The sequence below is a fragment of the Falco biarmicus genome, chromosome 12, assembly GCF_023638135.1.
Source record: "Falco biarmicus isolate bFalBia1 chromosome 12, bFalBia1.pri, whole genome shotgun sequence".
NCBI classification, from domain to species: Eukaryota; Metazoa; Chordata; class Aves; order Falconiformes; family Falconidae; genus Falco; species Falco biarmicus.
In genome coordinates, this window is record NC_079299.1 from 2,064,958 (window position 1) to 2,137,046 (window position 72,089).

Here is a 72,089-nt window from a genome sequence, read left to right on the forward strand (position 1 = left end):
GATGACATTATGCAGTCTGATGTTCTACATGGTGTCCTACAGAGTGGAGTTCCTCAGAGTCAGTATTGGGGCTGGTCCTGTTGAACATCTTTATCTGCGACATGGACAGCGTGATTGACTGCACCTGCAGCAAGGCTGCCAACACCACCAAGCTGTGCAGTGCGTTTGGTGGGCCTGTGCAAACCTCATGAAATTCAACAAGGCAAAATAAAAGGTCCTGCAGGTGCGTTGGGGCATTCCCAAGCACAAATACCAGCTAGGCGGAGAATGGATTGGGAGCAGCCCTGAGGAGAAGGACTTGGGTGTGTTGGTAGATGAGAAGCTCAACATGGCCCAACAATGTGCCCTTGCAGCCCAGAAAGCCAACCGTACCCTGAGCTGCATCACAAGAATCATGGCCAGCAGGTCAAGAGAGGGGATTCTCCCTCTCTGCTCTCGTGAGACCCCACCTGGAGTGATGCATTCAGCTCTGAACCTCCAACATAAGAAGGACCTGCTGGAGTGAGTCCAAAGGAGGACCAAGAAGATGATGGGAGGGCTGGAGCCCCTCTCCTATGGGGACAGGCTAAAAGAGTTGGGGTTGCTCAGCCTGGAGCAGAGAAGGCTCCAGGGAGTTCTTACAGCAGCTTCCAGCACCTAAAGGAGCTGACAGGAAAGCTGGGGGGACTTTTGACAAGGGCCTGTGGTGATAGGGCAAGGGGGAATGGCTTTAACCTGAGAGAGGGGAGGTTAAGATTAGATATTAGGGAGAAATTCTTGACTATGAGGGCGGTGAGACACCAGCCCAGGCTGCCCAGAGCAGCTGTGGATGCCCCATCCCTGGCAGTGCCCAAGGCCAGGCTGGACGGGGCTTTGGGCAACCTGGGCTGGTGGTGGGTGTCCCTGCACATGGCAGGGGGCTGGAACTGGATGACCTGTAAGGTCCCTTCCAACCCAAACTATGATTCTAGTCTATGATTGTATCGACGCTGCCCCCTGCTCATCTGGGCAGCCAATACAATTTAATTAATAAAATCAATCTAAGAAATGCCACATCTATAAATTTAATTAGAGATTATTGATTAATTTAGAAAACAAGCCTCAAATGCCAGTTATTTCTAATTTCTGTCCAGATTCTGCATGGCATTATTAACTGAGTTTATATATTGTCATTCTTCACTCCTCTGCCTTTATTTTCTAATGGGCTGCAAAGCTTGCATTCCTATCGCCTCTTTTGTCATCCCAATATATGCAAAACATTTGTCTCATTATTATTTTCCAAGAAACCAAAAATAGACAGGCAGGCAGAACTGCGTGGACCGGATTCCTTACAGGCTGCGTGCACGGGTCTCAGGGCAATGCACCGCTTTCCAATAAAGGCTGCGAATTCTTTCACAGCACATCTGTTACTCCATCCATTCTCAATCAACCACATAAAGCTTGCTTTGCTCTCATCTTGTTCAAGAACTTTGAAGCTATGTTTCATCCTTCTGATCTAGTTGTCTAATGCTTTGCTTTTCCCCCAGAGTATACGCATTTTACGTGCCAATGGAAGTGATAGATTTAGCCACAGGGAATGATGTATGCAGACAGTAGATTCCTTGCAGTTTCTACTGACATCTATCACCTTTTTTCCGTATACAATGTTTATTCCAGTGGGTCTTTTTCACAGAATTTAGTCAGCTTGCAGAGCTGTTTTTATGGTGCTGCAGATCCTAGTGCTATGTATCACTTCTTACCCAGGATTACAGTAGAAGCGAGTCTTCCATAAATATCTCAGGGCACAGTAAAAGGCTTGAATGTAGCAAAGAGAACATCTGCTAAAACTGGATGTTTATGTCATATTGTGTATTGTTTCTCAATGCATTATATTAACTTGCAGAAGTGCCACGTCAGGTCAGCTATGATATGGCAAGCCTGTGTTATGTGGGTTTATTCCCTTTAGTATTTAAGGATTTCTTTACCTTCTTGTATCTGCATTTCTGAACAGAAATCAGGCAGCAGCCGACTTGTGTTTCGACTCCAGAAGGGTGAATCATGAGTAAATAAGCCTTTAATTCCATGCTTTGCAAAATACAAGCAAAAAAAGTGAAGGTACACAGTGACCATTTTACACATACCTTGTTCTTACAGAAGTTATTTACCAGGGAGATTTCTCTTCCCTAAAACATGCCACCTTTCAAGAAAGCTAAAAGAAAAAAAATAATAAAAGTAAATGTTCTCTCACTACTTACAGGCCCTGAGCTATTATCACAGCATGACTTTTCAGCCATTTCTGTTACCCAGCTGCCTGCCTGGAATGTCAACAACCCCTGTTGCAGAGACACATGGGTGGCAAGGAAAGGTGTCTATTTTATGTTCTGTTAATGCACATAAATGAAGTCAAAAATCTACTTCTGTTTTTCAGTTGTTGTTGCACAGTGGATGACATTCCGTTTGTTTGATCCATCTTACCTGCCTGCTCCTCCCAGCTCCTCCTCAAGTTCATGGTTTCCAGGCCAGTATATTTTAGAATAATTTTTAGTTTTGGTTTTGGTTTTTTTCCCCTTTCTTTTATAATACCAATTTTGAATCACAGAAACTGCAATGGTTTTGGTGTTATAAATTAGAAATCTCTTGAGTTATAAGACCAGATAGGAAAAATCCTACCCAGAAAACCTTCATCAAGTTTAACTGCATTCCACAGTGTGCCCTGGTGGCCAAGGGGCCAGCGGTACCCTGGGGTGCGCTGGGAGGAGGGTGGGGGTTATCTCCCCCTCTGCTCTGCCCTGGGGAGGCCGCATCTGCAGTGCTGTGCCCAGCGCTGGGCTCCCCAGTTCAAGAGAGATGGGGAGCTACTGGGGAGGGCCCAGCAGAGGCTGTGAGGATGATGAGGGGACTGGAGCATCTCCCTGCTGGGGACAGAGAGCTGGGGCTGTTCAGCCTGGAGAAGAGAAGACTTGGGGGGACCTTACTGACACACGCAAGTGTCTTAATGGCGAGTGCCAGGAGGACGGGGCCAGGCTCTGTTCAGGGGTGCCCAGCGCCAGGACAGGGGCAACGGGCACAGGCTGCAGCACGGGAACCTCCGCCTGAAGACGGGGAAGAACTTCTCTGCCGTGAGGGTGTCGGAGCCGTGGGACAGGCTGCCCCGAGGGGCTGTGGGGTCTCCTTCTCTGGAGCCATCCCAACCTGCCTGGAGGCGGCTCTGTGCAGCCCGCTCTGGGAGAGCTGCTGCAGCAGGGCTGGGCTGGGGGCTCCGGGGGACACTGCCCACCCCCACCCTGCCGGGATGCTGTGTAGGAGCATGAGAATTCCTCTGTGCGTGATTCTGTGCGGGAGCAGTTGTCTCACACAGCTGGATACAGACTGTTGGAAGTTATTAGAAAAGTAACATTGAGACTTTATGAAATAAGAAGTATTTTATTATTTCCCCTTTGTTCCCCTAAGCATTCTCAACCCCCTCATTTCTCAGCATTAGTAGTTGGCCCGATGCAAAATTTGGGCATCAGTAAGCTTAGTAAGCAATTTCTTTCAAGTGTTAGGAGTCTTAAACACAGTTCTAGATGTTATAAATAAAGAAGTATGGAATTTTTCTGAATTGATTGTTGATGAAAACAGTAATTTTCCTTTAGTATTAAAAGTGTGTGTGTGCATACACACACACACATCTCTATATATATAAAGTTGGATTGGGATGAAACAATTCAGATTTTACTTTTTTTTCAAGATTTATGCATGGGAATGTGGAATGGAAGAGGATATTTAGAGAACCAAAGCAGAATGTCTTGTGTGGCTCCATACCCACTGGATTTATAATTATTCCCTGGTATTTCATATATTAGTTACTCTCCTCTAGAGCTGCTAGTGGGCTCTGAATGCCTGGGGAGCAAAGCAGACGAAAGATAATGTCTTCTTCTGAAGTCTGTGGAGCCCAGCAGCTTGCTAAGTGAGGAGCTGGTGGGGAGAGGGTTGAGACCCAGGGAGCCCTCTGCCTCCCTGGATGGGAATCAGGGCATCCCAGCTGCTCGGTACCACCCCAAAGGGACCCCCAGGTCTCCCCTACTTGCTCCCTGCCAGTGGTTCTGGTAGAGATGTCACGTCTCTCAGCAGTGTCTCTGCCAGAGGAGGCATATCCATCAACAAACTTTTGACCGTACCTAGTTGAAAAGTGTTTGCCATCTTTTTACGTCATTAACCCCAAAGCCCTGGTCAGCACAAGGGCTTCTGTTGTGTCAGGTTTCAGGTGACCGCTCAGGAAAGGAGGGGACCCTCGCTGAAAGCTCTCCTACAGGAATGAGAGGGAGTTACTGTGACAGAGTGAGCACAGATATCAGTGAAAAGAACAAAATGTCCACCTCTGAACTTTGCCTTTGATTTAGTCTGACCCTGGAACTCCTTTAGTTAATAGAAATTTATTTTTCATTGGGCTTACAGCAGTGTGAGATAGGAATATCTTCTTCTGTCTCAGATTCCCCACCTATAAAATGCAAATTAGACATTCACACCTGCCTCAGAGGAGTCTTGTCAGGAGTAATTAGTTAATGTGTGTGAAATTCTTTAAGGTTGTAGAAGAAAACTGCAGTGTATTATATACTGTTGCATACAAAATACAAAACCTAAGTATGAAGTGCATGTTGTTAGTGCAAGCCCCTGGATGCTGCCTCAGAAGATTAGGCTGGTTACATGTTGCCATTTTGGTAAAAAATACTCACAAAAGTATTTCAGTTTTGGTTTTGCTGTCTGGTTTTGGGGTTTTAATCATTTGAGTCACAGTGGCTCTTCTCTCTAGATGACTATTTGGTCTGTACTGCTTGTGAAATGCTTATTCAGAAGTTTCAACTCAGTGCTGGACCCTAGCAGTCTCTGGGATGACTTCTGTTGTCAAAGTTTAGGCACCTGACTGCCTTTCAAGTGGCAGTCAGACACTTAGAGCTAGGCAACTGAACGGAGGAGACCTGTGTGTCTGTAACCCTTCCCCGTCACATTTTTGGATCGTTTTAGGTAAGTGCAGCCAACCATAAGCACACTCTTTCAGCGGCAGGAAAATGAGACAGGTGAAAATTTCAGAATCAGTCAATGCATCTTCCAGTAGACCTATACCAAAATGTTGGTCTCGTTATGGTCATCGGGTAATTAAAGCTGGAGATCAATGGGAATCTTGCAGTCCTTTGGTATTGGATTATGCAGAGGAGAGCAGGCACTGCGGCAGTGCTCATTGATTTAATGCAATACCTTACAATCAGCCCTCTCGGGTCAGCAGCACAGATGTAAGCCATTTGAGTTAACCAGGAAACCTGCAGCAGAAAGTCATCCTCTCCGCAGATCTGGCACTAGAGAGGGATGAGGAATGTACTTCTGCTGCTAAATCACCAAGCTGTTGCCTGACCACATTTCAATTCCTGCTTCTGGCAGAGGTTTCTGTTCCAATTGCTCCTTTCTGCCCCGCTTGCTGGCAACCTCCACTGGTGCCTGTTTATTCTTCTCCCTTTTCTTCTTTCCGTATTCATCCTTCTTCCGTGCCTTCTCACGTAAGCGTGGTAAGCTTTTCACCGATTCTCTTCTATTCTAGCTGAGAAGGCAGTATTAGGAACGCAGGGAAGACAGTTTTGTTTCCAGTGCTCATAAGGGCCACTCTCAGTTAGAAGCAACAAAGAAGTAGCCTTCCTCCTGGTCTGCTGCAAACTCCTCTCCCCAGTCTTTGCCCGTGGAGCCACCCCACGGAGATCAGGCAGTGCTCGGGGCAGGCAGGATCTTTGAGAACAGCAACAGCGTGCTGTCACAGATCTGAGCTCCGTGTATAATAAATGCACTCTGACAAACAGCTTTTGTCACCGTGTCTATCTGTAGGGGATGGCATCGGTATTGATAAACTTCAAGTTAAATTTTTATTTCCTTCTAAAATCGCTTGCTGTACTGCAGTTCCTATCAGCCTGCTTTCTGGAGGTGCAGGCAGAATACTCCTGGGTGCATATGGAGCAGTGCCAAGGGTGCTCCCTTGCCCTCTCTTTAAGGTTCTGGGGACAAGTTTCAATTCTTTCTTACCCCTGGCAGTCTGACTGCATATTTGCAGCATGGCTTTGTCCATTTCACTAGCAGTATTTCTTTTCCTACTGCTTAAGGAGGTTTCTTTATACATAGTTTACTTATTTTTCTTTTTCAAACCTGGAAAAAACAAGGGTTTATCTCAGTTTATCTAACTACTAGTCCGTCCTGCAAGAAGTTGCTAGGTCTGACTTTCTAGTGATATATTCATGGGTCTGTGAACTAAGTGATGCAACTTGTATCGAGACGAAGCAGGTAAAAGGGTCGGCTCTTCCCGCTGAACCTGCACAGTCCATTAGGGCCATTGCATATCTCTGCTGTTGGCAGCAACGCAGAGACAATAGGTGAAAAATAGAATCCTGACTAATTTCTGGTAGCAGGAAGAGGAAAGCTGAGATCTGAGGTATTGGAACACTTGCTGTAGCAGAAAATGCTGCAAGTGCCAGGCAGGAGTAACCGAAGCAGCTCCGGTGGGCTCCATGGCTGTGAAGTCTCACCCACCCACAGGCCATTTGTCAGGCAGAAAGCTGCTGTCTCAGTGAATTGCAAAGCCTTGTGATTTTGTGCATGTTCAAAATCAGATTGCATCTGCAGCCTCTAAACTAACAAGCCTCTGAAAGCTTTTTACAAGGAGCATGTTCTCCAGCAAAGCTTGGGCGCCTCGCTTGCAGAGAATGTGCTGCTCGGTGAAGCTGGAAGCTCTTCCTCTGACTTGAAGGGTTTTCTAGGCATCTGTGATAAACAGTAGAGCGATTTATTTTATTTTATTTTTTATATGGCAAGTGCCAAGGAAGAACGTGATCCAGCCAACCATGTCAAGAGTTTTCCTTGCTCTGGGAATATAGCATCTGTCAATCAGTTTCCTCAATAGGGCTTCACCTGCCAGGGAAAGAGAGTCCCACCACGCTGCTTGGGCAAAGGTGACTATCAAAAGCATAAAGAAGCTGCTTTCTCGGGCTGTTCTTTAAGTGGGACAGTTTGATCTTTTGTCAACAACGTAGAAATGTGTCTCAAAACCTGCTTTAAAGCAAAGGCCAGTAACTCTTAGCTGTGGTTTTCTTGCAGATGGGAATTAGAAGGAAGCCTCCTGTGCACGTTTTCTTTGATTATATTGATCTAGGAAGTGCCTCAGTAAGCCTGCCTGAGTGAAACTGAGAGTCTGCCAAAACTTCTGGCTGAACAGTTTTAAGTCATCTGCCTTCTGGAAGCAATACTGGAGTCGGAAGTCCTGCTGTGATGGTCACAGTCTACCAGGTCACTTCTGTCTGGGTTGCATGCTAATCAACTCAACCTGAAACGCTGACAGTGTTAATGTATTCTATGTCATTCAGCATGGTTGTCTGAAATGCAAACACCTGATTCATGTCACAGAAGAGATTTGCCACCCAGGAAACTCAAAAGCAAGACTGAGACATCAGTCCATCACTTTTATCTCACATCACTAGTACACCAAGCTCTTATAGTGGAGGAGAACGAGTTCAGCTTTCCCCTCGCTTTGCCATGACACCTATGTCCTCTTCCTAGGCTGCAAATTTTCTTTCCCTAAAACCTCTCATTTCACTTGCATAAAGACTCAGAATGAATCTAGTGAACAGTGTATAAGTGCAATGATTGCCATCTTCAAAAGGAAAAAAAAAATGCTGTATGTATAGACAACAGTGAGAATTTAGTTTGGGATTTCTTTTGCTTTTCTTCTTACAGTTTAAAAATATTCAACCTGTTTTCAAGTTCTTTTATAAAAAACTTTTGAGTGCTGAACTGACATACCAAGTATGTTTCATCTCCGTGTGAATTTTTAGAACAGGGTTCATAATGCAAGCGCTGATGCAATGTTGGCTGTCCCTATGTGAACAGTGTGACTGGGATCTCTGCCTGAACCAACGATGAGATTGAACGTTTGGTCAAACGGGGCTGGTTTAGCCGCTGTAAGCTCCAACTAGATAAGCCTTGATCCTGCAAGTGTGAGGGAAAGACCTAGTGCAGCTAGGCAGGGTTCCAGTTCTGGGGAAAAAAATCCATATGCACCATCCACATAGGTATGAGTTCGTGACAAAATAAGTTCCTCTGTAATCTAGAGGAATAAATTAGATGCCTGTGTAGGATGATGTGTTCTGAACTTTCTTTGTCTCATTGGCACAGCATAAAAGTAATGAAGGCAATTTCATTGTCATGCTGTAAAGCAAGTGGAAGTGCGGCTGGAATCAAGCCCTGGCATTTCATCTGATGTTTATACAAAATAAGCAAATAATCAAGGTCAGCGTGCTACACCAGGCTTTGTTCAGTGGTGACAGAGTTAGAAGTACGTGAGCGTCCGTTCCATGATGATTAACGGCATGAAAAATAAGGAGAGAAGATTTAAGTCAAATGCACTTTCTAATGTCAAAATGCACCTTCATTTTGCAATCTTATCCTACAGCCCTATCAGAAGGTTTGAGTGTGACAGGAGAGTACATACGTCAGAGTGGTGGAGCTCTTTGTCATAGCGGCTTTGGCAAATTCTCTTATTTCCACCAGGAGAAAAAGGAGTGTGATAATTCTGAAGTGGCTGAGCAGGGGGCAGCTTCAGGAGAGCTGGGCAGTCTGTTTTTGTAGTTGTCTGGGCTGACTGCATTTTGGGCATGAATAGCTTCCCAAAAGGAGTGGTAAAAGCGTTGGAGATTTGTGGGCTGGCTGTTTATCAACTCTGCCTGCTGCAATCTCACATAGCAGCCATGAAAACATAATTTGACAAGTGGAATTCTCCATCCATTTATTGTATCTGAGAGATGCTAAATTTATGGAAAGAACTCCTTTGAATGTTTTGTTCCTCTGAAAGCTGCCCTTTTCAAAGAAACAAACAGCAGTTCTGATGAGTTTTCATTTTTTTAAGTGCATTGTGTATATTTCTTCTTAATCTGGTATAGAGAAAGGAGAGCAACTGGTGTTTGAAGATCCATAAAGTTGATTAAGTCTCATGGCTAATGTGCACTGTTCACGCCAGGTAAAGGGGTAGACTGGGAATAACTGGTTGCACTCCATGGTCCCCTTTAACCACCTTTGAGGTGATGCATACGCTACAGGGGTTATGTATTATTTATGTTAAAAATGTGTTAACATTATTTTCTGAAGCAACAAAAATTAGGGAATTGTCTTTTTTGGTTCCTGTTGTCTTTGAACTGCTGGAAGCACATGGATATTAGTTTCAATCAAGGGTTTCAGAAGATCATTCTGGTAATGGTTTGGGAGCAGGCAGTGTCACAGAGCGAACTGGAATGTGTCAGCCCTAGGTTGTGTTCCTTTTTCCCTGCTGTTGATTATTTGAGTCCTTTCTGGCAACTCATTTTCATTTCCTTTTCTCTTCTTTGAAGCACCATGCTGCTGCAGTGGCCTGATCCTTTTTGTGAGAGGGAGGCTGGAGAGCAGGGAAGGAGATACATGTCGTTCTGCAGTGGAATGCTCGGGAATTTGGTACAGGTCTTATTCATGGGTATTTCTGCAAGTATTTTATAGGGCTACTCATGGTTTTATCACATACATATTGCTGTACTGTAACTATCAATTATATTTTATAACACTGGGGGGTTTTACTCAAACTTTCCCTGATATTGACCACTCAAAACAAGTCCTCACAGGATGGGTTGTCCTGCATGGAGACTGGGTTATTAGCTCTTGGTCTGGAATTACCAAATTTCCCATGGATCTGCAAAGAGATTTGTGGATTCACTTGCACTTAGACAGCCCCTTCCCACAGACTAAAGGTAATTTCAGAGAAGTTCTCCTTTTGCTTTCGTGTTCTGTTGAGAATTTGGCCTTTTTTCTTTTTCTTTCTTTTTCTTTCTCTGTCTGTCTGTCTTTTTCTGTCTTTCTTTTTTTCTTTCTGTCTTTCTGTCTCCCTTCTTCCCTTCCCCTTCCCTTTCCCCTTCCCTTCTGAAAATACTCATAGGTTAATGACAAATTCTTCCTGAACTCTAAGGGGATAGTGGGAGAAAATATAGGCTGTGCAGAGGTGTGGAACTAACCAAATAATAATAAAAAAAGAGAGCGCTAATGATATTTTCCTGAGCTGATTATTAAGAGACCTGTTCAACATGTTTTGCAGAGGAATGAAACTAAAGGCCAGGTCTCTGGTGCATTTGAGCAAATATTTGTATTAGCAAAGGTATCTCTTGATTTGCAAAGTCAAACCTGTGCCTCATAGAGGAGTGGTAAGCTAAAGGATGAATTACAATCACTGTAATCAAATCCCTGTAAGACAAATCTTACCCTTAAAATTAGTACCATTTAAATCTGTAATACAGAGAAAGTTAAATACTGCCTAAAGATCTTAAGCAGCACTTTAAGAAATAATCTGTGTAAATTTAGGAGTTACATTCTTGCTTGTTAAGGTTCTGTTGACCATTTTATTCCAAGTACATTAATAGTTTTAAAATGTGAGGAAATTCTACCCTTTGGTATTAATACATTTATAAAGGTATTAAAAAATGATACCTTTAAGATGATACACTGTGAATCTGCTTCACATTAATTTAAAGATTTGTTACCAAAGTTTTACTATTCAGCATTTTTATTTATAAGTAATTCAGGATAATAAAAATAAGTTTGATGAAAGCAGCTTTGTGCAAATAAGAAGAATAAAAAATCAGTAGGAATAATGACGAGGGCTAGCTGAGAGATTTTCTTTTATCGGAGCCCAATAATGGATCATTCTGGTTTTTTAGTGAAACTGAGGTGCAGATAAAATTCCTTTAGCAGAAGTTTCAGGTAAAATACTGGGCACTCCTCTATCCTTCAACTCAATATCAATACAAGTGGTATGGGAACGCCTCTGTTCAGTGTCTGTGTCAGTGCCTGATAGATTAATTTCCCAGTTACAAGCTTCAAGCAATGATACTGAATCGTACTGCTCAGAAGCTGGAAACCATATATACTGTATTTCCTTCTAGAGGGAAGTTGTGCTATGTTCCCTTTTAAATTATTTTTTAATTTAATTGCTTTGTTTCTAGTCTGCTCATTTTCAAGCTCTGTTTTATTAGACAGTATAGCTACGGCTCCTTCAAACTCCGCATCCCTTTTCTGAACCATATGTTACCTGATGGATGTCCTCTATGGTCCCATTATTTATAAGACCTGGAGAAGAATACTCTCATGTTAACTTTCATTTTTGCAAATCCATTTGTGGCTACACTGGTTCTTTTCTACCTGACTTCTATTGTCTGATTTCTATTTGACCCAAATGGCTATTAAAGCAGATTTATTGTTCCACTTTTCAATTATCTCCCCAAATATGCTGAGCTGTTGTTTTTGGGTTTGGTTTGGGTTTTTTTGTTTTTTGGTTTTTTTTTTACTTTTCAGGGCTGTTGACAGTGATCAATGGCCTTCATTTTATTCAGATTAATTTTCACTATTTTTCTCTGTCATTCATAATTGAGTTCCACTATCAATATTCTCCATGTATACTGAGTGAGAGCAAGATTGCATTGCCTACGGTGCTTCTGTAACTGTCTCTATTATGGACCATGTTTCTTTCCAATTCAGTCTTTGAAAAGCTCCTTTGGGCAAACTTTTAAACAACTTTACAGAGATGCTCTTTTTTTTCTTTTTTGGGGTTTTGTTTTTTTTTTTTCCTTTGAGTTGGAGAAAAAATCTTCACTTAATGAGAAGTCTGATTTTCAAGTTGGACCTAGTACGGAGGCATTGCAGGTCAACACCAATCAGTTATATCAAGGGAGTTAGTTAGTTCCTTTTGCAAAATGCTTATTGGAAAACTTTTTTTATGACTTCAGACTCTGTATTGAAGTACAGCTTATCTAAGACTTATTCTGTATTATAGGTGGGGGTTGTAATATATTTGTTCTGATTCATTCTTTTTAATGATAGCTAAACAACAGATAACTTTGCCCTGTATTTGATGATGAGATTTTGGGGGTTTTTTTCTTTTTTTCCTAAAGAAGGTTTTGCGTGTTTCTGTACAGATTCAGAGTGATCATATGGCTTAATTTCTGCAACTAACACAGAAAGAAGGAAGTTTTTAAAGCACAACTGCAACATTTGCTCTCTCTGACATGGGCTCAGGCACTCCGTTCTCCGTTCTGTAGGCAGTAGGAAACTGCTGTTTCTGTCCCATTGCTCTGGTTGTGATTTGCAGCTCTATAGGCTGAGAGAAGGTGCAAGAGGTAGTCGCCCTGCATCCTTTTTTTCAGTCATCTCCTAGAACAGAACAGCAGCTGTGTATTGTGCTAGTGCGTCATCCTTCTGGCTGTTGGTTACTCAGCTCTGGGGCAACATGTAAACCATGAGCAAAACGTAATCAGTGAATAAGGATGGGATGAAAAGAAATGGTTGTTAGGTTTTGATTAAAAGGTCAAGTGCAAAGCAGATATGATGACAAATGGGAAATATTTTCTCTAAAAAAAACAACTAAAATTGATTCCATAGCCTTTATTATAACATTGAAATTGCTTAAGCTAATTATGATAAACGATGTTAAATATAGCATGCCTCCTGGCTGAAGATATTAATACAGTTCTGTTGTGCCAACACCAACACCAAGTTTACCAGAGCCATTAATCATCACAAAGATGTGGTATACCCTCTTGCAGATGGGTATAGGGTTTTTTTAATATGTGTGTGTGTGTATATATGTGTATCTCTATATAAATGCATATATAAAGTTGTGTATGTAAATACTTCTATATATACAACTTCAGTGTCACTGCAGTGCAATCTGTTTTAGACTAAATGTTTTCTACAGGGGTCAAATCTCCGTGTCTTCTTTAAGCTGGGTATGGGATATGGATGAAGCCTAGTGACAACCTAGAAAGCAAAGCAGTGGCCTGTCACAGAAGTACTCACGGTGACCACTCACTTATGAAGGCGCACATGCAGTCCTACAGTCTATAGGGGGGCTAGTGATCTAAGTTGGAGACATAAGTTGTTTTGGATATATGTCACAGTTAATTCATCAATTGCAACTCTGAGGAATTTTACTTTGTATTGTAAAGGAAGGCGTTTCAAACATAAACTCCGAAAAATCATTCTGTCATATGCTGGGGCCTTCGCAGCGTATCTCCAAAGTGCTTCATATGCCTAAGGAAGACAGGGAAAAAACTCTAAGGAAGGAAGTAAAAGCATTTGAGATTTGAATAATGAACACTGGAAGGGCTTTATTGATTTGATAGCCGGTTTAAATTTTAGGTAGTTGATAGAGTGAACACTGAAGGAAAAATCATTAATCAGAAATATAGAAGAGCGGTATTTAAGCTGAAAATGTGTCTACCTGACTGCTGTGGTTTGGAATGTGCTGAGAGAGGTAATTCCAAATGTGAGTTTCTGAAAACTGAGATGCACCACAGCGCAGTGCTATTGCTGTGAGTGTCAAGGTAGCACGATAATAGAGCCTCCCCTTGTAAAGGGATACAAGAGTAATATGTATCCGTGAACATACGTAACATGTTTATATTTGTGACAACTTAAATACTTCTCTATACAGCCACTTTTAAAAATTTTAATAAAGAATCACAATTAAATAATGTTTTCAGTCAAAGTAGATGTAACTTTATCTGTATAGAGTTTTTTACTGGATGTTTGTGGCTGTGTTGTCAAACGTAATTGCATTTCACAATATGGATAGATTTATTTAAAGTATCTGTTAGGTTATGTGACAAAAGTGCTTTTGGATACCCACAGAGGAGCTCAGAGAGATAACGGCTGGAGAGGGAGCCCAGATAATGCGCTGACAGCTGCTCCCAGGGCCACCATCGGGGTGTAGGGGGCGTTATGGGATGCAGGGGAAAAGCAGTTTGTGATTGCACAGGACTTATCACGGGATGTTTAAGGAAGGTGGGGGTTTAGGTTATTTGGGGAGGAACAGGTGTGGGAAAAGAAAGGGGTAAGTGGATAAAAGGTCTGATTGCATGCAGATAGTGGGCTGGTCACTACACTGGTCAGTCCGTTCCCATGTGAGTGTGCCAAGTGTCTGTGCTCTGTGTGGCTGCCCACTTATAGATGAACATATGTGGTATGTACGAGCCCTCTGTGGGCTTGTGCCTGCTGGGAACACACCTTCAGCCTCACCGCTGGCTGGACCTGGGGGCATGGAGCAGCAGCAGCTTCAGCCCTCTCAGGGTGTTGGATCTGGCACAATATTTCTTCCTTTAACAGTCTTAACCTTTAAAATGATTATCAACTGCTATTAAAAGTCAACGTTATGAAAAATGCATCACAAAATGATGAAAATGGAGACCCATACCTCATGTAGACCATGTGTATGTAGTCCTGTGATGGAATGAAGATGGAATTCCAAAAGTGAGAATATCCAAAAAAAGCATTTTTATAATTCCACTACCAACCTGCATAATTTTACAAAATGAAACATAATTGGATAAAATGCATCTTTTTTACTTCTTCTATATTACTTAGGTCCATTTGCTTTCCTGGTAGAAATTTCAGAACAACTGGTATTGCTTCAGGGTTCTGTTTATTTATGCAGAATCCTGCAACGGGAATATACTACTATTTAAACTCTGGTTTTAACCCTAGCGGCCTTTGTTTTGGTGCAGGAAGGATTACAATTGCTAATCCATGAACATGAGAAATTGCATTTCAATTTGAAAAGAGCCTAAGAAATGCTCGCCCACATTCTCCGAGGTACTTCCACACTTAGGACTGCAGCTGGGCTTTTGGTGAGACTTTGAAAACCATCTACATGGCACTTAGGCATTTCAAAGCGAGATACTCCTGAAGTGTTTTTATGTACTTATTCTGTCTATAGATACATTTGAAAACGTGGATCTGAGGCATGTTTCAGATTTTTACTCATATTGCCTAGTGAAATGTTTTATTTTTGTGCCTCCAAGACATGATGGTGTAGATGGGAGTGCAGGTGTTGTAAACATAGTGTTTGACCCCAAAGGACCAAACGTCCCTTTCATTCGAGTCCATTTTCTTCTTTTTCTTCTCATGGGTTTTGTTTGGCCTCCAATTCATGATATTTGCTCTTGGAGCTTCATGGAAAATGTATTTTCCAGGGTCAAGGCTCCTGTTGTAACCTCCAGGCACTGCCGCTGTAGCTTTTCTTTGGCTTCTGAAGCAGCTGCAGTGTGCCGTACTACGGTAACAGTGCGCACCTCTCACCGCCGCTGCATTTCCGCTCTCCCCTGGGGTTGCCTCAGGTTTCCCAGAGCAATATACATCAAACAGTGCCTTTGCTCTTTCAAACATTTGGGTGTTGGGTTTTTTTTTTTCTGGTTCAGAGATAAATCCGATATCATCAGAACACAAACACTTTTACATCATTAAAACGCCTTGGGAAATCTTGGATTTGGCTCGTGAAATGGCTTGAAGTGACCTGGTCCGCTTTGGGCAGTGTAATTTCTGTCGGCAGCCACGTTACTACAGTTTGAGGGGGTTAAAGGAAACATTTAATCTTTCTCTGTTGTTTAATTGCAAACATTTTGTTATGTTTTCTGCTGCTTCTGGGCTTATAAATCAGCTTGTGTCCCCTGGTTGTGCCTGTGGAGAGTCCCAGCCCATGTCCTCTTGTTGCAGCTGGGGTGTTTGTGGCCCTCGACCCAGCAACTCTTCAGAGGTGTCTCTTGAATGAGATTTTCTGCCCTGATGGTTTCAGTTTCCTCTTATTTTTGACCAGTTTTTCTTGTCTTTAAGACTCCCTCCTTCTCTGAAGTCCGAGGCAGCACAACCACTCCAGCAGGCTGAGCCAAGGCAAGGGATAAGGGATGCGCTCCCCAAGTCCCCTCCGTGTTCCCCCATTCCTGGAGGCGGGATGCAGGTACCTCTAACTCAAGGTTTAAACTCTTAGGTGGGTGAAGGGAGAAATGACCACAAGGCTGTTTAGCTCAGGGAGAAGAACTGTGGTGAGACATAGCTGGTGAGACAGCCCCAGTTTGTCCTCTGCTCCCCTTTGAGTCGTTACAGACGGAAGGTGAGCAAAAGGTGTCCGGGAAAGTGTCCGTGGATCCACAGAGACAAAAGCAGGGCAGGAGGTGCAAGGTCAGGGCTGGCACCAGCCAGAGCAGAGTTTACCTGGACTGATATAAATGATAAGAATATGTGATTAAAAGAAAAATGAGAAGAAATTTAGAAAAAAATGATGGGTAAACAGGGCAGCAAAGGGAAAAAAAATACCCCAGAGCATTCAAAACAGTGGGTTTTTGAGGATGTGATGGTGAGACTTGTACTGATCTGTCAGTAAGGAAGGAGAAAGGTCAAGGTACACAACAACGGAAATAGCTTGTCTTAAATAGAAGTGAATATGAACAGGAGAAGATAATCAGAGGTGTAACCTGGATGAGAAGAAAAAATTAGTCACCAATACTGGCAGTGAGGGGGCTGTCCCTACTCTGAGCCAAGAGACCTGGCACAGAGGGAGAGCAAGCTGGGAAGAGGGATCCCACTGTGTAGGAAAGTCAAGATGGAGAATCGGAGGGATTCAGGAATGTAAAATTATATTGAATGCATAAGACATGGAAATAGACAGACAAAAACTGAGGAAACATATTGTAATTAAAATATTTACTGTACGTGACAGTGTCTGGAAAGTACAGTGAGTGCCGAAATCAACAAACCATGTTAAAGCACCTTTTTCCCCCCTCTTGAACAAGAATATTTTAAATAGAAAGTCAACTGTGAAATGAAATACATATCCTATTCAGCTGAAATCCCTCTTTATCAGCCATTTCACCTACCATGCCATGTACCTCATATACAGGGTCAAAATTACTATCTGCTAAATCAAATGCAAAAACCAGTGAATCAAGTACATTGCCTAGAAAATCAATATTAAATCAAATACATTCAGAACCAGTGAATCATCTGATTTTAAGGGGTGTTTTTTTGTTCAAATATAGAACTCAATATGCAAGAATAAATGTATTTGTTTGCATATGTACATATGATAAATATTTAACATTTATCTTTCTTTTACCTCTAAAGATAACCTAAAGCAGCTAAGGATGGTTCTAAGACTGACTGATACATCTTTTTGAACACTTCAGAACTTGGAAAGGTAACTATATTTTGAGTACCTGTACCAAGGTATTTACTTAAACAGCTTTAGCCGGCACAGTACTGTAGTCTTAAAAAACCAGAGCATTGTGATTTTTCTTCCCTGTGATCTGTATTTGTATAGTACCATGCACTAGGAAGATTACTACTTTTTATTTGATTTCAGAGATAATATAATGCAGAGGTTTCATCTTCAGATCAAAATTTCAGTCAGCTCTAGAGGGCAGGTTTAAAGCGTGTGTAGCACCTCCACTTCAGGTTGCATTTTGTGAGAAGCTTTTCTTGAAAGGTAAAGCACCTAAGTGGTTAAATTTGAAAATATTTCTCACCCAGCTATCGGTAAAATATACAGCCCTGTCTTACAGGGCTCTGCCATCACTGGTTATCTCTGGTGGTGTATCGGATCTAGCCCTCCCTCGAGCTGTACAGGCTGCCATTTGTTGTACCCTACCCTAAATTCATACGCAGTTTTTCTTCAGCTGTTAATTTTCATCTTAAACTTGTCCAGGGAAAAGCAAAAAAGTACAAGGAACAATACTTCTGTTAACACAGAGAGAGAGAAAAAGGATTTCCAGCATTACAGAGGTTATTAAACTAAGAAGCGCATGTTGCAAAGGAATTTTATATTCCTTTACTACACGTATTCAGCACCTCAAAGACCTTTGCGAAACACAGTATACCTGCTATTTATCTAGCTTTTTATCCTGAGCTCTATGCTTTGCTGTCCTTGTTTGCGCACGGAGGAGTTGGGAATTTGACAGGTGGGTTCTTTTACGTCGTAGGTTCCTTTTGAAATAGTAAGTACGATACATTAATAAAATAAGACCACTGCAGAACAATTGTATGATGTATAGCAGAGCTTCTAAGTAACACTCACCTGATGATTTCATTTCTCATAGTCAATGTAAAAGGCACAGAAGAAATATTCCCAAATATTTGACAATAGAAATATGTCCATCATCTATTTGATACCTAACTTTGATAGCAACTTTCTCCTAAGAATAAGGAATGTAATTAATCCTTTCCTGTTTATTTGATTTGTAATTTCAGTACTTCACTGAAAGACCATTTTTAACTATGTGATTTCCTTACTTAAGCTGTCATTTAAGAGAAGCATACCTTCTCTTTCCTCTGAGCTTACTAAAATATCTAATAAATCTGTCAAAGAAATGTGTATGCATCCTTTTGCATAGACTGTATCCTTCCCACCACTGATGCAGGGGATCAGTGAACTATTTGGACAGTATACATGTAATATTGAAGGACAGCATGTATTTATCAAAACAGGTTGGACCATTCAGTACTGTAGGTTAAAATATTTTTTTAAAACTGAGTCCTTTAGGTAATTTACTGCTTTTAGAAACATTTCCTTCTTGATCCCTAATGAGCTTAGTACAAACAGAGGACAAACTCTCTTAACTTTGCCTATAATTAAAACTTTCATAGAAATCCTGGATGGAGATCTCTCTCTCCCTCTGAAACCAGCAGTGGGTCACGACTGTGGAATTTTGTTTCCCTGACGCTCCTATTTGCTTGGCTGTTTGCCTTGCTACCTGAGAGCCTAATTTAGGGTTGATGCTATTATTACTGGACCTAGTCCATGAAAGCTGCGTCCCGCTGTCCTTGCTGGTGAGAGGTGACTTTGACAGTCTCATTGAGCGGACATTGCAGCTTTGATATTTCCAACAGGGGATAGGGGTTTGGAAAGATACTGCAAGGCATCTGTTTGCCTACAGCTCTGGAGCAAACTCCTCTGCCTAGTCAATTTTTACATAATGCTCTGAAGGCGCATTAAAGGAATTGCTAGAAGAATGTGATACATCTTAGTCAATTTAAATGGCACAGTCAAAGTAACTTCTCCCCTAGTAAAGACCAAAATAGCAGAAAAGGTTACAGGTGAAAATTAGTGCCCCAAAACAATATCCAGTTGCTGTGATATCTTTGTTGCCTTCCTATAAGATCAAAAAGCTTCTTTGCAGGAAGCATTAGGAATTCCCAGATTGGGTATTGTTATCCAGCTGCCTGTGGGGCAGAATGACAGTGGTGTAGAGAGTTTAATTCTGCTTCTCCTGAGCCAGCCTTCCTGGTAAAGGGGTTCAGTCTGGACAAACAGTTACTCTGAATGTCTGTTTGTCGCTCTTTTTCCTGGCAGGCAAGACGTGTGGCCTTAGAGTACTGCAAAACTGGAGCCAGGACTGGTGGTGACAGTTTGAGTCCCTTTCCTTCAGCCTTCTTTCTCCCTGGGCTATTTCAGTGCACGCCTGCTGCTCTGGGAGCTGCCTTACCTGGGAAGTGCAACGCTAAACTTCCTCAAACACATCAGCAAGTGATCTGACAAAGAGATAAGTCTCAGCTTGATTCCAGAAGGCAGATCGCATCTCAAGGTCTTAAAGGTAAGATCACAAATAAAATTACGTGCCTAACATGCAACACGGGTACAGCCAAGACACCCAAGCTGAGAAATGCGATGGTAAGAACTCTTCCGATGTGTGTGTTTGCACATGAGATGCTACATAAATGCTGTAAAGGAGCCCCCATCCCAGCTGGCAATCCATCCTAAGCAGAAGACTCAGCAAACTGGCTCCTGACTGCCATGGGGTGACTTGCTGGGCAGTACTTAATCAAGGGTCTGGGTTTCAGTAAGAGTGAGGGGCTACAGATGCCTGGTGTGTAGCATTGCACGGGGTGTACGGGCAGCTTCCTGCTCAGCTCATGCGTCACAGACCCCTGACTCTCTCTCAGCTTTGCCTCTATTTACCTACATAGCAGACGTGGTCCTGGCTTATATGTTGCGCAGGAGTCTATAGGATGCCATAAGGCAGCTGGGTTTATTAGCTGTAGCTGTTAATGACCACAATCATTGCAACTGTGTCCTGTGTTCCTGTTCCTTGGCTCCCCTGGTCCCCCCCGCAAAAGGGGTAGTGATACTCCCTGCTCACACAGACTGGCTCGCCAGTACTGGTAAAGCTCTGGGGCAGCTGGGAACAAACACTGCAGGAACAGGAATGTGGGAAGCTCACAGTGAGCAGAGGTGGCACAGCAAACTGACCCCCCAGCTGGGAGAGGCTTGGGGAATGTGGCCACAGCTCCAGCGGGAAAGGGGGGTCTGTGTCCACGGTGAATTCATTTTTACGTTCATGGCATTCACAGCCTTGGGGGGGCTGGCTTAAGATGGCACTTTAACTTGCAATGATTAGCTTGGCAACCTCAGTGCCCTGCTTTTGACGGGTTTTATTTTTTACGTGCTAAAATGGTCGAAGGGTGCTGATTTTATTCTAGCAAAGTCCGCATCCTTCACACGAGCAGATGTAAGACGTATGCAGAACTTGGGGGCCCAGGTCAGTAAGGGGGAGTCAGAGGCCTTGGGAATGGAGCCTATTAAACCCTGTTCTACAGGCAGTAACGTACCATTTGAAAACTGAACGGCAAGTCAGGAAGATCCTTCCTTGCTGTGGCAGGCTGCTTGTGTAAGGCTTTTATTGTCTGCTGCAGGTGCTGGAGTAAATTAAGAAAACCAGTCTTCTGGGCGGGAGGGCTGAGGCAAGGCACTTTGTTCAGCCGCAGACCAAACCCTGGGGACAGGTGTGGCTCTCCACAAAACAGATATGATAGCGCTTTCCACTTTCCACCTCCAACGTTACCCTTCTTCTGAAACCAGGTGTAGTTTTTAAAGGAAGTCAAGTACATTTCCAGTAATAGGACGTATTCTCGTAGCTGGGAGAATATACTTGTTGTAAGAAATACTCAAATTAAAAAAGATCCCTACCTATAGACTGTAGGAAGCTCATTAGTAAAGGGAAAGAAATTCTACCGATACCCAGGATACTCAGGTTTTGATCAATTTTAACAGTATGGGAATTTTACTGCTTCTGCCATTCATTTCAGCCGTGTTTTGTGTGCCAGGCATTTGAAAGCAAGTGCCACATAATTAAAAGGTAAAAGAAAGATAATATTGAAAAAGTCTGGTCAATTCCACGTCTGCTCTTCTTTCTGAGCAGAAGACTGAATATGCCATAAATTAAAATAAACTTGACTGGATACCAATGCTGCTAGTTCTAAATTAACAGATGAGAAATTTGCTACAACAGCTTCCCTTCTGATACTGCCTAATTTAAATTAATTGCCTGTCTGTGAGTCCAAATCAAAAATTAAGGATCAGACTAAGCCTGCAGTATTAACATTGCACCTAACTGTTTAATCCTGGAAATTGTTCTTCCAGAGCTCGGTTTCCAAGGACAACTGCTATGAGGTTCTGTGTGGGTTGTGTTTCCAAAGCAAACATTGCCCTCCCTCCGCTTCAGCACCTTCCCTTATGGAGACAGTGAGCTGCAGCATCATGTTTCTCTCCCCCACTGAAAACTGCTTGCTCCCCCAGCAGAGCCATCCTTTTATTTTATCCCGATGGTCTCCGTGCTTTGATGGTAACGCTGTGGTTTTGCTCGCAGCTGTGCACAGCCCCAGCCCATGCAGCCCTGCTATCCAAAAGCCATCCAGAGCTTGTAGGAAGAAAAGTGCATTTTTTTAATATATAAACTTTATATATTAAATATATATATTTTATATTTATGTGTGTGTGTGTGTGTATATATATATATGTATGTATGTATATATATATATAAAATGTTCTGGAAATTAGTTTAATTGTAGGCTGTTTCCCAAGATACAGGGAAGAAGAACGAAGGGGGAGTCACCGACTTGCAGAAACACTTGGTGCTTTTAGGATACTGCTCCTCCTAAGAATTTCATGCAATATTCTCAAAAGACACATAGTGAGGTTACCCAGAGCATGAATCAGGCATTTCATTCTTTGGGAAAAAAATTTGGTCAAATCCCTCTTCTTGCATCACAAACCTGGCTGTACTATTTTTTTGCTCCAACACCTGCAAAATACTCAAATCTACCCACGCTCCTCCAGACAGTCCAGCTGGACAGTTCCTTTCTTTTCCGACTTCTCTTGCACCGCAATTTCCTTCCACCTCTGAGTACAGGTGCCAGCGGCTGGTGCAGTGCAGGTAACAGCCCTGCAAGGTCTCATGAAGACGTTAGCTGATGTTTTGCTTTTTCTTGTACATTACATGGCCAGAAATTCCATTATTTCTGACTTCTTTCTGCCATCTTTGTCCTCCCACCATTCCTTTTATTCCAAGATCTGTACCTACATTTTACGCATGTTCAGGTATTAATGTTCTGGGTGCTCACAAGGCTGATTCACCTGATTCACAAAACACTCCCTGAACTAACTTGGGAAAAAAACCTCAAACATTATTTCCATGAGTGTCATTGCTTGTATGTGCAAAAGGTACATAAACTCTTCTCTACCTCACCCAGCTGGTTTAAAATCTCTCTGCATCAAACTCAGCCACACGTGTGCTACACAGAAGAGAGCCTGATCTGTAGAAATGCATTTTACAGCTTTCTCCAACAGCTTGTGATGATTTATTCTGAAACTGGGTTTCAAAATGAGGATTTCCTGGGGTTCGTCATCCATATTCTCATGTTCTGAGCAGCCACTGATGGGACTTTTAGGTTATTTCCAGAGATTAGCCTAGGAATGGTGCGTCTTTATACCAAATGGTGCATATTTATAAAGCACGTTTGTAGGAAGAACATATTTACAACAAAGCAACTCATCTGCCCGTAAGGCATTGCGCTGTCATAGCCGCCCTGCATGACTTCAGGACAACAAAATCCAGGGCTGGGGTGACGATATCGATTAAAGACATCTCAGCGTGGTTGATCGGGGAATGCTTTTCACTAGTGATGTGGTTTGCTCAGGTACAGATTTGATTTAATAGGTAAGGGATCTGAATAAGGTGGTTGTGACTTTGATGCAGTGTACAGCATCTCTGATTTGATAGGTCATTAATCTGCAAGGTTTAACTAAGTAACAAATTGCAGCTTTCATCAGCTCCAGAAATAAAACGAGGTGGCATCCGGATGCTCTCTGCCTGCCGTGTCCTTCCTCCGTAATTACATTGTTCGGATGATCTAAGCTTCTGCCTTGTGACTCGTTCCTTGAAGTGCCACTGTCAAAAGCAGGCACTTAATGCGAGGCGGGACTACGTGAGATTTGCCAGTCAGCAATTCTGCCTGGAAAAGCCCCGTCTCCACAAGTGGTCCAGCACTTCTCAGAATATCAATAAACACGCCCTGCTGAAAAGGTACTCCTAAATCTAGATACACCTGCGGCTTTCACAGGTGCCTGGTCCTGCTCTCCTTACTAAGGCAGAATTTGGGTTTGATAGCAATGTGTTTTGATGTAGGCTCACTTGATGTGAAAAGTGGTTTATTTTCTTCAAAATATAATTTTAATAGCCTTTATTAGAAGAGTTAGGGGCATCCACGGCTGTTTGTTGGACAGAAGCTCTGATTTCTCTCAACACCAGCAGTTTATCTTTGCAGGCACAACTGGGCACAGATATTTCTAAATACCGGTCCATCATTTTAAAGCTTGTCCAAAGCCCAGTGCAGTGGAGATCTGTTCCGTTATTGCCACCCAGATTTTCACAGTACTGGCACACGGAAAGTCTAACACGTCTGAAAGATCTGGCAGGTGCCAGAGCTTTCCGCTAAAAGACCGTCCAACACTTAAAAAATATTCCAGCCAAAATGGTTCTAGCAGGGCTTTGACATTTGAAAGCATTTGCATTTTCTTGACAAGTAAAAGAAGTTGACAAATGAATATTCTGAATATTGATGAAAATTATAAGGGAGAGATGAGTCAAAAAGCATACTTATATGAAGTGTATTAACTCCTAGCAGGCAAATATGAGAATTTTTATCTGAAGGTCGTGCCTGATTTGTGACATTATGGAACCGAACAGATTTCCTTCATTTTTTATAAATTACCTAGCTTATATTTTCATTGTAACCTGATGTGGTATTTTCCATAAATGGGACTGGTATTGGAAGGATAATAGTCACACTAAATAGTGGCTAAGTCTCCCTGCATTTGAAGAGACCTAAATGTTCTACAGTTAAACAATGCACAGTGCATGCAGAAATTAAACAAAAGTAGCTGAAAGTGATAAGTATGGAGAAAGTCAAACACAGGATAAAATTCAGAGATGAACACCTAATGAAATCTGAGTGGAAGACATGTATTTTCTTTATACTTTTTTTTTCCTTTTTTTCTGGCCAAGTTGTTTCTAAACTGAATTTAAGACACAGTTTTAAGTATGTTTTAACTTAGTGAGGGAGCACAAATATGTTGCATTATTCTGGGAGAGACTTAATCAAAACAAACAAATACTGTACTGAGCTCCAAGTAGGAAGCTGGGGGTGGAGGCAGGGGCGGGGGGTGATTTGATTTCCAGATAAAATGGTCCAAGAAATTTATAAATGTAAATTCAGTTAGGGGAAACGCATCCCTGTGTTGACAGCTAGCGCAAGCCCTAGGCACCCTTCAGGCCTGCTTAAGCCCTCTGTGAAGGCTAATTAGCTGCATAGCATGAATGTTCAATTCCAGATAAATATGCATTTTACAAACAGTCTGCAGAACAAGAATTATTTATTGGACACGTTTGTGAATAATTTGAAGTGTAGGATGAACTCAGTCATTTTTAAAATCCATTTACCAACAGTTTACAAGTGGGTGGGGAATAAAGAATCAAGCATAAGAAATATTTGTTTTAAAACCCCACAATTTCTCTAGCTGTTATAAAAGGCTTGAACATGCTTCATGGTAGGGGAAACAAGGACCTGCATCACCTTGGGGGAGCACAATGTCTCTGAAACATGTTGAGTGTGCCATAATAAAATGTCTACTATTTTATTTTTTGGGTCAGAGTATGTTTTCCACCTGGAAAAAAGAAGTGCTCTCGGGTTTGGGGAAGCATGTGAACAGAGTGGGATTTTTATGGTCTGGGAGTCCAGGGGCAGGATCTTCATTCATCCTCTTCCACTGTGAGGAGGTTAGTGAGTCTTACCCCACAGCACCTAAAATTAGTTCTATAAAATCAGATGGCATAATTTATTAATTTTTAAAATATATGAATTATTCCCTCTCCCCACCCCCCATCCCGCCCCGCAGAATGAAGTAAACCTTTATAGCTCTCTAGTAAATGTTATGGGATGCATGCCAGGATGTATATGTGATGGGATACATGCCAGGACATATATGTTACAGGATACCTGTTGGATGTACACATGTTCGTGCAGTCCCACACATGCACTTTGGTAAGAGTCATAAGACCAGCGCACTCCTTTTCAGGCTGAATACAGAGCAACTGGGCAGCTCAGGTTTTTAATAGATCAGCCTGGAAGCACAGGTTCTTCTATTTTCAAGTATTTATCCTAATTTCTAACCATAATTAATTCATGGCTCGTTTATACTCATTTGTCCTTGTGCCAATATTTTACTGGTTGCTTAAGTAATTTTTCTCTCCCTTCATGTTTACATACCCTGATATATTTATAGGGAACAGCCATATCCCTTCTTAGCTATTGTTTTGAGAAGCTGAACAAGCCAAGCTCTTTTAATCTCTGCTTGTAAAATAAATTATCATTTATATTGCTCAAGCACACTTGTTTACTGTGAGGTTATTTTTGTTCTGGTCTGCACTTTAATTATTCTTTGACTTTCTTATTTGTTAGGAATAAACAAGAAAAAAAAAATAATTGGAAAAAAATCACAGGCAGTATTTTCTGTTCCAAAGCAGTCCTGGGACCCACAATATCGTATATATAAATGACAGCTGGATAAACGTGTGCAAATGCTGATACACTTATATTGCTAGAGTGCATTTGGGACGGGCTCTTTTAATACGTGATGGTGCGGTGGATGTTAGAAAGCAGCACTGGCAAATTCATAACAGGAAATGCCAACTCAGGAAAACAGTTCCTTTTAAAAGCTAAACTGAGTAAGTTAAATCTTTTGTGTAAATTCAGCAGGGAAAAATTCTGAATTCCATAGCTGGAGAGCCTACTTGCTGCAGATATAACATTATTTTCTCACTGTGTGTTAAGCGCACAGTGACTTGGCGCTGAATGAAAAGGAAGATTTCCCTTCTGGTGGATATTCCAAAACTTTCATGTTTTCTCCCAGATGGGGACTTGATTGTGATAAAAAGTCTAGTGTAGAAAACATTATGAAGAAAATATCAGGTTTGGTTTGTATTTGAAAATGCTTTATTTCTATAGGTCAGATGTAAAGAAAACATTTTCCAAAATGGTTTTGTTTTGGAATGATGCACACAACTGCTCACCCACTGGCTGTACGAACTTTTGCGCAAGCTGCAATGACCCTGTGTCCTCCGGCTGTTTTTGCCAGTGCTGCTGCGTCACCAGGGATGCAGGGCATCCTCTCGTGGAGGGGGCATTCTGCCTTAGGAGTGATGGATTTGACCGATCTGCAGCAATGCTCATGGGGGAGAACAAGCCACTCAGAATTACGGCTCTGTCAGACTCGGCGGGCGCGTGGTTAACCACAGAAGTTAATCCTCAGGTAGAACAGAGTCGGTTGTGTTTTGCGCTGTCCTAGGGTGCTGCAACATCATGTAGCTGTAGCAGCAATGGAAGAAATATGGTGACGGTGTGTGGGACATTCTCTGGAGTCAAACCTTCTGCCTGGCAGAAATGAGTAATGTCAGTGAAGCTTCAGGCAACAGCACCAAAGGGCGCTTTTTTTATTTTCTTGTTGGCTTATTCTTTCCAGTGCCCTCTTCCTCACCCGCTAGCTGTGCCTCTAAATCAGTATAAATTATACTATTTTTCTTTTCAAAATGAGATTTTGGGCACCGTAATGTAGGACACAGAAAATATCCCAGGACCAGAACCAGTGGGACCACTCTGCAGGTACCGGTGGTGTGTCTGTACCAGCCAGCCCAGCTCAGGGAGTGACATGGCCATGTTTCCCGGCAGCACGCTTGGTTCATTTGCCTTGGGGTTGATCAGAAGGTTTATAACCTTCACATAAACGCACCTCCACACGTGGATGGCTATGCTATTTTCAAATGCTTGCACAGCACCGTACTGTCATGTGGATTTACCAGCGCTCAGAGCTGCAAAGGAGAGATTTGCACTCTGCAACAAACTGACAAATAAATTCAAAGTATAAAGGAATTTTTCAAGTGACACAATAAAAGGATGCAGATAATTAGAAATAATCACACATCTTCTTCCCCTCCTCCCAATTTCTCAAATACTCAGAGTAGCTCAAACTTGAAATTCTAATATTTCGTAAGTATAGGCTATGTGTAATTGTAATTCCACATATTCATTGAAATGTCATCTATGAAATGTTTTAATAACAGGAGGGGATAATAATGCTTAGATGGCAATAATTAATGATTCAAGTACCTCTTCTTTACCTGCCAGTTTAGAGACTTTCCTTGACCTGCATTTAGTTCCATGCTTTGAGGTCGTTCCTTTAGGCTCTTCTTGGTTTGTGTGTCTTTAAATATTTAGGTTTAAGTACGGTGGGTGAATTTCAGGTCAAGGAATAGGTTAGGTGGGGATCACACATTAGGAAACTCAATGTTGCCGGCTCTCTTGGGACTTCCACAGTAACTGCAAGTCCCTAGGGATGCTGCTGGAGCCATTGCTTCTCCTTTCCTGGGACTTGGAATAAAGAGCGAATTGCAGATATATCCAAGGGGAAAAAAAAAAAAAAAAAAAAAAAGCATGATCCCTAGATGTTAGATCTTCACTTGGCAGCCATCATAATGATTTGGTGGAAAGGAAACTGGAGACAAAGCATAAACTCATTTTCTTGTTATGGGGCTGCCTGGTGCTGCTGAGGGCAGTGCTGGTGGACCTGAAGAGATGGGAATTAACACCACCTGCTTGCTAAATGACTGAACCCAGATCCTAGGAAATATTTGTCTATGGCTCACACTCTCAAGGTCAGTTATTTGGCTGACCCAAGAATATTTTGTAATCACGGTCATCTTTTGCCTTTGAATTTCAGATGTCAGGTTTTTGTTTTGGTTGTTTGGAAATGTTTTTTTGGCTAGTATGTTGCAATTTTTATTGCTTCCCCCCGCCACCCCCAATTTACAATGAAAGCTGCAATTCTTAGTTTTCCAGGGGCAAACAAGTACTGATGGAAGCTGGAGGAGTGATGGCTGTTACAAAAGTACACTAGCAACCTGAGTAATCTGGCTCTTTATCAAACATTTCATTGGAAGACTGTTGAAGAATTGGAAGAACTGGAATACACCCTTTTTTTTTTTTTCTCCTATTTTTTTTTGTTTTGTTTTGTTTTGTTTTTGTTTGACAGCACCTAGGCTGACTTTTTGATAGATGGCACTAGTTCATAATGCTGTACTTTACATCATACTGCACTCATTGTACCAAAATACCATATAACATACTTAGCAAAGTTACTATACAAAGGTTTTGCAAACAGGCAGCGTACAATCACAGCAAGCAACTCCCAAACATCAATACATTGTATGTTGCATTAGGCTTCAGAATGGCCATCAGTCAACGAGAAGGAGTGAAAGCCCTGCAGGTCTCCACCTCTTGGCTTGGCATTAGCAACCAGCCTGATGGACTTGGCCTCTAGCACAGGCCTGACCACGGTGAAACAGGCAGTTCAACGGGTGCCTCTGTGGAGGGAGGCACTTGATAGGCAGCAGAACTGCAACTGCCTAAAAATGTTTTCTTGAGCAGCCTTTTGCATGGGATGCTGGATTTGTTTAGCCTGAGCCATCGCTTTCGTTCAGAAATACCGCTGGCCTGATTCCCTTCTCACAGTCCTGTAACCCCAGTGACTTTGGCAGGGCTGCTCTGAACACCAGTGCCAATGAATTAAAGAGCAGATACTGCATTTCTAAATAAATGTGTGAGTCACCGCCAAAACCATTTCGATATAGGATGGGCACTTGGCTGGCGCGCTCAGAGCGTGCTGGGTCGGGGTGCATCAGCAAGCTCCTGCCGATGCCTTCTCCCAGCGTTTTGGCTGACAGAGCAATTCATCCGACAGAAACAAGCTTGTCTGACCCTGCTCTTACTCTGCAAATAGTCTCATTGATTTCACAGAGTAAGGTGCTAAGAATTTCTCTTGGAGTCTGGTCTGCAGTACTTCATTTGGATAACTGTCAATTAGCCTGCGACTTGGGTTATCTGCCCACTTTGGGGCGGATGGGACAATCAGACACCTCTCTGCAAATTACTTTGCTTCTGGGCGTGCAAAAGCCACCACAAACCAAAGGCCCTGCTATAGGAAGAAATAAAAGGTGACTGAGGCCGTGCTCCTCAGAGTGCTACCCAGAAAGCCGCGGGAAACGACACTGCTGAATGTCTTCCTAACTCTTAAAATTAATGCATCTTCACTACCCAGCCTGTGCGCCAACACAACAGCCTAATTAGCAACATTGGGTTTAACATACAATGATTCTTAATGTGGGCTTTCCTGGATTTTCCTTTGGAAGGCAAAATATTTTTTTGCTAAGAAGAAGTATAAATAGAACTTGGAAATAGTTGAAACATCTTGTTTTGTTTTGATTTTTGCTGATCTTCATTTCAAAAATAGACAAGCTGATTTAAACGTTTTTCCTTTTAACTGACAAGAAGTGCGATGTTTTTTAAGAAATGAGTGTTTTATAAAAGAAGCACTGACAAGCGCTGCCTCACTGCTCAGCACTGCGTGAATATCAAAACAGTTATTTTAAATGCCTGATCTACAAAGGAGTTTTGTTTCACAATCCAAAACAATAAATAATTCTTTTTAGTGTGTGGTTTTATTTTCCAGGGTATTTAGCAACCTGGCATGTCAGTGATGGCTGCACAGAAAAAGACGACTGTATGTCACAGCAGGCCTGTAGCTGTCTCTCCATCTTGCTTTTCCCTTTTTTCCCTTTTATCCCCGTATATCTCGGATGACCTGATACACCATTATTTTTGTAACATGACATAGAACATATATCACACTTCTGACCTTAGCAGTAAAATGCGCTCTTATTAAAAGTGAAAACAACTACCCAAGTGCCTTTTTTTTTTAACCTACCGAAATGAGAAGCCCCAATTAATTGCCGCTTGCAACAACTTAACGTGAACCCAAACTCTGAGCGCAGAAATAATTGAGTTTCTTTTTATATTAAATAACATGGGCTGAGCAGGAGGTGATGTCAATTCTTGATTATCATTAATAACATCGTCCTAATTGCCCTGAATATCATACTGTAGCTGTCAGCGAGGTGATGCTTGTATGCATGACTAAATTTGGCACGCTCTGCAAACTCACTGCCACCGGGACTGCCAGTCTGGTCAGCAGACTGGTGGGCGCTGCCTGGCGCTTGCAGGGGAGGGTGCTGCGGTGCTGTGCAAGGTGCTGCGGTGCCGTACAGCGTGTAACCTAGGGCATGTGGTACAAAATCACATGGTGAGTGGGGACAGTGATACGGTTATTCATGTTTTAGGTAGATAGAAGGGCCAGATGTAGCCGCACAACCAGAGTATTTCATTAGCTAATTAGCATCATTAATAATAGAGGGATCAATGTTCAACAAATATTTGCTGTTTAAAAGAGTTTTTTTGAAAAGCCAAAAATTTCACAGATTTTAGTGTAATATCATTCTTCCCAAGTTCACCTGCGCAGTTAGGCTGAAATGGATAAAGTTGATCTTTTTCAATTATTTGCTTTTTCCCTTTTCTTGACAGAAGCATCACATGAATGAGGAAGTGTCACTCTGGGTGAACTTTCATTATATCAGAAAGCCTGATTAGAAAGTAAAGAACAGCTGGGCTACATATTTTATGAGTTCCCTTCAAAAGAACGCTTTTTGGGCATACTGCTGTCAGTCAGCACTTCTCTGTCTCCTTCCTTTTCTTTCAACCAGTATGTCTTTCTAATAGGGCAAAAAGAACTTAGCGGAAAAAAAGAATGTGTTGAAAAACAGGAACCAATTTAATACATACTCCTCTATTTTTCTCTAAAGGTGATGTCTGAGTTTCTGTCTCAACCCTGGTATGAATCTGAAGTACCTGAAGGGATGGATCCTTCTGCAGCTCCAGAGTTTCAGATCTGGTGGTTGATGCATTTCCATCAGAGGACTGCTGAGGATGTGTTTATGCTCAGCCAGTAAAGACTTTGCTGGCATCACAGGAGTGATCTTGGAATATTGTTCTGAGCCTGGAAAATTTTACTAAAATAGAGTAATAGTGCAATACTGTCTTGAGGGCTTGCTGCTAGACTGGACTCAGGAAATGGAGGTGGATGACTTCCCATGGAAGAAGGCTCTTCCATCTTCGTGAAAGTGGCAGATCATTCGGTCTCCTCCACCTCAGTTCTCCCAAAAGAATAACACTAAGGGCACTTGTGACTCCCTCTGTTTGCTTGGCTCAACTATGTCAGCCTGCATGAGAGCAGCTCTTCTGCTTCCCCCAACTCAGGCAGGTTCTTTCTCCGTTATATTTTCATTCTCATTCTCAGCTACCTTCTGGAGGATGCTGCCTCTAAAATATATATATATATGTATATATATATATATAAATCTGTATATATGTTTGGATGAAATAATGCCTGTGAAGAAAGAGGGAGATAGTGTGATTTGCTAAGTCTTCTTTTATCCTGCTTGTGGCAGAGATGGTAGGAATGTCTCTGCTTCTCTTAGGAGCCAAGGGAACCTCATGGCGCATACCGGGACATGGTTAAACAGGGTATTTTCAAACAGAATGTCATTGAAATGTAGTCAAGAGTCAGCTCTGCCAGAGCAGCAGAGATATCATCACAGAGCACAGGCAAGGGTGTCAAATCTGTGCACTGCTATATTCCCTATTTAATTTTCACATGCTAATTGCATTTCTTCCATTCACAACTACAACATCAAGGAGTTGGCTCTAGTTATAAATACAAATTCTGAGTCTTTTAGTATCTTTCAGTTCATTGGCAAATTGGGTTTTTTTTCAGGCAATCTGGAAATCTTTCAGGAAGAAAGTAAGGTTGCAACTTAAAATCTCACCCCTTAAAACGTTAGGTGATGCTGCACATCAGAGAGGAATTAAATCTTATGCTGCAGAGTTTTCTATTAAGCAGCCCCTTTTCAATACAGAAAACATGCCAGATATTTTTAGCACACTTTCTCCTGCCCTTCCCCCCCATCTTTTTAGACACGAGCATTTTGGCTTGGAAGCTTAGCTGCAAAAAATACCTTCAATGTCAGGTTTGCCCCTAATGAGCTCTTATTTTACAGGAGCTTTATGTAGTTTGCCATGCTAAAATTAAACAGCAAAAGTTCTGCATTACTTGACTTCTTATCCAACCTCCCTGGTGCACAGGAAGAATGCCTGTTTTCTTTTGGTTTTAATAGAAATACAGCTGGAGATCTCAGTTTTGGAAAATCACAGCTTTGTGGCAACTGTAGTGGTTTGTCGCTGGCACCTTATCGACGGTGCAGCCCCAAACCAGTGAGCACCACAGTCTTCGTACATACTGCATTGGTATTATTGTGTTCTCATTGATTGCCTGCCACTGCAATAGACTCGTCGTGATGTGCAGTCTTCTGCCGCTTTTGCAGAGATGGACTTCTTGACCTGAAGGACCGGTCATGCCCGGGGGATGGATTTTGCAGCCTTGTACACAACCTGATTCGTGAGCATTACCCCATCGAACTCATCGTCGGGTAAAAAGAGCAGGAAGAGAAAGAAGTGCAAGGAGGGACAGAGATATAAAAAGGAAGGGTAAAGAGGATGTGAGTCATTTTCTGAGATTCCCAGAGGCGGGAGATTAGCTCATGGGACTGCTTGTGTTGAGTGCGTCTGGAGGAGGCATCTTGTTGTTTCACATGTCTAGGGTGATAGAGTCGGAGCCTTCTTGAAGAAAGGTGTGAAATGACTGACGGAGTCTCGTTCATGAGAGGCCAAGGCACTGAGGAGATGGGAAGGAGGCAGTAGGAGGGGATTTGTGGATGAAAGAGAGCTCTCGAGCTGCGGTGAAGCATACAGGCTTATATTTGCTCTGAAGCGCCCACTCAGAAGCCTAACTTCAGATAGCACAAAACAAATAGAAGACAAAAACATTTAAGATGTAAAACAGAGCATTAGTCACAATCTGATGATGTTTGGCACCACGCTGTTGATGTGCTCCCTTAAGACTATGCCAGTTTCTTCCAGACTTTCTTGTGATGCAGAAGAAAACATAACATTAAACTACTGACTCACAAGAAAGTGAGTATGTGCATATGTACACATAGCATTTTATGTAAACAGTAAGTCAGCAAGGAAGGTGTTGGCTTTATGAGTATACATAACCGTTCAAAGCATATTTTAGTTATACAAAGCATACTTTTATATAAAGCATTTGCTTTCAGGAACATAAAGGCAAATAAATCGCATGGTCTTGAATCCTTTATTTTAGTTGATCCTGTCATAGCAAAAAGCATTCACGTTCATCCGTAATGTGCCGATACAGAATGCACTTCATAAACTCAGATTTGCAGAAAACTTCTAGTTTTGAAATTTAACTGTGACTAAATCTGTTATTTAATATTATTTTCAAGCTGTACGTTCTTACAGCCACAACCTAAAATGGGAGGAGAGGGCAGAGGCTGCCCGGTGAATGCAGCGAACACGCTGCAAAGCAGGAATTTGGTAATGTAATAGGTGTCAGTAATATCATTAACTCTTTGATCTTCTTCCATTCAGAGCAGGGGGTGAGAATAGTTTGCAGTAGCAGCTGAATAGAGATGAATCAAAAATGCCAGGCTAAAACTAGCTGCTGCATTATTGATTATCTGGAAATTCTGACTTTGGATTTGTATAACTGAATTTTCCCACAGCTGTTTGCAAAGGTTTGCCATGATAAACTATTTCTCATTACTGAATTTTGAGAAATGCCTCTTAACAAGGAATGTGGATACCTTAATTCCAATTTAAAAGCTTCTCCTTTCAAATTGATCCTATCCATTTTGAAAATGGATTAATTAAATAAAAAAAACTGGGCAATTTCTTTTTTCCTCCCTCCCTCCCCTCCCCTCCTTCCTTCCTTCCTTCCTTCCTTCCTTCCTTTTTCCCAGCTCCTAGATGGATGTCCCAACAGCAATAGTCAGTGTGTTTTCATCTCGGGCTCCAGTGCCGCTCAAGAATTTGGTGACACCAGAGTTGCCGTGGATGAAAGGAAGTCAGGACGAGAGCGGTAACTTTTACACTGTAAAATGCACACCACCTCACTTTGTTTTACAGCAATCAGAGTGGGACATCAAGTGTTAAGGATTTAAAAAACACAGTGCATTGGCAGAAAGATGGACTAACACTTTTGTGTGGTTCTGTTAACCTATTTTTTCCATAATTTAATACAGCAATCAGACAAGAGCCTTTCAAAACAGTGACTATATACAAAGTAATATATTAAGTTTTCTTTTGACTCACAAGGTTAGAGAGCATTAGAAAGCTTGTTCACCATTAGCTTTGTTCCATTTTCTTTCAGCAATGTTAAAACTAACAAAACCCTAAAGCCCCAAGCCCGTTCCTGTTTAAAAATATCGCTGGTGGTCATCCACTAGTACTTCAGGAGGTTTATTCATTAAAATATTTTAATAGACCCCCAAATCATAATTTTCAGGAATGTCTGAAGGCCACTAGAGATCAGCAGCAAACAATAAATTAACTGGGGAAAAAAATTAACTGAATGTCACACAGTGCAAATAATGGTATGAGTTACACTGATGGTAATTACCATTTAAAAAAGGAAAACTGGGATTTGCGTAGTGTTCTGGTCGCCAAAGTTCTCCTCTTGGAAACAGATCAAGCCTGAGAAAGGTTCTTCCACCCTTTCACAAGACTCCCTCTTGCAACAAGCTGGTTTGCTCAGAAGTGTGCTGTCAGGGTGCCCCGTGTCTCTGCGCCGCCCGGCCCGTGGAGCAGCGGCATGGCCCCATGGCAGGCTCCATGCCCTGTGGACACCTTGCTCTCACTCTGAAGAAGACCCAGACGTGTCCCCCCTCCCTTGCTGCTGGCCCCTTCTCAGCTGAACTGGAGGAGAGGCTTCAGTTGTGGGGAGAAAGGGAGCAGCGAGGAGTTTGGTGTCTGCCTTCAGCATTAGCATAAAAATTACACTGAAATAAAAGTATCTCTACAGCATTACAAATGCATACTAATTATACAAGAATAGATCGCAGATGTTTGCTCATGATGAATGGCAGCTCACGCTGCAAGGGTACTAATTGGTTTTAGTGGTGGCACTTTGGAGGGTCGCAAAGTGCTCCCTGCACAGAAATACTGATGAGACTCACATTAAAATATGTAGCCAAGTTTATTTTTGGAACTTCTTAGGATGATAAATAAATGTATTGTTCATTGTTTCTTAAAAGTATTGTGTTATTATGGAAATGTGACCCCATGAGCCTGAACCAAGCAATTATGTCGCTGCTACTAGTGAAACAAGTTTTATGGTAAGGTCCAAGGCTATAAACTGGCCTGATAACTAGTAGGAGACTTAGTTTGTAAAGGCATGGTGGCTCTGCTTGCACCTGTGACTACTAGCCAACCATGGGGGTGATTTTTGGCCAATTGCCTCAGTTTATCAAATTACCTATAAATGTTTCCAAGGGTATGTTAGAAGAAAGACCAAGCTCACACCTTCAGCAGGCAGTCCTCTAGGCATAGAAATTGGGATTTTGCTCAAAAATTTGTATGGGAAGCATCTGATTAATTTTTTTTTCCTTCTTTTTTTTTTTTTTTTAAAATAATGCATATCTAACCTTCTTGAGAGCAAAAGTATTTTTTTCTGACATGAGTGATACTGCACACTGTGATATATCCCCATCATAACGCAGTTGTTACAGGAACAGCGGTCAGCTTGGTAAGGAAATGCTTTTGCCACGTGTGAAGGGAAAGCTTCAGCATTAGTTTATATAGGATATAAAAGAAAGACACGAAAGGTGTATGTCATTTAATTCTCAAAAATGACCTGACCAGATGTCAAAATTACTAAGAAGCAGCATGACAACCCTTGGATGCCAATCCTTGAAAACAAGACAAGCAAGACAAGGAGATACTGAAATATGTGGACTAAAACTAAACTCTGTTTAGTTTCTTTAAGAAAATACATTTTCTTGAAGAAAATTCTTAAAAAGGAAACAAAAGCCTATTTAAATATTGGCTTAAGCATTTGCTTCCAGTAGTCAAAAAAATCAGTTGAAGTTTGTCAAATTATGGGGAGCTGGAAAAGTTCAACCTGTAACTTCGATGGTCTGTTGGTCTGGTTTTGTCTCAGGAATGCTATCTTGGAGATATCCCCCCGAAATGATTTCTAAAATGAATACACTTTTAAAAAGGGTTTTAATAGAGGAGAGCTTTGCTTGCCCGTCCCTTGCTGTGTCCCTTCCTGTCCCCTAACAGAGCCCATCAGTTGTGCAGGGTCGAACGGAGGTGGGCAAGGGTGTGCACAGGTTTCATTGACTGTCATGTTGCTGACACTCAAGGTCTGAATGGCCCCAAAAAAGAGCTCTTGTACTTTCTTATCCCACGTATAGATCCTGTACAGTCACTGGCAGTCTCACCCATAATGCGGGCAGGGGAATTAAATAATTTAATGATAATACTGTTCTTTTTAGAAACTATTGGAGTTGTTGGGTTTTTTTATATGAAAGACGTTTTATAACCATTTTTCAAACTCTACCTTTCACAAACAGGGTGCTGCAAGCAGATGTTCATCCAGCATTGAGGAACAAACAGGAATAAGCAGGTAAGTACTCACATCCTCTGTTTGGAGTTGGATCTCTATGACAGAAGAGCAGACACCAGTAAAACACTGAGTTGTTCTGCAGTGCCGCTGTTCATTTTGTTTCTATTCTAGCAAAACTTATAAAAAATTCTGGTTTATATCTGCTGTCCTATTTTTAATTCTTTCTTTGGTGTAATCACATCTTCACTGATTGATAAAAACATGAATCTTGCATTTTTCTGCAAAGATAATTGATTTTCACCATTTATTTCTGAAGGAAAAGGTTACAAATCCATTTTTGTTAAAACTTTTTACAAACTTTTTTACTCTTTGCTACTGAAAGTTAATTATGAGCAACATTTTTTTTTTTAAGCATCTGCTAGCTCTAGCATTCCATTTATGAATTATAATTACAGTATTTAACATCTTTCATCACTGATGTCAGTCATCAGCTTCCAGGAACCTACAAGTTCAACATAGTCTAATGTTTGAAAGCTATACCTAGAAATTGAATATCAAAGTTTCTTTATAAAGAAGGAGGAAATAATATATGGTAATAACATATTGGGTGTGAGAAATCTGTGAAAGGAACAGGATTTTTTAGGTAATTTTATCACTCTCTTGGAGGTACCTACCAGTGCCTCTGGGCTTTCCTTTGGGCCTGGTTCTGCCAATAGCACTTGATGCCGATTTTGCTGGGACTAATATAAATCTCCATTAACTTAGTCAGGATGAGCTGCCCACACTGATGCAGACAGAGAGGAGGGCAGACCCCGTGCAGGAGCCTCTGTCGCTTTTGGGAGAGGAGGGAGGCTGGTTACAACGAGGTGACACCTTGCTCATACGGGTTTTGAGCTCAGGTCCAGGCAGCTGGAGGCACGGAGAGGGGACCCTGCGTGTGTCCATCTGCATCCCTGTGACCTTGCCCTCGGCAGTTACTTCACGCACCGATGAAAGAAGGAGCGGGCTCCCACCTTCCAGTACAGAGTTTCTTGAAGTGGTGATGTTTAATGGACTGGAGAGGCAAAGAATTCTGAAACAGGGCAGGATTAGACAGACTTTTAAAGCGTGACACTTGACCCATGGAGCTTTTTCATGCTGTTTTCTCTCCCTGTTCTGCTGTGGTGGGGGAGTGAGAGCGGCTGGGTGGGCATCTGGCTGCTGGGCAAGGCTCACCCATCGCACACGGCGAAGCAGAACCCCAGGCAAACTGCAGATGTTCCTCATACCTTTGTGTGATGAGGGTACACGCTGATCCTTAGGTGTGTGGGGTCCCTCTGCAGAACCAGAGCCAGCACAGCAGTTCCCATTCTCTGTAGCTGGGACCCGTGGTGTCTGCCCTCCCTCCCTCCCCCACTGCTGAGTGGCCATCCCTGCCTCCCCTCCTCTTATCCCAGCCTTCCCAGGCCACTGTTCTCCCAGCCCTTATGGTCTGTCAGCTGCTTGCCCTCCTCTGTCCAGACCCTGCTGCTCAGATCTGCACCTCCATCCTCCCTCAGATGCCTGGTGCTCTTGGCTGTTGGCTGGAAGGGAGGACAAAGCACCCACAGAGCCTCTCCTGTTCCTCACCGCCTCTCCGATGCTCTCCTTCTGGCTCTTACAGCACAGCTGCTGCTCTGTCACACCTTTGCGCTGTGGTAGAGCCAGCCCAGAGAGATGGCACCCATGGGCACGCCGCCTGCCCCCTCTCTCCCACCCTCTTGCAGCGCGGTGTGTGCCCTGGCTCAGCAGGGCTGCCTGGCACGGGGGGTGTGCTGGGATGGGCTCCACCAGCCACAGCGCTGGAAGTTCCCCTAAAAACAGACACACCTTGCTACTGGGAACTGGGGATCTGGATTGACCTCCAAAATCATGCAGGGATTTTGTTCAGGCCTCCTACTGAGCCCCAGGAACACAGGCTTCACGGTGGCAGGTCTCCCAGGAAAACAACAGTCTTGAGGAAACCCAGAGCTAGAAACCCTGCCACTTGCTATTATAATGGTAATTAATCTTACTGGTAAAAGGTGTGCCTTTCATTTTAATATGCCTGGCTTTAACTTGGACTTCCTTGTCTTTATTATTTTTTTTTTCATATCTCACTATCTTTCATTTTCATCAGTAGACTGATAACCTCCTTTAGCAGAAGTTATCATTATCGGTGGTTAAATATTTTTTTTCTTTTCCATAAGAAAAATAATAATAATAAAGCAGCCATTTCTGTAATGTTAATACACCACTTAGATCAAGATCCTCAAAAGTGCTGGAGACGATTAAATGTCATCATAAAAAAAATTCTGTAACTCCAATAAAAATACATGGGGTTTTGTCCAAGAGAAAAAAAAAAAAGAAGAAAAAAAAAAACCAAAGCCCTGTACCACATAACTAATATCAGCTTGGAAGAGGTTCATTATGTTGGAAATATGGCACAAAAATTAATTTCAGGACAAAATCTGCAAACCTTCATTCTTTTCCTAATTCTTTTGAAAAAGAACATGTTACAAGAAAGCTGAGATCTTGCTTCAGCTGAGTATAGACGAAGGATGAGATACGTGACCTGGGCAGGAAGGCACCATTCAATGTTCAGCAGTGATTATCGCTAGGAAGAAGAGCTCATGGCATTTGGATGGAAGGGTGTACATGTAGGTGAAGGGGACAAGTTGTAGAAAGAAGACTGGTGAGGCTGGAAGAATCTGGGCACCAGCCAGAGGGTGTGCATGTGTATGCACAGAACAGACAAAACAGGAGCTAAAGCCTCAGTCAAAACTGCCTCAAGTCAATTCCTGTCAAACCAGCTTCTCAGGTGGAAGGGAAGCGTTCAGACAGCTTTAGCCTCCCCAAGCACCAACAGGACCCACCAAATAAAGCAACAAAGATGCTTTAATTGTCAGTGGATTGTCACAGTTTTTGGTTTCAGTTTGCCCTCCATGTGTACATCAAACTATTTCAACTCCTTGTCATTTGCATGTCAGGACAGATACTTCATAACTCCAGAATCAAAATGCTAATTTGGACAGAAATCCTGACCTCACCATGAAGAGACCAGAGGGAAAACAAGAGGCTTTATGGCTGTACAAACAGGCCTGACTTAAATCTGGGACACGGTGGTGAAGTTGTCCCATCTCCAGCAGGTACCCAAGAGACCCAATTCTCTTCTCACATTTGTCATGTCTGATGCTGCATGGGGGACGGGACAAATAATTTCACTCTCTGTGCTTTAGTTCCCTACCTATTAATCTGTATTTGACAAAATTAAGGGGGGGGGGGGGGGGGGGCAGGGGGGTTGTGAAAAAGGCTATTTGATCATCTTTCAAAACTGTTTGGACAACCCTAATGACCTAGGTAGGATGGTGGTGATCATGATGAATGCAATGCAATCCCCAATATTATCTCAGTGTGTGGAAGAGACTCCTCTAATTTCAGATCCCCATTTCCAATATTTCTAAGAACAAATAACCACCAGACGACTAAACTTGCCCTGGTAACGGGGCATTGTGAAGTAATGGCCACTATGCTTGGCTGTGTCTTTGAAACACAGTCTACAAAAATTGACATGTGGCTTCCATTGGGAGTTTGCAGAACGGACAGCATGGGAATTCTGTTGCTCTCTCCTAAATAGATCAAACTTTACAAGGTCCAAACAGTAAGAACTCAGGAAAATTCTTCCTCATGAAAGAAGCAAACAGAGCTTCGTGCTTGTTACTCTCAGCCCTGCTGATTGCTGGGATGCTGGGTTCCAAACCCGGTGTTTGGCAGCATCCTGATGGGCAGCTGGGCTGGCGCAGCACCGTGTGACAGGTGGGTAAAGCTCAGGAAATCTGGTTTTAATTGGCATTGCAAAAAAATAAAGTATTGCTTGTCTTCAGACAATCTCAAGGATGTTGTGTCAGAAGCAAGTTGGGTTCAAAAAGCTGTCGGTGACCCAAATTCCAAATCCCAACACTGGGTCAATTCCAGATAACTGAATTCAGAATTTTATAGTTGTGGTTCTGTGCTGGACACGTACTCAAAACCATTGATGGCATAGGGAAATAGGAACCTAACGATTACATTTGTAAAAGTGAACGGAAGAAGACAGGTATAGAAAACAATACTGAAATGAGGTGGATCACCTGAATGATTTGTCTGATGAATGATGAGCCTGTGAACACGGTGCCAGTCAGAACTGTCCTTGCAGAATAGCATAACCTTTTTTTTTGTCCTCACCCTGCCTCTGGGTTCTTGAGTACATCCTGCCTGTAACATTTTGATGGGCCTGATACTGCATGTCTATGGCCACGTCTGAACTGAGCAACAGAGCTCTTGTAGGGATCCCCAGACCGCTCTGAGTGTCCTCGAGAGCAATCGAGCTGTGTCAGCCCAAAGCGGTGTCTGTGTTAGCTAGTGCTGGCAAGTGACAGGTCTTATCAGCATGCATGGAGCACAGCCTTAACCTGCCTGTGCTGCTTTTGTCTCTGGGAGAGCATCTCCTCGTGGCAGTGCTCTTGGCGATGTGGATGCAACCTCTCCTATGGGTGCTGCTGTAAGAATGTTTCTGCGTGGGGTAAACACACCCAGAATATAGAGGTACGGGGAGAGTGTTTTATTTCTTCTTTCTATAGTCTTAAAAATATTCTGGACAGGTTACTGTGGAGTTATTTTAAATTGAATAAGAAGGTGATGAACTTACAGATAGAGACGTGGGGCTATGTATGTCAATGTGATGAACCAGAACTCCAGAATCCTGATGTTAAGATGCTTTGCCCAAATTTTTGTGCACATGTTCCTTAAATTACCCTTGGCTGTAAAGCGATGTTTTTGTCATAGGCATACAGGCGGAGAGGAGAAGGCATAAAGAGCTCCTGCCTCCTCTAGCCCCCCGTAAGAACGGTTGTGATTTGGCCCAATAACCTGCACATAAGAAGCCTACGTCCGGGTAAACGTGAGGCTGACCCTTTCCAAACCTTCGCATGTTGCCTCCTGAATTCAGGGAGTTTGTGTGCTTCTCCTGGTCAGAGGCAGCTGGGGCTGGTAGCGTAGCTGACAGCCTCTGTGCCCATAACACTTTTGGGATTCAGGCTCCAAAAATATAAGGTAAAGCCTCCACCCTTTGAAGGGAAACAGTGTTTTGTACTCCCTGTTGTGCTGCAAAAGGGATGCACCCTCTTGGCGCTTCTCTTTTTGCACAGCTCCTAAAGTAGGGCTAAACTGAATGCCACAGCATAGCCCTTGATAATTCACCAAATAAAAAGGAAAAGTAAATATTATGGTGGTGTGAAAGCTAAGTAGTAATGCACCTAATAAAATGTTTGCTGGTGGAGCTCTCTCGCTCGCTGGCAAATGCCGAGACCCACATTATTCAGTGTATATTAAACAAGCTGTCACCTAAGCGTATTTGTGAAAAATAATACTGGGTGAAAAATGGACTTGGGGTATTTTGAATGTCTGCAGGATTTAATGTCTGCTTGCTGTATTTGCCAGAGCCAGCATAAAGTAAGTATAGTGGACTACAAGGACAGCATCCTCCTGTCAGTTAAGGTATCCATATATTGTCAGCTCACAGTGCATCATGAATGCAGATTGTCCCATAATTTAAAAATGTGGGAGATATTTTTAATGTAGGACAGCATTGCAAGCTCACAATTGCTGACCTATTAAGTACATCATAAAACCCATGCTGATAATTGTCCATACAACAGTCAACAACTTTAAAGTATGAATTTCTGGGGTGAAAACTAACAATTTGTGGGGAGGAAGACATGGAAACTTTCCATCCTCTCCCTTCCCTAGCCCCAACAATGTAGGGAAAAAAGGTGTGGGACTTGGAATAGACTATAAAATCTTTTATCTGTGTACTCCTAGTTCAAATTCAATTTAGGCTACCAGTCAGGGAAGGTAATTAGCTGACAGCTGTTCTGTGACCTGCGTAGGAGAAATTAGCTAATGAGTGCAGTCCATTTTCTTTTTAGCAGACAAGCACCTGCATCTCATCTAGAACAAGTCAGTGCCCTTCCAGGTGGTCCCACAGCAGCCAAGGACATCCTGGCCATGGAAAGAGAACTCACCCCAAGGTGCTCACACACACACATGCATACAAGGTCATTGGAAGAATGGAGGAGAACCTCTGAACCTCTTCCAGGGGTGCAGGTCCTTCCCCGGGTGTGACACTTGCTTTGAAAAATGTGACAGTGGGAGTTAGGGGTGGCTGATGGCACCGGTGAAGAAAGCTGTTGCCCAGGAGTAGGGTGTTCTTGCGTGTCACTCACCGCCACCCTGACCTGTCCTGTCGCTGGAGCAATGCTTAAGGGAGCTGAGGTCCATCTTCCCAGCTGCGAAGTACTGAACCAGGAGGAGGGTCTTCACCTCAAACTAATACTGAGCCGGGAAAGCTGTAAGTAAGGTAATCCCTTGTGTGTGGGATATAAAATCAGATTGTGGTTCTGTAATATTCGCCCTGCAAGACCTTTCACTTACTAGCCTTTAGACTCACTTTTCTGTCTTTGCATTTCAGTAGTGCTGTTTTCCTTTCCCCATCCTCTGTCATCTGACTGCAGATCTTTTAAAAGAAGTCCCTGGCCCCCTCTGCATTTTTATTACAAACAGGTGGAGGCAACGTTGGCTCAGCAATGTTAAGGAAGACATTTCTGCCTCCAACTTTGTGGCCTTTGAACTTTTCTCTTATTTTTGAGCTACAGTGCTTCACAAAAGCAATTTCTTTGATTTTTCTTTGCTTTAATTCATACTGTGTGCATGTACAGATGTAATGTGGTCATGTTGACTTCATGTCAGACAGGTAGAAAATCCCTAATTTTATTCCCCACTATTTCTCCCCATCAAATCTATCACAGTTTCTATTCCACATCTTCCCAGAGCCACTCAAAGGCATCATTACTGGAGAACTGTCTTTGATCACTCGAAATAGACTTAAATACTTTTTCAGTGAATAGGCAGACATTACTTCATATTTCAATACAGTAAGTGCTGGTCTGACATTTAAATGTCATTTTGACACACTCCCGACCTATATGTCTTTGTTCCTATGAAAAGCTTCAAGGCTGATGTCATATTTAAAGGCATTTAAATCAGTCTTAAAGGGAAAAAAAAGAACAATTGTATGACATGTTCTAGGGACAACTATTTTTTTAAAAGCACAGAGAAGTGGTGATTCTTGTTCAGCATTAATATTTAATACAGATTTCAGAATACATCTTAGCAGATATGAAATTCACTTGAACTTTGTAAGCCCCAAAATTTGCTTAAAGAAAAATTTTTTTAAAAAAAAAAGTAATTTCCTGAACCCAGAAGTGAATTTCTTCAGTGTTATACATATTCTTTGAATAGAGAAAAAAATTCTTTTCTTTCTTAGTATCAGAAACTAGCGGAAGCATCATCACAAATATCCCTCATCCTAAGAAATCACTTAAAGAAAAACTTCTGAATTCAGTAGAACTTGGCTCATCTTCAGACAAACCAGTGACTCCAACTGGGAGATGAGCAAGTCTGCAAGTGTTACCTAAGACCTGATCTAATCCCTAGATCAATGGGTCCAGAGATACAACATGGGATGTTTTCAGGATTTTTTTCAGCACATTTTTACAAAGGGAAGAAGGACAACCAAAATGGCAGCAACAGGAAAGGTTCCAGAGATGAAGCCTGATTAGTGCCTGGAAGCAAAAAGAAAAGAGCAGTTAAAGACTATTTTTTGTTCACTTCAGTAGGTTAGCATGAAAAAAGCATTTATTTGTGTTTGCCTTTAATCCCTTAAAATAACAGGAAAGAAAAGCTTAAATACATAAACAGCTGTATAAGTAATACTGTCATTATTCCAGTTATTTCCAGATTACACAGGAGTAAATATACATGGTAGTAATCTTTATACATTTACATTCTGCTAGGCTGTGTATTTTATCTCCTATCTTTGCAACATCATTTGCAATCTTCTTCCTGCTCGTCATCCAATCGGCAAGTTTTACATTCTGTGTGTGTTGGCAGGGAAGATTTGTGTTTTGAGGCAAAAGCCAATTTAAGGGCAATACAACTTTCTAAAAGACGGCTCATTTTCCTAACCCATGAGGGCATGAAATGACATAAAAATAGCTGGGTTTGCCTGCTTCTTTAAAAATGCCCTTGACCAGTAAGACATGCCCAGTAGTTCTTAGCAGTTCTGGTTTTTGTTCTGAACTCAGGAAAACAGGCTGTTGTGGACATGTTTAAAAAAAAAAATGTTCTCTTGAAACATCTTTCTTTCCCATAAAAGTTGGAAAACATCATGACACACCTAAGGGCAGTGGAATGCTTGGAAGGTTTATATCACTGAGTGTTAGTTTCCTCTACTCTAAGATGCCAGGTCTGGAGAGGAGATATTTGTAGCCAACCTTCTCAGTAAGGTCCAGACAAGCATTAAAGGCTCATACATCTGCTCTGGCTCCAGTGTTGTTCCCCGAGATGCTGTGAAACAGCCCTTGAGACTTCTGCTGCATGTGAGTCAAGTTAACTGATAGAGGAGCGAACGTGATGCTGTGTCCGTAAGCCACACTTTGCAGAGAACTATGTGCAGTTTGCACGGGAGCGATCATAAGGCATCTCTGTGTCCTAGAAACCTTGTGTAACCAAGCCAGGCTGTCACAAGCCTGGGCTGTAAGCACACAGCAGCTGGGAGTTCATACAACGTAAGCTACTGTGATCTGGGACTTACCTACAGGTCCCACTGTGTGAGAAGGGAGGTGTGATCTCCTGCACTTCTCTTTCATTTTCAAAGCTGTGGAGCTGCATCAACATTTTTGCAAGCCAACGTATCACAGCACCCAGCTCAGGACACAGGTGACACCGCTGAGTATTTGCTTGCACCCACCTGCAGCAAAGCAACAGCAAAATCTAGCAAACATATTTGCAATAGCACACATGTATCTACACAAGTTCAGGTGCTGTTGGACATTTTAGGTGGATTATTCTATGTTAATTCAAACCCACGTACCAAAGGAATATTTTCATCACAGGGAACATGTGGAGAGTAGTTTTAGGCTGCTGCTGTTTATGACAAAGAAAACCGTGGCATGGGGTGTTAGCAAATAGGAACTGCTGAGCATGGTCACAAAGCACAAGAGAAAGTCTTACATATGAAACAAATCAGCGTGTAGTACGTGTACGAAGAAGTAGTTTACATGTTTATGAGAGCCTATAAACTTTTTTATTGTATAAAAATAGGTTTTCAGCTTGTCTGCCTCTGAATAAGTCTTAAATATTTTGGGGGGGGGATGACTGATTATAGGACTCCAACCCAGGTGGTTTAAATAACATCTCCTGTCCACTTCAAGAAACAAAATTATTTTCTAGCTTTGACATCATAGATCATGTGAAGTCTGAGCCATAATGTAGCACGGGCCCAATCCTGCCAGCCTAGTGCGTAGCCATGAGGTCTGTATTTTTAGTGTCATTAAAACAGCCCCAAGTACAGCAAGATAAAGCTGTTCATCCAGGAACAGCAAGTTACTTTTGGTCACCTGGTAAACATTTTTGGCTATGTCTTGCAAGCAGAATGGCAGATGAGGGCATTGCCACTGTACGTGCAGGAAGATCCCTTCTATTTACTACCAGGAATGTTTGCAGGAAATTCCTCTTCTCCTTGTAAGGAGCTGTGTTTCTCAAACACTCCATAGTTTAACTGGCAGGCTGCAACCCAGCGGCAGTCTTTTCAGGGATACAGGTAACAAGAATGGCTGTGCAGGCATACCCACTTAATTGTAAAGGTAGATTACATTTTGTCATTACCTCTAGGTCTTGTCAGATTATTTGGTAAGCCTGTTTTTACAAATGCATTTGTAACGAATGGTGAAAGGCAGGTGGAGTTTGTATAAATCTTCCTTCCTGGTGCAATGTTGCAAATTAAGATGTGCTTAAACTATTATGCACTGCAAATGCAGTATTTTAAATTCTAAGAACATCACAACATTTTTTTGGTATTCTTTTTTCGGTTTGAAACAACTAAATTGAGCTGTGATAGCTTTTTATTTTCCCATTTAGGGGGAAATGCAAGCACCAGTACATCTCCCCAATGTACTGGTGAAAAAAACCAAACTGCTGATTACTGAGCAGTCCTTCTCTCTCAGTGCTGGACACGTTTCCATGCTGCAGAGTCCCTCAAACTGCCATCTCTCTTCATTCTCATCAGCCTTGGACTGGAACTAAGGGTGGGTGGGGGGGTGGCGGTGGTGGTGGGTGATTCCTCTCCCTGAGAACACTGACATTAGTAACAAGCAGTCGGTCACAACGGATGCAACCAGAAAGGCTGAGGGGGAAAACGAAAGTGGCACTTCCTAAACATTAAAGAAGCTGTCCTAAGACAGAAGCAGAAGTATGTGCTGACAATGTTAGAAGATGAATGGCTAGATACAGTCAATTGCTTTTAGGGAAAAGATTATTTTTCACACTTACTAATGAAGTATTTTTTTATTTTCTTTTTTCCTCCTTCCTTTTCCCTCCTTTTACTATGATACTTGAGGTTGGCTACACGGGTTCTTCTGCTTATCCATTGGTTGTCCAAACTTCTTATAGCTCCCTAGGAGAAAAAAGCATTACCTAGGCATTGCTAGCTTTTATGCTTGCTTTATACTGCTTGCTTCTTCTGAGTGTCCATTTAATACAGGCACTTCTTGGGTAAATGACAGTTACTAGTTTCATTATCTATCAAGTTTGAATATATTTGAGACACATGATGCCTGAAGTTAACTATCTGCCGTCTGATTCCATTCAGTGAAGGAAGCAGCCTATGTATTAACTCAGCTTAGAGCCAGTCACATCCACTTGCTGCTTCATGTAGCCATGTATTGGACTTGATTGTATATTATTATTTTGCGTCTATTTTGGTTTATGTCAGGATTACACAGTGAATGAGTTACTTTATTTCTTACATTTCCAGGTTAACTGCTACAAGTAAACTGCCATGGTTCTCTCTGTATGCAGTTAGCACATCAGCTGCAGTTCTTTGTACTGGGGATACTAATTTTTCAAAGAATTTATTACCATCACAAAATGCCATGAGTATAAAATTGAGATACGACTGCAGTAAGAGTAATCTTAATGTTTTCTTTGCTAATATAAAGACAAGTCTTAAAGGAGGGAAAATTTGCTTTTGCTTTACGTTTGCCATCCTCAGGCAGTTCAGTCATTTTAAAATTATCCTGGGTTGTTTAAACAAGGTAGTAGCTTGTGTTCTTCAGAAATAGCTTTTGACACATTATCTTATGGGTGAAGCCCGTGTACTTAATGAGTCAAAGGGAACCATTTTCCAAAAACCTCAGATATTTTGCATGGATATTCATCATTATCATTATCACCAGTCATCCTAGTGAACAGGAGGAAAGCTGCGTATTAGTCACTGTGAAAGGTGTTAGCTTGAACTATATATCACTGCTACTTTCTAATAGACTTTGAAACAGGATAGCGTGATTTACATTTCTTTTTCATTTTTAAAAAGCAGATGAAAGCTCTTTTTCAAGTCCACAAGCATTCACCCTGCCAAATTAGCACTGATTCTTTGCCAGTTCATTACGGTGGATATGAGGAAACCTTTAGGTAGGGAACATGTTGTCCCTGCTTGTACGCGGGAGTCAGCAGTTGGGGTTTGTGACTGCTACCCGCTGAAGCATTTAGCAGTCCCACCTGGAGGACCTGATAAAACGATTTAGCAGCATTGCAAGGGAGTGAAGGAGCTCAGTGGCAGCTCCCCTTCCTGCCCATGTTTCAACACGCTTCTCTCTAAACCCCCGAGATGCTGTAGACCTAGTGCCTGGAACCTTTCTAGGTGCAACAGCTCTGCCAACCCGTGCAGCGCTGAGACTGTAATTTGTCTTTGCTGTTTCTGCTGCTGCAGTAGTTGATAATTGGTATGGTACAAGAGTCAGCGCAAACAGCAAAACAGAAGATAATAAAGGTCTTTGAAAGGCTGGCCAGACAGGACCTCCCCTCAGTAAGGCGCTCCCTCCAGGTGAAGCTATCTGTTCATTACCACACGTTGATCCAAATCAGTGGAGACATTCTCAGTTATTTTGGGGGAAATAGGAGTAATCAGGAAGTCCCTGAATCAGCAGGACTCTGAATGTTTATGAGCAGGCCCAGAAACCCAGTTCCTGGGGTTCCTCTTGTTCTTAAATGAACAGATTTAAATCTACCATCATCTCCAGCACATCAACTAGAAGAACTTTTCTCCATTCACATAAAGCACTTACTTAAAGGTTTTTCTCTATCAGGTCCTAGCAGTGGAGTGGGTCTCAATTCAAACTGTATCTCTCCTTGAGTCTTGATGCCATTATATCGAGATATTATTTGAGAGGGATTTTGTAGTGGTCATGGACAAGTAATTTTGAATTAAATTTGGAGGAGTTTGATGCTCAGAAAACAATTATTCAAATAATCTATCATCCTTTGCTAATATGATTGAATTTTCTTGGCTATAATTCAGGTAGGTAGCCACAAAAGTGGCACACAAATGGTAGGCTCAATGGAGATAAAATAGTTTTAAAATATGCTGACAGGCATATGAAAAACCGTAACTGATGATGTCAAACAACAGCAGATATTCTGTATTCTTGACCAATTTGGGGCTTATAAAAGATTTATAAGAAAATTTTCTAACCATCATACACTACTACAACACCACAACAGATACTTGTGATTTTCATTTTCACAAGCTCCAATACCATTACAACTGATTTTATAATCTGGATAAACAACACTAAAGTCTTGCTCACCTACTGGAGAAATAAAAATGGCAGTACTGTATTGCTCTAATACAATAGGACTCTTGAATGTTGTGGATGGAGCTCAGTGAATGACCAGCCCCTGGTTATTCGAGCCTCTTGCTAGCCACCTTCTCTGCACAGGGGCTAACAGGACTAAGGGCACTCTACCTGGTTCACCCCTTCTGCAGCTGAAGGTCAAGTCACAAAAAAAAAGGAACTATTTTTTAAAAAGTTCCATGCTTTGGTTTAACCAGGTAAGTGGCAAACACCCATTCTGAGAACTAATCCCTCTGAGACTATAATCACATTGTTGGCTTATTAGTAAAACAGATAGGATTGGAAAATGAGTATTTATAAAAATCTGACCCAGAAATCTGACCAGAATGCTGACTGCTCTTGCAAAACAAGTCCCCTCCCTTTACTACTTACTGCTCTGGCTTCCTCCCTAACACTCAGAATGTTTCTTCCATCTGTTTTACTTCACGACTTCTTGCTATATTAACCATAGTTCTCTGCTATGCAGTGAAAAGTGAGAACTTTCCTTGGCATCTTGTCTTCATGGCACTGCCATTCTTGCTGAATTCAATCTCAGTGATTCGCACTGGCTAGATTCACATGTAACATCTAGTTGTCAGTACTCATCTAATAAACAATTTATACGTGCCTCAGTGAAATCAATATATCAGCATCAGCTTTACTCCACCTTTACTACCACAAATTTTAAAAGTTAGTTCGTAAGCAAACAGATTCAGAAATGATAGTGAAACCTTCCTCTTTTATGCTACAATAAGTAGCTTCTGCAGTCTGCTATCAGAGTGGAAGAAATATGTAAATGAAGAAGAGAAAGTTGTCAGAAGACAACAGCAATGATGGTATTAGTTGGCTGCAACTCCTTATCAGGAAATTTTGTGGTTTGATATTCTATTAACCATTGCAATGTACCGTCAGTGAGACTGACATACTGTAACTGCTTAAGTCCTCTGCTCTAACCACCTGATTGCACTTTTTGCCTACATTAGAGCTTCTACATATGAAAGCAGAAAGCAATCAAGCCTTAACAATGTTTTTAATGAACCCTTCTTATATAGATAATAAGTGTAAGGTGGCAGCATGATGATTCAGCTTGGGAGGGGTCACATCCTTTTAGTACTGGGGCAATTAAGCAAAGCTCAGGGAAAGAAACAAAAAAGGAAGTGTGGATTGCCTAGGAAATACGTACATTTGTAAACTAATAAAATATTAATTATTTTAGAATGTATAAACACCAGTATTTTAACATGCTTGCAAGGTTAAGGATAGTGATGTATTAGGTGGCTTTATTGATGTACTATTTAATCAGCAGAATAACTGTCCTAACCATACGATAGGACACAGCCCCATATATAATGACAAATGGATGTGTAAATTCAATGGTTTCAGGAATAATAGGCCATTTGAGGATTTTGCTTTGGCACTGTTTTCTTGAAATTAGCTCAGTGCTGTCTGTCATTCATCTTGTACTTGCTGAACCAAAGGGGTTTGTGAGTTGGATAAAAAACTGCTGAAGGTTTTGCTTTGTTAGAAGATCTATTGATTTTTTCTGTAAAGAATGTTGAACTTGCATTGTGTTTTATGCTCGCAGTGCAAGGGTGCAGTACTCCCTATTGTAACTTTAATAACTGCCACATGACTGCTTAGAAGGACAGTTCCAGGAGACAAATAGAGAAGGACCCATTAAACACTTAACTGTTGACAACCGAGTGTGTAAGCAAATGTGATGGAGAAAGACAATCTCTATTCCCAGTTTTGAATCATGTTGGATTAATGATACAATTAATGTGAGGGGATGCCTGTGTAAAGAACAATGTTTTATTCTGCAAAATTGGTGGCATATCAAAGAATGCCCATGATTAGAACCTTGTAGGACCAGTACCATTCTTGTAGGACAAGCACACTGAATGAAAAGCACAGGAAAAACTCTTCTGCATTTTACTTGTCTTTTCCTATTCACTCCTAGCAGCTTTCAGATACGTAAATGGGTGGTACCTGAACGGCAGATATCAAAGGTGGAGAAGGAAAACTGACCATAGCTCAAACAAAGACACATCATCTCTGTGGCTGATCAGCACCAGAAATTTAACTATGTAACTTATTAAAGGAATAAGTGGATACTTCTGGTTCTTCATATACTTGCTCCCCTCAACCCCCCAACCCCGTTCAATCTTATTTGTTCCTAGACGTTTATACTCTTCTTACTGCAAACATCCATGTCCTTTTTGGGATCTGGCCCTCACATCGAAAGTCAATGCGCGCTTTAGACCACTACAATGGCATATTACCACTGACTGAATTTGATGCCCCCCTTGCCCTTGCCGTGTACAATATATTTTAAATTGCATCTCAATATCCTTGATTAGAAAACAGGATTTGAGGACTACCTTGGGGATAAAGGTAAATTAGGCAGCAATGCCCCTAAAAGTTATGCTCGGGGTTACAGCAGTGCAGTCCTTTTCTGGAGGCAAGTGTTGTCAGTCTAGTTTCAGCATAAAGCTGTTCATATTGGTGAAGGACATGGCCTTAGCAGTACAGGACATGTTTCATCACCTCCTTAGCTATTTCCATGGCATTTTCCCTTTCACAGAGAGCTTTCTCATAGATTATGCTCCATTAAAAAAAAAAAAACCTTTTTCTTGATGCTTTACGGGATTTATTATCCTGAAACCATTAGCTAAACAGACGTTTCCACAGTCTTTTAGTGAAGTCTCTGCATGGTTATGGCTACTTATGCCATATTAGTTAGCTACATCAAATCAAAACACTGATATTAAAGCAATTAAAAGGGACTAGCCTGCACATGTACCATTCAAGGTTAGTGCTTCTGGGAGCAGAAGGTCTGCAGCCATGCTGCCTGGAGCAGCGAGCTGTGTAGCTAGGGTCTGTGCTTCGCCCCACTGCCAGCCAGCTGATCCACTCCCAATGGGAGCAGGGACTGAAATGGCAAGTGAGAAACACAGGCAGAGGACCAGAGGAATGGACCAAAATGACAGTGCGGGCACAGACTAAATTATTTGTTGAATTCAATTTTATGTTGATTCATAACATTTGGTCTAAACTATCATATCAACGAATTTTCTTCCTTAGTACGGGACATACAGTGTCAAGAATTAATTTTCCTATTGCTGCAGAATTTGTTGGGTTTTTTTTTAAAATCTGGGAATTGCAACAGCAAATTTGTTTCTAACTAGTACTCCTTCCTCAATATTTATAAGCTGCAGTAACAACTAAGTGTTGCTGAAGGTGATGAAAAAGAAATAATGGAGCAGTTTATTCCATTACCATACACTTGCACATCCAAAGTCTGTAGCTGTTTAATAACCATGACTTACGTAATTGGATCTGTATGGGTAACTTATTCTCACATAGAAGTGAATCTTGCATTGGTACACTGACCAACCAGTTCATTGTTCAGCTCACATGAACACCCTTCTGTTAAACTTTTAATAAGTACAAGCTCAGCCTTTGGAAAAAATCCTAAGAGACGAAAGGAACTAAAACCCCCAATGATCCCAAACCTTTGCACAAGCCTGAGTAGGTCGTTGGAAGAGACGCTGAACTGTGACTCTGGAGAACTGAAGCCTGCGCCAGCTCTGAGATTTGCAGTGATTCACTTCATACCTCAGTACCCTGTTGAAGCAAGTTTTCAGAACAGGAACTCCGTATTATATTACAGTGCTTAGCACAATGGGACTTTAGTTAGGGGTGAGATCTCTACTGGAAATGTAATCTAAATAATCTTTTTGTATTAACCTACCTGAAACCAAGAGCAAGGCTTCTTGCTGCATCAGTGCGAAAATCTGTGGCATCTAAACCAGTATAGAATGAATCTTGGCTGTCCTCAAATCTTTATCTCTCCCTGTTACAGTGCAATTTTCTAAGTTAGCTGCTACTCACTCACTGATGTTCTTCAGGATTCACCTGCTGAAAAAGAAAAAAACAACTTCATTTTACATTCATGTTGCACAATCCTAATCCAAACAGAACTTTAAATATTTGCATGGCCTTCCTTAGCAACAAATATGTTTGTTCTCTTTTCAAAGGCACATCAGAGAAGGACTTGAATAAATGAGAAATGTGAATTGCTCTTTGTGCCAAGTTTAAGTGCTGAATCTCCCAAAGACCTTGTTCTAGAATTGAGTGGAATAAACACAGAAAGTTCTATTTCTTCCATTCTTGATAGGCTGTCAAGTGGATTTCTGTGTCTGTGCTAGAAAAATACATGTGTTGCCATTAAAAATTCTGAGATCATTAGATTTTTTTTTTCTTTTTTTGTTTGGACTTACTTTGTTTCAAGGAAGTCCAAAAAAAGAAAAAAAAAACAAAACAGGAAAAGCAGGATAGCAAATTGATTGGCTTAGTCAAGGAGCTTAAAATGATTTTTCTTCACACATCTTCTGTCATGCAAGGTCAGACCATTTGTTTGATTAGTGCTTTTATATCAGAAATGCTTTTCTTAGGTTTAAATTCCTGTTGTTCAAAATTCCTGTTGGAGTGCAGTAGAAATTTCCTTTTTTATATCAGTGTTTTGCTTTCGTAAAGTGGTTCTGGTTCATGATGAACTGTAATTTGTTTAGAAAGCAGTGCAAAATATTTGTATATTTACAGAAATATATGAGCTCCAGGAGGGGATTTAGCAGGTTTTTTTCTTTCCAAACCACAGACTCATACTGCAATACTTTGCTTTTCTCTGTATGCTTTTTTTCCCCTTTTAGACTTAATAGACAAGGTGGCTAATTAGGCAGGGGCAGACAGTAAGTTCCTCCACATTCTGAGTTGTGGCAATTCATTCTGAAGCTTTTGTTGCATGATTTTTGCTTGTTATTTGAAATTCTTTATGGCTTTCTCATGTTCTTTTTGTAGTGGCAAGGGATCTATGTGGTAGTGTGTGACTGCGTTCTGCAGGTTTATTTGTACAGGAGCCAAAGACATAAGTAGGGGACATTTGAAATCTCGCACCTGTGGACATGGATGGATGGATGGATGGATGGATGATAAGACTTAACTGTCACAATATAGTGCAAACTGATGACAACCAATTAGGATGACAGCCTAGAGGTGAATTTTTATGTGAAGCTAAGTCCTAGTACCATCCTCTGCAGGGACTTTTATTCTATCTTAAGCTCCTAGTGTGTTTGCCCATGTGCATGCGTGTCTGTGTGTACATGTCTGTGTTGGGAGTGAGTTCTGCATATGAATAATCCAGCAAATGTGCCTGTTGATTAAAATCAACATGCAAATGTTAACATCCTGTTTGCTGGATAATTTAGCTCTATCCTTACACCTTTGGAATTCTACCCCAAAAAGCAGCATATTTCTTTGCCTTCATTTGTTCATTTTATTAAATAAATAATAATAAAAAAGAAGTATAAAGATGTCAGTTAACTCCAAAAGCATTGAGAAAAAAAAAGAAATTAAAACAGCCACAGTGTTTCCCTTAACTTTTCATCCTTCTCTGTCAAAACAATCCTCAGCTTTCATGATAAGACGAGGGGGTCTCCTCCTGCTGCCATAGCTGCTGGTGGTGTGTTTCTGACATTTAGTAAAATAGCTAAGTTTTGCTAACATGGCACCCTTGATACACTCCTAACAGAATTACACTAAAAGGAAAGAGCATCTGCTAAAAATATAAATTTAAAAGCACTTGAGAAGAATGTGATTCCACTAGTACAAATAGATAGAGAAGAAACGGTATGCTGCTTTTTCTCGCTTATGTTGGTCACACAGCGTAGAGCAGGGGTGGATATGGTAAAGAAGAATGAAGACTTTTGTTTTTGAGATCAAATGCCAGTCAGCTTGTGCTTCTCCAGTGCTTTCCTGTCAATAAATTAATCTGGAAATCTGAAGAGTTTTTGATTAATTTATTAGTTCTTAGACTTTATCCAGCCAGCCTAGTTGCAAACTCTCATAATACTTATTTGTATTGATTCTGGTCCCAGAAGTATACAGCTATAACAGAATGAAGCAAAATATAAACTATTTCTATAGCCTGTAAATGTGAAGCCTTTGAACACAACCTAGCCCACTAATTCTGGCTGTTAGGAAAAAAGAGTCCCTCTGAACAAGTAATTTACTTTACACTTCCTCTGAAGCATCATGTATTGCCTACTATAAACCAGTGCTGATGTGCAGAGCTAAACAAGCACAGGATTTCCTGTATTCTTTGGATTATAAGGTTAAAGCAAGCTTTTCTGGTCTTTCAAAAACTGGTGTTTTTTTGGTTTGTTTTTTTTGTTTTAGTTTTAGTTGTTTTGGTTTGTTGGGTTTTTTTTCCTAGAGGAAGATTTAAGGGAAAATCATCTCTAACTTTGTGACTCTTCTGCTATGGTTCAAAACGTAAGATGTTTAGCTCTGTTGGGGCTCCTGGGTATTCCTCATTTGTTTCCTATTTTCTCTAAAAAATTATTTTTCATACTTATATTTTTGAAGCAAGCAATTACATTTTCTTTAGCTAGTTTATACTTTGATGCAACACTGATGTCTGAGAGCACTCATTGTTTCCTCCAAGGATTCAGTTCCAGGCTACCTCAGTTTATACTCAGGCTGAACATTTTACAGAAGTTATTCTACTGGGCACCTAACTTAGTTATGTATTTTACCAACCTGAACATCATAGGTTTTTTGTTTATTTAGTGTCTAACGTGCACCTTCTGCAGGAAGTGATTCACAGCATGATCCAACTTGGGTGCTCTGAATTGATCTCATCAGTACTCCATCCATTAAGCATAAAGACCAGCACCTTAATTTAGGTGTCAAAGAACAGCTGCTAAAAAAGCCCTGTCCTTTCCTGGAAGTGATACAGAGCCACACGCACTTGTGGCCTGGAATCTTTGTTCTTACAAACAGATTGCATTTCTGATAATCTTAAATCACAAGGCAGGATCTTTGATTTATAATGGAGACTTACATGCACTTTTAAAACCTGAGTGACCAGAAATGGCAAGTGGAATAAAGGACAAAACCCATCTTTTTCTGATGCTCCATACCCGTAACTCTTCCCTTTGTTGGATCATTTACCTCTTGCTTACTTTCCTTTCCCAATTATTGAAAGAAAAAAATGAAAACAGAATAAAAACCCATGTCTTTTAAACTGTAAACTTCCAGTTTGACAACCACATATAAATCACATGTGATATCACTGTAGGATAACATAACATTCATATATATATTTCACACTAAAATGAGCTTATCTTTGTTTTAATTACAATACATTGAAGTAGGCCTATTAAATGAAAAAAAACCTGCACCTGCTGAGGTTGAAGTTGGAACAACCAAATGGAAGACACACAGTTCAGAAGTATTCTCTTCTCCCACACATGGCAGTCTGTTAGAAAGAACAATAATTTTTTAAAAAAGCTCTTTCTTTTATTTTCTTCAGTTTAGGACACACTCAGCCTCATCATGATCACAGAATGTCCCAGTAAGCAACACTGCAGACTACAGTGCCCAAAATTTTTCAGACATAACTGGAAATAAAAAAGCAAGCAAAGTCACTCAGGTAAAGTAAGAATGACCTCAAACTTGACCTGAAGACTTGGGGGGGGGGGAAGTCCAAGAATCTAAACTTTGCATTAGCATTTATTATTTGCATTTCAGGTACCAGCTAGAGGCTCTGGTTAAGATCAAGACCTGCATTTTCCTCGGGCCATACAGCCTGAGATGCATCCTAAGAATTAACACTCTTAACAAGGCTGTGAGTGACAAAAGGTAGTTGAAGGAAGCATTGTGCTCCTCTTCTACAGGAGGGAAAGCTGTAGTAAGAAGACTCAAGTGATTTGTCTGGAGTAAACCCAGTAGCTGCTCAGAAAAGAGTCCACCTGTCTATCCAGACCGCTCCCCTGCACATCACAAGTCACAGACCATGAGCGCGACACAATTCCTCTCTCAAACACTACCTTTTGGCATGTCAGTTTTCTGTCTTGTTTCCATTCCTGACTCAAGGGGAAGCAGCACAGACTCAAGGAGGAGGTCTGCTTATGAGAGATTTGGTTGAACTCCCAGCATTCTTGTGAGGAAGCAACAATCAGTATATATAAAACACCAGTCAACCTGTTGGAAGGAAAGGAATGATGATATAAAACCATAAGAAGTTATTCACATGTAATGTTGTAGTCTAGAAGTTCTTCAATTTTTAAAGGAAAATAAAGGTGCCAACAATGTTCCTGTAAATCCTAGAAATTGTTCTTCCTTGAAATAGAGGGAGAAATCTTCTGTAGGTTGTGGGCTCCTAATAAAACATATCAATATAATTTTAAATAATTATGCAGTATCATAAACAACTATGAACAGTTTCTGAGAGTTCATTCAATGTTAATAAAGATTAGACATTAATTTATTATCACAGTAATATTTTAGAAATATGAAGCCCTATCTATAATTCTTTGTCAGAATAAAAAGAACGGCTAACAGAAAAGACCATGTCTCTAAACCTAGACTTAACTATAATAAATATAGCTGTTGGGTCAAAGTTATACTTTATTTTACTCTACTGACTTCAGGTGGATTTACTACATCAAAAATGAATATGGTCTAATAGTTTATTTTTCATAGCTTAATCTGATTGTATGAATTTATGAGATTGTATGAATTTATGAGATATAAGAAGTCCTAGCCAAACCATCAGGAGCACATTAAAAATCAAAACTTCATTTCCATTTAACAGTCAACACTAAAACATCAGCATCATTACAATGCCTTCAAGCTTGATAGCTGATTCTCACCCTGGATGCGAACAGCCAGCCAGCCATTTCCACAGTATCAGCTGCTTCCATTTATCAGAAATTAGAGTGACACGTTAATTTTATGCAAAGTTACCTAAATGTGATGGATATTACATATGCCAGCCACCATAACAGGGTTCAACTCCAGGTTTCCACTGAATCAATGAGACAAAAAGAGATTGTTCTATAAAGCCCTTTTTATTAATAATGCTACAGCTCAAGCTGGGTGCCTCCGAAGAGGGACACCAAACAAAGGAATGTGTGGGGAATTATACCCTTACAGTCTAAATTCCCCACCCTTCGTGTGCCAGTTTGGACCAGGAGTGATATTAGGGTCTGGGGTCTTCCCATACTTCATTGGGTCCTTTCATTGCCTCTGGGCCAGCCTCTTCTTATCTCTAAGGTTGCAGCTTCTGTTAATGAACGCAGCTTCCTTACCTTCTGGATTGAATCAGCTCTGGGGCCTTCTTTAACTTGACTCGGTAAAAATTCAACGTATCTAGGTGAAAGTTCACAGTTTGCAGCCTAAGGCTTCAGCAAATTTAGCTACTTATGCTAAGCAAGTTAGCAAGTTACGCTAAACAAGTTCTATACAAGTAGTATACCAAATCACACAACACAAAGAAGAAAACTGTTTGCTCTGATCTCTTTGAAATTTTAATCACTGTACCAACTTCTTCAGGGCAAAAACTGGATTAGCAGTACTTGACAATTCCAAGTATGTGATACAAAAAGTGTATGGCAGGCTTTTCAAGATGAAAGGGAAGCTGCTCTGTCCGTGAGTCTTCTCAACAGAGAACAAGAATTAAGATATTTTTCAATGCGATGTGTATCATGCCTTCTTAATAGTATTACAAGGTTTGATGTTATTTTCAGTTCTCAGTTGCCGACAATACTGAGCCTGCTAACTCCAGATTCACAAGATAAATGGCTTTATATATAAAAATGCAAGATACTATCCTTCTAATCAACACCAACCAAGTGTCAGCTGAGGCAAATACTGTTCTTCAAGGGTAGGTTAGTTGTCCTCTTGAAACAAACTATCTCAACTGCTGTTCTTGTTTGGTAAAAAATACCACTGCTCAGTTGATTAAATCTGAGTTTGATTTCAATACACCTGGGTTTTAAAAATATAATGAATTTAGAGTTAAACTTATTCATATTCTGATTTTGATAACATGTTAAAACTTCCCTCTGCAGCTGCAGGGGTTTGGAATATACTTAAAAAAGTAACAAAATATGAGATTTTTTAAAATGCTGGGGCTGTACTGTGAGAAAAAAGATGAGAGTAATCCATGAGATCCCTCAGCCTGATCTCTCTAGCACACAGGAGGTGGACATAGTGGTATTTTTCTTAGCATTTTTTCTTTTTGGTGTTAAGGACCTCTTTAAGGTGATGGGATTTGTGTCTTCACTGGGAATGTGAATTGTAGGAGGTAAGGACACCAACCACCAAAGCAGAGTTTTTTCTGCAAGTGCAAATTGGCAGTTTTTATTAAAAAATGTTCTTTGAAGCAGTCACATCATATAATCTGAGCAAATGAGGCTAATGTAATGACTTGAAGCATATTTTTTTTCTCACCATCACAGAAAAAGGAAGCAGTTGTTTTTACAATGTGCAGCAGCTATTATATTAAATTAATAGATCTAATATGTCTGGATTTGTAGAAAGCTATTTGACAAAGTTTCCCTTGATAGATTATTGTAAAAGTTCTCTAAATACGGGTGAGGTAATACATTATTAAGATGTATAAGGAATTGGTTAGAAACCAGAGAGATGAATTGAAGGTATCTGTTATTCATAGGAGTTGGTAAAGAGTGAAAACCCACTGGGCTCTAATTGTGTCAATACTGTTTAATACTTGTTTTAACATTTTCAACAGAGCTGTAGCATGATCGTTCTTCCTATTTGTGGGTGTTACCCCAGAGAGAAGCATAGCTCAGTGAATTGTAGCATTTATGGGCTTGAACCAAAGGTTTCAGGGCAGTGGGTCAAACCACAGGATTATTCGCATCAGTGAAGTGAATGGCTGCACAGACAGAATTTAAGCATTAACCAACCAGAGCATCGTCAACCACTAACACACACTGAAACAGCAAAGACGATGGTTAAAGGATCAATACCAAAATGTCCCAAACTATAACAAGACAATACTGGAAAGGTTTTACAAATATAAGTAGGGCCAGTATTTTCACATTTGGGCAGATCTGTGAGTCATGGGAAAGGGAGTTTTTAGAGCTGCTGCACCGGTGACAGGCCGACAACCCAAAAACTTCTTGTCGTGGCAGTACCGAGTATTGCATGTGCTGTCCTGTTGGTGATGGTAGCCCTGCTTACCATGTCTGAGTGCTCAGATCAAGCTGTGGTTTCTAAAAGGGAAGCTGACATCTGCATGTGATTTAGATGAAGACCACTAGTGCTCAGGCCCCCACAGGCACCCTCCCAGTCAGGTGCAGTCTAACCCACTGGTCCACCACAGACCCGATTGAAATCCCTGTGAGGTCTGGAGATGACAGATGCTGGATTTGGTGGAGCTGGATCACGTTGCTCATGACTGCCATATCAGTTCCAGGCACTATGTATGTTTCCATACTGAGCTATATATGTAAAATAGATTTGAAAGGAGTGATTTTTGCAGAAGGAAGACTGTGCACCAACTTCCCCATGAGTACGATGATTACCTGACAGCTCTCAAGAAAGCTTTCTAGACATTTAAATTTTCTATTGTTCCCTTAATAAAAAAAGGCCCCTTTTATGCAACAAGATCAGCCATACCAGCTTTTCAGACATTCATAAGTTACACTGTGACAGTGCTTAGAAATCAAAACTGGCAGTTGTGTTTGATCCACAGCGGTGGCTGAAAACAGTGTATACCATCTAAACTGGTATATACAACCCCCAGGGGTGAGGCAATGTCTGAACTTTAAGGACACAATTACTTTTGAGAGATTGTGACATGAATATTTTATGTGTGAATCAAGATTTTTTTTCATTCAAAAGAAAGTGAAATATAATTTGAATGCATGCTGTCAGATGAGTGACACCTACGGGGAAATTATAGCACAATAATCAAAGTCTGAGACAGAGGAACACTCTATTCGACCAAAGAAGAGATCACACAGTCATTAATACAACAATAGACAGGAGTTTTGGTACTTAGCACCAGTAGTCTATTTGCACCTAAACGGGAGCAAGACAGCCACTGAGAGAAGAATGAACCTCTCTCTCTCTCTCATTGATTTTTCAAACATTTCTAGCATTAAAAGTGACAGGTCACTTCTAATTCAAGCATAACATGGATGTACAGAACAAAACAATGGGAGAAAAAAATGAGCCAATTGAGAATTTGATTGCATTTTCCTTTACTATGTCTACCTTTGAAAAATCCATATTTGAAAAAAACTCAACCCTTTATGAGCTGAAAAAGGTCACGTGATAGCCAGGGGCAGGATTACCTGGGGAAGTAGTTTGAATGGCCTGGCCCTGGTACAGACAGCAATGGAGCCACAGTAGCCCAAAGCATGATTTTTCTGTGCTGGAAAAGGTTATTGGTTGTCTGCAGTGTCATGCCCAAAGTTTTTGCATTGACCGTATTCATGAAATGTATCTGTGCTGCTATGTCACAATTTTTTCCCCCTTTCTCCGAGGTCAGTGATATAATTCTGACTGGAAGAAAGCTAATCAACTCCATAACAGATGAAAAATAGCAGCAGTTGGTTTTGCTCTCTCTTAGCCACAATGTGTACACGTGGACTCTCCTCTGACTCATGGTTTGCTATATCTAATGTCAGTAAGAGAAAAACAGTGTCAGAATTGGATTTGATACTGGGGGAGGGTCTTCTATATTGAGAATAAATACAGGGTGAAGGTTTAGGGGGGCAGGTTTTCATTGAATTAGCACAGGAGGAAAGCAAAGCAGCCTGCCCAGAAATAAGACCGCTATTTAATGAAAAAGGGAGGGTCCTGAGAATTGAGTATGGGTGTCTCCAGGAATTTCAAGAATCTTCAGTGTGAGATTTAAAGAGGGTTTTTGGGTAGTAGCATAAAAAGAAAGTTAAATGCCTCAATACCTCCTTTGTATAAGCGTGACCTCCCTGACCTCTCTGCTAAACTGCACAAAGTGCTAGGGTTCCCTGTGCAACTCTGGAAAGAGTACCTGAAAACTAGCAAAACAATTAGGAAACCATCTAATTTGCCAATAGAAAAACAGGAAAAATCGTTTTGAATTTTAAATTCTCAGTATATTTCAAGCAGGAGCCTAAATATTTTGCCGAATGGTATCTAGAAATAGCTCAACACACTGGACTCTCCTACAGGTAGATACCTGCATACTCTTACATACTCTTTGCTTTCAAAACATGGACACGTAGTGCACAGTTACTGCTTCCTCCTGGGAGTAAGAATCCTTGGTCCAAGTCCTAGATCTAATGACTGTTAGTACATTTTACAATGTATAAGCAAAATACAGACCTTGCCCTTGGAAATGAAACAGGCACCCAGGACTTCCCTCTCCAGGTACACCTATTTAGTATTAGGCTAGAAAGCCATGCCCACACTGTCCCAATTAGCTTTGTATTCCATGCTAATGAGAATAGCTTCCATGGAAACACCGAAAATACATGTTCCTTACTGCACATAATATTTTGGCTGATTATTGAAATCAGAGGAGGTGGACTTGACCCCATCAGACTGGAAGAACTGAACAAAAAGCTTTAAAAACCGAGCTGCTATTTAAACTGGTAGGATGGGTGACAACACCATCTTCCTTCCCTTGGCTTTGTCTTGAAGACTATTTAAGGCAGCATGAGCTGGTTCATTTGCTGTTACTTGCTTGCCAGATTAGTATGAGGAAAAAAAGTGTGACACTTTGTGGATGTGGCTGGAACTTACGTGGCGAAATACTGAGTTACCTGATAGTGCTAAGAAGGAGAAATTCCTGTGTGTGCCTGGAGGTCTCCTTGGAGCTCTACTGTTAAAAAATGATCTCAGCAGGGACTTGAGGCACTTCCAGGCGTGGACAGCAGTTGAATAGTTTCTGTGGATGGCAGTTTGGGTCATCTAAATCTACATCCCAGCTGAGCACCAACCACAAGATGCAGGGTTCAGCTCCCGTGAGGTATTTAGGTGCTTAATGCCCACTGGTTGCAGTAGGAGTCAGATGTCGAGGTACATTCGTAGATGTCACCTTCAAAGTTCATTATACGTGTTTCACTCAACCAAATACAACAAGCTTTCTCACTATACATGAAACAGTATTCTAGGCTAGTTTTTATATCTGTACTTAAAGCCCACATGCTGTGCATAGTCCTGCCATAAGAAATGTTTAACCCACACACTGTTCTTTTAAAGGAAAAATAATGTTTTCTTTACATAGCAGCAGGAATTTCACAGTTGAAGGCTGAATAATGTATCTTTTAAAAATAGCAGTTTATGCTTTCATCTCCAAAGCCTTTTGCTAACACTGGGCTCAGCCATGCATCCCTCCAGGTACTGAACTCCTCCGACTATATAGCAAGATACAGATATAGGAACTGACAGGATCAGTCCCATCCTTACACCCCTCCTGTGAAGTAAATTATTATCCTCTTGTTACAGGCAAGGAGACAAATACAGACTGAATTTGATTTTGTAAGATTACAATGCTGGGTCGCTGCTCACAAAATCAAGGCCATATATCAAAACAGATTCTATTAGCTCATTGAGCACACAATTTTGCCCATGCAGGACACTGTGAAACAGGAATTAAGTAGAAGTCTGGCAGTGATCTGTACTTTACTGGGATTAATAAAAAATAATTCTGTATTTATAGGGAGGTACTAAAATTATTAAACTAATTAAGGATGCAACGTTACAAAGATCCTAAAGGATATTAATGATTTTCAAGTGCAAAACTTTACAATAAATTTGTTTCAGTTTAAGAAAGCATGTTCTCTCTCTGTTGTTATGTTTTGCATATTATTTTTGTAAAAGGAAAACCAAGACGTTTAAGAGATTAAAGCATATTGCCAGCAAAAACACACTTAGAAGTTGTCTCCTAACAATTTTGTTTCTGCAAAGTTAGAACTGTCTGACCTTTCTGGATAGTGTTAAACTTCAGTTATGTTGATGATGTTGAAATTTATATGACTTTGCTAAAAGCACAGTTCTTAATTCTCAAGATTTTTTGGAAAATTTCAGGGTTTGAATTCTTCAGAATACAAACTTGCTTATTTCTAGAAGTAAAAAACTAAAGCATAGTCCTGGCACATTTCTGTGCTTTTCACTCGTATGAAGTTGTAGCTGTTCTACACACAATACTCTTGAATTTACTGGGACTAAGACCCACAAAGCTGGGCTTGTGACCCCATATATCAATATCCATTACAGAGAGGAGCCTAAATAAATGCAATCTTCAAAATGCCTATCATCTAAAAATCTCTGCTTTAATTGTTGCTATGGGAAAGCTGGCTCTTAGAAATTAAAGGTCTGGATCATTGTATGCTAGCTGACTCTCAATGAAGAACTGTATGATCACTTTTAATACACTAGCCTGTGAATTTACACTTATATCTCAAATAGTTACACTTGTATCTTAAAGACACAGACCTGACTTCAACTGGAAGTGCCTCTGAAGGAAGTTCATGATGCTGGCAATTCTCTGAGCTGTTTTTCACCAATCACATTAGGGCAGGGTCTCAGCCTGAAGTTGTGCCCAGCCTCTAGGCTAGAAAGCAAATCCACTTTGTCAGGACTTGCACATCCAGCCTAAAACTTTGTGTGTGTTTCCCCTGTGGTGTCTGCACACAAGTCTGGATGTTGAGAAAAGCCGTAAGTTTCTTGGAAAGCTTTCAACGAGCAGGAGTGTGCTATGGCTGTACTAAGGTTTCCAACCATCAATGACCTTACGTGTTTAAAACCTGTGTCTCAGCCTGAACTTTCCTGGCTTCAATATACAGCTGCTGGGTCTTTTTGTATCTTTGCTGACTAGGATATCATCAGTTAGGCACAACATCCGCTGTCACTTAAGAACAGAAGCTGTTCCAAGTGTCCTGAAGGGAGCAGACCATAAGAAATGCCTGCACGGTGTCTAATCCTGTGTCCTGTTGCCAGTCGTGGCCACCAGCAGGTACCTGGGGATGCAAAGCCTCCAGTGACACCTCCAGGTATGCACTCTTGCCAAGAATTTGCAGCTTATGAACTTCTCCAGAGTGATTTAGATAAATCTTTGCATTTAATAGCTCAAGAGGATTTCTTGTCCATGCTCTTACACAGTGTCTTCTTGAGATCATCTAAATGGTTATCATTCATAGCATCCTATAGCAAGGGTTTCCACCAGTTTAACTACATATTGTATAAAGATTCACCCTGTTCTGTTAAGTGTGAACTTGCCTCCTGCGAGCTTCACTGGGTGAACCCCAATTGCTCCACAGGGAAAGAATATAAACAATAAACTTCCTGGGCTATTTACAGTTTTATATACTTTTGTCACATATTTGATCTTTTCTGGGCTGAAGAGTCCTGGTCTGTACAGTCTTTCCTCACATGGAAGATACTCCATACCTGTGATCTTTGCTGTTTTCTTATAAGCTTTTTCCCACTCTGTCTTTATGAGATGAGGCAAATAAAGCTACATATGTAATAACTGGGTGCAAAATACATTTAAACAGTTGCTCAGTTTTGTAAGCAGCTTCTGCAACCCTTAACAGTTGCTCCATCCTGAAAAACTTAGTATTTGTAAAGACTGATACCTCACCTGTCATTGATACCTACTCCTAAATTGCTTATGGAAGATGATGAACAGCCTTCTGACCACTTACTGAACATTTACTCTTATCTTCTGTTCCCTTCTTTTACCCAGTTATTTAACCATGCAACTGCCCTCCTCCTTATAATGTCTGAACTTCCTTAAGAGCATTTGGTGAAGGACCTTGTTAAAAGCCTTCTGGAAAAACAGTAGTCAAGCCCCTATCGATATACTTGTCAGCTCCTAGAACCTGCAGGTTTGTGAGACAGGACTGCTCATCACAGAAACCACATGACTCTGGCTCAGTATCTGATATAAATCTGCATTAGATACAAATTAAACTTCTAGTATAAAACCAAAAAAACCCCAGACATTTGATGTGTGGAAGGAAGAAGACAGAAACAGGACAGTCAGTAATACTATTAGAGAAGAGTGCTTCAGCAGAAATGGTGAAAATTATAGAGGATTGAGAAATATTTCAGAGGGAAATAGAAGCAGCAGTGATGAAATTTAACTTGAAGTAATTAAACACACATTAGCCTAAAATAATCCTATATGTTACTGTATTTCCAATGAAGATACAGGGACCAGGTAAAATGGTAGCAGGAAAAATAAGCTTTAGAGTTCCTTTTACTGTAATATTTAGTAGTGTGAATCTAGAGAAAGAAAAGGAAAGAAGCGGTGTGTTTTACAATTATTGGGAAATATATTTAACATGTATAAGTAAACTGTGGGATTCACTGCTGCAAGAGGCAAAACATCGATGCTGACCTTGAATGATTAAATTATACATCCCAAAATATCACAAAGGAAATCATACAGGCAAGGCCACAAAAAGGAGTCAGAAAAATATATTCCATATTAATCTGTAATAGTATAGAACCGATTAGCAACAACAGGAATCATTGGTCCTTGAGGAACTGTTCACTGGATGGATCGGAACATGGTGGGGTTTGTGATTTTCCTTTTGGAGATTGCAAAGTAATAAATATGAAATGTAAAAAAGTTTATATTTTTCAAATCCTAACTTAAAACCCCTTAAATTATAGAAGCAGCTAAGCTAAGCAATGTTTGATCAGCCAGCTAGTTGTCTGCAATATTTATGGTTTTCATGGGAATAACAGTAAATGTCAGAACCAAATGTATGCTGTCATGGCCACTAACGCAAAGTCACAGCTACTTAATTTTTCAGGTCTTTTTAGTGAAACAAGGCCTAAAATGTTTTTAAATGCATTTAGAAAGTTCTTTGTTAAAAACCTTATGAATGTCCAAAAGCTGGTATTTTAAAACAGATTTTGGAATAATGTATTATGCTAAACTGTCTGAGAATGGCTATGCATCATTGTAAGCATCAGTCTGGCCTATTCATCTTCTAGACACTGTGAATTTGCACAATGAAGTCAAATCCAGAATTCTGATGTTGTTGCACCTGCTCTGACTTCAGTGGAGGACCTTCCTGAGCATGATCACAGGATTAACTGAATACAGGAACTTAAGAACACATTCTGTGTGATGGTGAATGCCTTAACTTGGATTGATTTCAGAGGAAATTAACTTTAGGAAGAGCTAAGAATCCTCTAGGGATGACTTCTTTAAACAAAAACAAAAACAAAGCCAAAACCAAACAACAACAAAACAAAAACAAATAAACCACAAAAAAAAAAAAACCAACCCAAAACAAAAATAAAATCAGAAAAAAATCACTGTTAATATGTGTGTATAAGTCCTGATTTGGTATTTGGTCATTCTTCAACATTGCTAATTGTGAGCTACCAACTCTTCCTTGAAGATTATCATGCTGTGATCTTACATTCATTGATATATGAGAGTTTGAAAGATGTGTAAAGAGAACAATTAATTTCACTGCAACAATGATGAAAACAGGAGATAGCTTTTAAGGACCAGATAATATGAGTATGTAACAAAGCCACTGATTTCCCCATTGTCATATTACAATAATGGTAATTTTTCATTTCTGTGCTTAGTTTGTGAGGAACAAAACTTTGGGTTTATCTTATCTGAGGTAGTTCAGATATTTACCTGCCTGGATCTGAAATATCTGTGCTCTTACGATCCAGCCACTTGTCCTACATCTTGGGAACACTTCAAAATTTTACCAAAGTATGTCAAAAAAGATGATCTGTGTGAATGAATAGTTACAAGAGACAGTCATGTAAGGCTCGTCTTATCCTTAAAACATTTTTTTTTTTTTAATCCAGAGGATGCTTATCTAGCCAAATTGCTTTGCAACTCAGGGTGATCAGAACACACCCATTGCTACCGTAGCTCAGCTGACAGATAATATCTTATTCAGCTGCATTAGCTTGGTGGCTTAGGACCACCAACTAAACTCCTGCACTCTGCACCCAGGAAATCATTCAAGTAGTACTTTTTGGGTACATGAACTTACAAAGCACTCATCTTGATAAACATCAAAGTCATCAAAACTCTTTCCTCCACAGACAATGGAGTAGAGCCCTATGCTGGGAGCCCTCACCAGCATCTTCTGGTTCTCAAATGCTGACATAGGGGGGCTGCCTGTCCTTTGAGGGAGTGTGCCCTGAGCTTGGGTGGTGTCACCTCGGTACCCTTCCTGCCCCCCGCCCAGGACTGCTCACCCATCAGACCTCAATTCACAGCACAAAAGGGTGCTGTCTGCATCCTCCTAACCCCACACCAGGGAACAGCAGGGAGTCAAATGAAACCAGTTTTATAGAGAGTGCAATTAAAGGAAGCAAGGGACAGAAGTTAATTATCCCCCTTTATTAGGTGGTGAGTTTAGATAAGCTGCTCTGATGACAGGACTGCTGTGCAATAGCCACAGATTTCTGAACTTTGTGGAAGATAGGTCTTTGGTTTACATTTTGGTCACAAAGGATTTTTCTTCCCACTGAAAAAACACCCCAGTAACTCATAATATTATTTAAATGCAGTAATTTTAATACTGGTGAACACTTTGCAACAGACTGACAGCATTGATAGTCTTAACAGGTCTATCTTGTAGAAATCTTTCTAATTTCTCAGAATATATTTTACAGTATTTCTTAGTGTAATAATATCATCTTAAACCTCAGCTTTTAAAAAGGTTTTGGGAAAAAATAATTCTTTAACAAAAATAGAAAATTCTAACATGTTTTATGGCAACAGTTTTAAATGAATGTTTCAGCATTAAAAATCCATTAAAAGTGAAACGAAACCTTCCAGCATAAAGAAAAATATCTAGGGATTCAATTACTGAAGCTGCTTGCAATCAACTTATTTAAGTGGAATATCCTTTTTTCAAGCTTACAAGAAAAAAAGAATTCTTGAAATAAAATAGAGAAGCCAATGCCAAAGTTTCTCTATATCACAAAGCAATAAAGTAATTCAATATGGTATTAACATATGAAACAGAAGTTAACTATGCTTTTCAAAGATCTCTTTAAACAGAACTGAGAAAAATGGGCTGATGATATGTTCTTAGGCTTCCATTTTAAAATTGTGATTTTCCATAGTTTTAGATGAGTGCATTGAGTAGGAAAGTTGGTTGTCTTGTACTATGCTTGTGCTTCTGGACCTAATCCCATTCGTAATTAGAAATAGAGAATATTTGCCAAAATTTGTCAAATCTGAAAACCGTTTTGAATTTAGTCTTATCTGACTTATTAGCAAAGTGTCCAGGTCCTTCTTTCCTTCCTAATTAAGATGAAATGGATAGAAATATTCAGCGTTTACTTATATTGATCCAGAACAAATTAAAATACAGTACTGTGAGAATCTGTCTTAGCTCTGTTACAAGAGGTCTGGAGGTCAAAGATTTGTACTGCTATACATTTACTAAGAAAATAATGTCCATCCTTCCGTACTAGCTGATGATTTCTTTAGCTAGAATATAAAAAATAAGAAAATCACTTTTCTTCCAAAATGTTAATTCTCTAGGAAAAGTTTTTCAACTGTTATTTGTTATCTTCCTAACAAAACTGAAAATAATTACAGCAACACTTTTTACGACTCAAAAATCTAACACACATAGAATCATGGTAAGAACAGTTATTTTCCAGCTTTACATTATATATATACATTCCTCTTGCTCATTTAGAGGCGGACATTTTCAGCCCAGGAAGGGTGACTGTAAGTAGTATGTCTGGCCTTCTGCAAATTACAGGCTTGATAATGTAAACTGGTCACTTCCTCAACTAACTAGTGGCTGAACAAAAGCACACACTGATTTACATTTTCCAAGTGATGAAAAATCCTCCACTTAACCTGGTAAGACCTTCCAGTGATTAAGTGCTGCCTTTACTAACAGTATTATGTCCTTGGATGGTAGTCAGGGTCAGCACACTGCATGGAAATGCAGCTGTCCTTGCCCTGACATACAGTAGACAAGCTAACAATAACGTTTTTGTTCAGCTCTGCAGAATCAGTTTGCAAAATGTGTAATTTACATAGTTAAGTTGGTAGGGGTTTTTTTGTACTATATATATATGTATAAGCAAGGGTAACGTAGAAAACTGGGAGGTTATTAGAAAAGGTTGAAATGGAGGTTAACCACTGGCAGCAGAAGAGGATTATGAATTTCTGGCAAAGACCCACCTTCTCGTCTGTAAAATAGACACATCTCTGGTGTCACACAGCAGAGAAGGAGGAAGAAAGATAGCTGCAAAGGAAGGCACAGCAGTGAGAGAGGCAGACAAAAGAGAGTAATTGCCATGTTAAATGGCAAATAGGGGCATGCCTGCTAAAAGCAATTTGAGTTCACATGGGTGAAAAAGAAGGAGAGCACTGAGTTCACATATAAATGACACAAATTAGTAATAAGCTATTTATTCTTGTCGTTCCCATCACCTTTGACTAACAACAACCTTTCACAGTAAAGTAATGATTAAAGTCATCATGACCAAATTTAACCCACTGACCAATAAGTCAGCAAATGAATCCACTCTTGTGACTAAAGTCAAGAATGGGCAGTGGTACGAAATTAACCCAATCTTAATGATATTTGAGAAATGTAATTTCATGCTCCACCTCGGTTGGTTTGTCTTGCCTTGTTATATTTCTTTAGAATCACTAATACTATTTTTGAACAAGTGAGGTCTTTAGAAATTGAAAATGTCATCACTGAACTGAAGAAGAAAGTTTGGTTTCATCCTCAACTCCTAAATATGCTAGTCCTATGTAAGAGATGTCTAAATTACTGGGATGTCACAGTTAAATGACAGGATAATCAGTTTCATCTTTTATAACAGCTCATTTGTCAATTAACACCACACTCCCTTTTCAAATTTTACCTGTGGATTCAGACAGCCGAGGAACTGGAAGACAAACTCCAGCCCTCTCCACCTACAGCAGAACCTGCACCAGCTGCTGGGGGTGGGCCTCTTACAGGAAAGCCCAACGACCATTAATTGACAAAACTCTCTCCCATAAAGCTCGACAGGGCCAGGATTTTGTACTGTATTTTGACAAATTCTGTGCAGATATGGACTACCCAAGGAAATTGTGCCACATTGCACAGGACTATCCCGTGGCATGTCAGTTCTTAAAATTCTCGAAGCGCAGCGTGTGTCAGCGCTGCTAGACGAGGCCTCAGCCCCGCGCCGTGCTGGGGGGGTGACGGCCATGGGCACCACAGCCCCTCTGGAGAAGCACAGGCCTGGTGGAGTTTAAAGCTCAACACAAGCACATCACAGCAGTGACAGCTCAAGGAGGAGGGCCAGCGTTAAATCATAATTTCTAGTTCGTGTTCACAGCCTGTGCCAGGCCGTCTGCCTGCTGCCACCCATGCGGTTTGTACTCATTGCTGCACCTCCACACGGATTCCTTCCCTGCGCACTGCTCCAACGCGCTCCACCACACTGTGGCAGCTTCACATTCGTCACTCAGCAGTTACTCATAGTGCTTCACTGCTCACAGCCCCACTCCGGACACCCGCGGTACGTAGCGTGTCCCTCCTGTAACGGGGCGCTGCCCCATCTCACGGCAGGGGCGCTGCCGGCGGCACCGGGCTGGCCGCACAGCGCTGCGGGTGAAAGGCACGCCGGCCCATCCGCACGGAGAACGAAGCCGGCGGCGTTAATTGCTGGCGCACAGCGGCCGACCCGCGCGCAGAACGCAGCCGGCAGCGCTCGGTGCTGGGGCCGCTCCGCGCCCGGCCCCTCCTCAGGCGCGGCGGGGCAGCGCTGCCCGCCTTGGCGCCTGCGCGCAGCCGCACTGGGCGCTCTGAGGCGGCGGCGGCGGCCGCGTGTGTGTGCGGTGCTCTCGCTGTGTTTTCGGTCTCCTTACAGCTCTCCTGGGGCCGGCTGCCCCCGGCGGCTGCTGCTGGGGCCGG

The 72,089-nt window shown here is 41.2% G+C and overlaps 1 long non-coding RNA gene across 1 annotated transcript; it reads left to right on the top strand.

The window, feature by feature from the left end:
- The first annotated feature begins 13,601 nt into the window (after positions 1-13,601).
- LOC130157819 (uncharacterized) lies at positions 13,602-36,753 on the top strand. The gene is made up of 5 exons (XR_008825054.1): positions 13,602-15,769; positions 16,933-17,005; positions 19,157-19,397; positions 26,276-26,459; positions 32,466-36,753. It is a non-coding gene; the product is annotated as an uncharacterized LOC130157819 (long non-coding RNA).
- The last annotated feature ends 35,336 nt before the right edge of the window (positions 36,754-72,089 follow it).